Genomic DNA, 53,635 nt, shown 5'->3' with positions numbered 1-53,635 from the left:
TATCAGTGTAATAAATGTGGATTGGTAGTCAGACCAGCGTGGACAAAACAGCATAATGGTTTTGAACCAGAGGCCAATCTTTAATAAGCCAAAGTTTTTAATACAAAACCTTCAAGTTACTGTGCCCTACAGGTTTAGTTTTTAATACACACTTCATTTGGTTTGTGTTCATTCAGTGTTTACTATAACAGAATACTACAATGCTCTAGCCCTGTGAGAATCAAGTGACTTATGGCTACAGTGTTGAAGAGTGGGTCTTTCTGATGTTCCGGCCAAAGCCGGCCCATATAGTCACTGGCGAAGCCATTTATTTCCAAATGTGATCTATTGCCCATATATTTCAGGGTTTAACTTGTACTTAACTTTCGCTTTCAACCTCGACAGATATTTACTTGTAAATTAAAGGAACAATTTGATTTGTATCAGATTATCATATACATGAATGTAAACTAAAAGTAAAATACAACAAAGCTACTCTAGTGTAGTAGATCCAGACCTGGTACAACCCTGTGTACAATTACAGGCCGATACTTCATTCTTGTGAGCGAACTGTGCATTTTCTGGAACATTTTTAAGGGCAATGGCCTAGGCCAATCTATACCTGGGCATAATTTCAAAAAGCTGTTAAGTAGAAAATACTTCTTAGCAATTTTCTTTGTTCATCGATTGTAGAATTTCACTGCATTTACTTATTTTGTTTTTATTTAATTAAACACAGGGGGTGGGGAGGGAGAAGCAGTCTCATTTTTCTTCCAAAAATTATTGGAGATGTTAGAGCTTACACAACGAATTTTTCAACTCATCAACAGGGAAGCTGAAACTTTGACACATGTGGGCTTCTTACCATCAAGCCAATTTATTGGCATAACAATATTATAAACAATCACAAAGTAGTGTCGGATTCCTCCCATTAGAATCGGACAGAATTATGGCAAGTTTGAATTTATTGCAGCATCTGTAAGTCCTCTGAAATGTTTGACCCAGAAGGTTCAGAGAGGCAATTCATATTTCGTTTCAAGCAACATTGCACTACAGCACCTTGTAAACCATTACAGTGCTACAAATACGTAAAGAAATAGGTGATAGGTCTCATACTTCAAACACAGCTCCACATTATATCTATGTAGGAAAATACTGACAGCTCATAGGGACCTCATGATGATATGGGCTATATGAGAATGGTTTATTCTTATTATTCGTCATCTAGACGTTGGTCCTTTTGAGTGATGTAGAGAGAGGCGAGTCTTGTTATTTCACTCTTTCACCCACGGGGTGCAATTCAGCTGTTTTATCGGTGGCAAATTTGGTGCATCACAAGCCCCCACCTCTGACCCATTTGTGACCTAAACTATAAAGGCCAAAGCTGGCAAGAGGTATGCCTGTTAACAACCCTTTAGGGAGGATGTCGCAGGCGACTTGAACCGAAATGCCTGTAGTGGGCCGCAAACGGACGCAAGATGCGACCTACTTCCACTCGACCAAAAGGGTCATGTCCTGAAATGATGCTTTCCCATTGTACGTGTACTTGTTTACAGGCCTGAAGCTTGGATTTCAAGGGATGGGCACCTCACTGAGGAAGTCGTAAATTTCTATTGGAACATTTCAGTGACCACAAAGGCAATGAGCAGGGATGAAGTACTAGGCCTGTGCTTATATAAATTTCTAGCTTTTCAAAAACTTGCTTTTTCTAATTTTCCCAGTCATTTTTACGGGAATAACTCTTTCAAAAATATTGACAGTATTAGCCATGTCTGGGCTAACAGTAATTTCAATGATTATACATAAATTAATACAATGGATTGTACCAATGTACTTGTTTGCAAAGCTCATGGGTTGTACATTGTGCATACACAGTTAGCTAGTTTAGGGGTAGAGAGTGGCGGAGTCCAATAAATAAAACCAAAAGCCCCCAAAAAGATTAATCAGAAAACCAACACTGCTGTGAAGATTTCCAAACACATTAACGATCTTATATTGACTTTTGTCTTGAGCAAAAAGTAAACTTTCCATAGCATTACACGCAATGATACAAACAATTTGTATGTTTTTAACTGCAAGATGTTGTCCTTTTTTATTTTGTTTGTAAACATGACTTTAAAACATGCATATTGCCTATCAAATCAACTTTGTCATAGGCGAGTGATCTAGTGCACCAAGTTCAGGTGTCTTCTGTGTGAGGATTTCGATCCTGGTAATGACACTTATGCCCTTGAGAAATACACCTAACCTTAATTACTTAATCCTTCGGATGGGGTGTAAAGCGTAGGTTCAGTGTGTTGTGTAATGCGTAACCATTTTTCTGTAAAAGAAAAGGGCTTTAACCTTGTGTTTCTGGCATGGTTGGCAAATTAGCAGCAAATTGCGCCGCATCAGCGTGTAAAACCTTGACAAGGTGCTATATAAATGGGTCTCATAATTCAAACATAACTCTCTGCATACCTGTCGTAAAAAATAATGAGAACTTTAAGTCACCCATCGAATGTAAAAAAGATATATAAAAACGGGAGTATTATTCGAAATATGAAGACAATCTGCTATACAAAGCTGAAAAACATGATTTATGTGAATAAGTATGACTCACATCCAGGACAAAAAAAACAAACCTCTAATTGGTTTTCCCAGAAATGAAAAATTCAGTAGGAATTACATGTATACCGATATATTTCTATACCTTGAAATTCACCGACTGTGATTAAACCCTTAAGCTGAATAAAGTCTCTTACTTCATCCAGACTTGAGAGCGAAAAGGTTACACATGAGTGAAATACATGTTTGGGACATCTGCCCACCGGCAGACAAAAGAACAAAAGCAAAGAGGCAATCAAGGAATGGGAAATAACAGCTATGGAGACAAATCCTCTGGAAGTACTTGGATAGATTCTTGATAGATCATGGAGGTATCATGTTTAACCTGGCCATAGTGAGTGATTGGAGCACACAGCTATACAGCTGTTGCACTCTGTTCTATTGTGCATGCTTTGACACTTTGCTCACATGAGTCCATGGGTGACTGCTCTATATTCCAACCCCCCCCCCCCCAGTTAGTTCTGACACCCCTCTGTTCCGACCCCCCTCCCCCCCCCCAATCCAAGTTTGTTTCGACAACCCTATATTCAGGAACAGGGTACGTGTAGGGTAAGGAAAATACACTAGGGTTGTCGGGACATGACCATAGGGCTGTAGTGTAACTATAACTACATTTACCAGGAAGCATAATTTTGCACTGCTGAGCTAATTTTGTGCGCTTATAAGTGGGACTATGAAATTAGGCCCTTATTCTAAATGTATTTGAGAAAAATGATTACTGAATGCATGCTTTACTTACGAACACAATAACTTAAAAATTGTGAGAGTCCATTGTTATGTACATGTACCAGGGGTCATTATAATTAGATGTTTCAAGAAGACTAGAGGATTGGAATGAGTGTACACTTTTCCACACACACAAAATATTGACACAGGCCGATACAAGATCTTTTTTTACAGTTCGATTCCGATTTCTTGATGTTAATTATTTCAGACAATATCTGGATTTCTCCTCAACAAGACTGTGTAAAACTAACGAAAAAGAAAGATTATTACACAGTAGTCAGGTGCATAATCATCCATAACGTATATTCTACATCGGCCATAATGGCACACTGTGTATATAAAAAAAACAAGACATAACAAAATCTACAGAGTTGACTTCCCAAATACTTGCTACCCTTAAAAGGACAAAATATGAATCATCTCTACGTATCTAGAGGGACTTACACTACAAATGATGAAATACTGCTTGATTGCAAAATATACAGTATGCAGTGTGCAGCATAAAACATTCTATTTCACAGAAATAACAGTATTGAGCTTGGTATTTTGCAAATAAAAATTCCCCTTCCAAAGTTTGGATATTCAATAACCTGATAACTATCAGTGAATGAACTTATGGGTTAATTTTATAAAGCTGCTTATCAGAAATCTCTGCTCAGCAAATTTCTTGGCTAAGCAAGAAATGGCTGGGACACCAGTTGCAGCGATGGTAACTTTATGGTACTCGGGCTGGTAACGTATTTTTGCATTAAGCAAAAGTTTTTTTGTGCTTAGCAAGTTTTTGTGCCATGTTGGTTAATCTAGCACCCATTATTGGCTTTTGTAACTTCTGTGGTAGCAATTACTCACAAATAGTTGTGGTGCACAATAATTATAGAGCTTCTTATTAAACGATGCAGCCATCTTTGTTTGGTTCCCTGTGTGCCGTAATGTGTCACTGCAAGGATAATGAATGCATCAATGGGAGACCAGACTATATAACCCAGGCTGTTTCATTATGGGTGAAGGTATTGAACTCCACAGCGCGACCACAGTTTAGAATTTACCTCTTTAGCAGTCCACCATTATTTTTTTGGAAGCCATGAATTGTCCCCATCCATTTTGTCGATGGAGGAAACCAAGTAAGATTTTGTTAGGATTTACAACAAAAATCAATAATTTACCCTGATTTAAATATAAGATAAAAAAATGGGCTCCCAGCAGAGCTCGCTATCAGCACTTGGTCTACTGGAAAGAAAATGATATTCACAGCTTCTTGGATAACGTGAGGCCTCCCTACCGACTGTTCTCCCTACTGCTCTTGGGGGGGGGGGGGGTCTGGGGATCAGGCCCAGTACATTTTCTTTTAAGGGAGTTTGACTTGGTGCACCATGTGTCTGTCTTTGCCATTTGTCGGAATCCAACACCAGAAAGTGGCAGGTGGGATGGGATGGTAAGCCCGATACTTCATGGAGGCACTGAAGGCGATTGCCTCCAAGCCCCCTGGTCATTGCCTTGGTGTCCTTGAAATGATCCAGTAGATATTTACAATTTCCTCATACAGTGCCCTTTACCAAGGAGAAAAATGCCTTGGTACCCTTGCCCTTTCAAAAACGAAGCATACATGACTGGGATGGCTGGGTCTTATTCAGGTTTCCACTGGCTCAGCCAGTGATTTGATTTTGGAAAGTTTCTCGCGGTGGGTGTCTGAATCTCCTTGAGCCAAACACCAAGGAGGTTAGAGTGAGTAAAGAGTTGAGGGCAGAGGGGGGAGTTGGGTTAAACTGCCTCTCAGAGAGGTCCAGTAAGTAACCCTTGGGAAGTCTCTCTTTGTCGTAATGGCATCTGACTCTTTGAGATCTGAAGCACTTTGGCTCGGTAGAGGTTGGGGGGGGGTTGTCTCATTCTGGTTTCCGCTGCCTGTTGACGAGGTCCAATAAATCATCTTTTGAGAGTTTCTCTTGATCGTATACCGTCTGACTCTCGTGAATTTGAACTCCTTCTTCCCACACCCACATCAGTCTGTTCAAGTGACAAGCTCTAGAGTAACACATACAAAGAAAAAAATCATATTAGAACTACACTACATTGCAGTTACAAGTTGTGTTGTAAGTTTGTTTCAGGGGTTATTGAAGTGATGCATTAATCCAAGAATGTTGAGCGAGGTTTTTACCACTTGATGTGTGACTATTTAAATTGCAATTCCCGAGGTGCCCTGTGCTTTTGAAGTGGTACTCTCTGCAAGGTTCCAATAACAACTTTCATTTTCCCAATCGAAGAAGTGCATGAAGGAAAACAACTGAGTAACTTGAGACGGACTTAGTATCGAGAACAACCACATTGTTTACATGATGGGCAAGACATCAGAAAGAGTGCACATACCTGAATGATGAGATTGAGACTGGTGGGCAGTCAAACCTAGACTCTCTTGTGTTGGCGTTGTAGAAATACTTTCTCTGATTCGTCCTACTCCAATGCATTGTCCATGGCTCTGATGAGAGAATAACACCAACGTCATTGACGTATGTTTTTCTATGACTGTCTACATGTATGTTGTTGAGGTTTGGTGGTCGATTTGTAACATTGTGCTTTAATGTTATTGGCATTTGTCTAGGAAGTGTACAAGATAGCAGTACTTTATCACACACTGTAGGGCCCCCACAAGGGCATGGAACTGAAAATGTTTACTGGACTCGAATTGTTGCCACAAGACCAGACTTGTGGCAATAGAGAAAAAGCATTCTATACAGTTCAACATTGTTTTTTGTAAATTGTTTTTATTTGAACAAGCATTTATCTCATTTGTCTTATGGGTCAGTATATTAAAAGTGGACCTTCAATTCAGCAGTGGTTTATATTAATATCCATTTCAGCTTACCGTTGATAGTTTTAATGAGATACACCCCTGCGGGAATGAAGTGTCTGTCTGCGTTGTTTCTGAAGCACAATCGTTGCTGCCGTCCGGAACCCTTTATTTGCTTGAATTCAAGTCTGCAGTGTAGACAAAAAATTAAAGAAGAAGACAGGAAATTGTTGGATTGGTTTCAAGATGGCTTTAAGAATTTGTTATTATTATTATAAGGAAGATTGTTAAGGTTACAGAAAAATTATAACACCGCATACTGTTTCTGGTAACAGTTGAATTTCTGGTCAGTGAATGCTATGTTTCACTTGCTTGGTTCCCTAACATAATTATAATTAATACATTTTCAAACAGGAAACCAACCCTAGTTTGCAGGAATTGTGTACAGATGTTCAAGTGATGGTCATTTTGTTTGTTAAGATGATCTTCCAGTCAAGGGAACTCGGTAAACTCCCACAAGGGGACATACATGTAAACACCAAGCTGGCAACAGATAATCTTTCTCAAATAAACAATGGTTTACATCTGTGGTTATGAATTGCACAAATCAGAAGTTGTGATTCAGTAACTAGGCGACAATACTTATTCTAGACATTATGAAATCAGCGGCCATCGATCTTTTTTCTCACCTGTCGAAGATCTTATTAATCTCCTCAAACCGGTAGACTTCCTTGACCCTCAATGGTGTCTGGCTAGCCTTGGTGGGCTTGTGTATAGCCTTGACAAACAACTCAGCCTTGATGATTCTGAGGAAAGGGGATCAGAAAAGATTGACAATGACACCAACCATGCTGTGGTTTGATTACTGTTGTTGAACTTTCAGCCATCATCATCAGGATATATTGAAGAGGGCAACGCCATTTTCATTTGAGAATCTTAAGGTCTATAGGAAACTTCTAAAGGGGCACCAAAGCCAAGACCAGGGGCAAAGAAGGCCATGGCATGCTTAGCCTCCTTGTAATTCCAGCCCGTAGAAAGGTTTTTTCATTTGCCAAGGGCACTTCCAATGGATAGTCTATGGGAAACTTGTGAAGAGGCACCACAACCAGAGCAACAGCATGCAGGGCTAATGTTGACTGTTATTGACGAGGGGCAACAACCTGTGTAGAGCATCAGTAGAAGCGGACACCTAATGTCATCGTCATCCAAAGCAACTGCTTTGCAGGGGACCACAAGCCTTTTTTCCAGCTGCTCTGTCTTGAGCCGATTAGGTAATCATGGCTGGGGTCGGCATCCTCTTGCAAGTCTCTGAGCAGACTTTGGATCATGCAGTAGTAGATGAGTAATCTTACCTCTCAGTGAAATGGAGATGTCTTACATCCTCTCCTCCAAGCCACATTGCATCCAGCATATGTAGAGCATAAGACTTTCTCTGTCCAGAGCCCTGTATATATAAACAAAACCTCATTTACAAAGAACTTCTAAAGCAACTTACTACGTCACAAGGTTGTCAGCATCACCTTGAAAATATTGTTCGCATCTAAACCTTTTAAGGTTTCAATCTATGATGGGTATGATTGGTTGATCGATTGATTTATTTATTTATTGAATTTAATCAAAAATATGGCCAAAACTGGAGGACTAGAAAGATGAGGGCTTCTTGGAAACTTATTTTGAATCATCCCTCGACTGGGGAGAATGTGTGCTCCTCCATCATTTAGGCTCTGTGAGCTGGAAAGGATTGCTCTTTACTTACACCACAGAGGAAGGAACATTAGCAACAAAAAACTCTGAATGCTAGAAGTTGATCAGAACCAAGCTGAAATGTGGCACGACCGAAACTTTGATCTGTTTAAACCAACTCCGTACTTGTTAAGTGGTGCATTACAGAAACCCTAAAAGGGAACATCTGTGCACACTTATAAACCAAGTCAAGTGTGGATATTCCAAGGGGTTGAAATTCCGGTAATTATAAGCAGTGGAAGGCCAGCCCAAAGGTTTGTAAATTAACCTTGACCCACCTCGCCTCTCAGTTCCTCTACCAGCTCGGCTTCAAACAGCGTATCTCCAGGTAGTCTCAGGTTACACCTCTTGTCAAACTTGGTCCATTTAGTGGCAGGCCTTCCATTCCACTGGAATACATGTGATCTCTGTTAAAAGACAAATTTAACAAAAACATGACTAGAATTCTGTTTTTCATTATCGATGTCTCAGTCAGAAATAAAGTGTTTGCTATCAGGAAATCACCAAGAATATTGGGCATGACTTTGTATAAACTGATGTAAGGAAAGCAAATAACTCACCAGGCAGCAACTTTCATCATTGAACTGTCTTGTTTTATAGACGAATACACAGCAAGGTAGAATGAACTTAATATTTAAAAAAGAGGGTGCTGGACAAGTGGGGACCATCATCATTTGGCCAGCTCAACAGCTTTACTCGATTTCATCTGTTTTGTTTTGCTATGTTTGGTGTGTTTGTTGAGCTATTGTATCCTTACTATTATTTCATGATGTGTGGAAGTCACCTACATGTAAGGTAATGAACATGGATGTATTCGCTATTTTGTTTACTTCCGTTTTATTGTCGTGTCGCCCTACTTTGTACTTTAACAAAATTGTTTATTATTATGGAGCAGCCCAATCTTTTGTAATCGCTTACCTAGGATAAATAATTTTTTTAATTTGAATTGAATTTGAACATACTGAGATAGGTTTTGTCTTCCAACTGTAATTACTTTCAGCTGTTTCTCAGGGTCTGTAATGCAATTCTAAGCCAGTGAAAATATTATTTCACAACATTAATTTTTGAGGTACGACTTTTGTGATCCCATTAGAGGTTGAGTCATTGAGTTAGACTGACCCCTATCCCAATGACGTAGATTCTCTCCCCACTAGACACCATACAGCGGTAGTCAAAGATACTGCGGATATTTCTACATAGACTCTCTCTGTCTAGTATCATTGGAGTGTGCTGGAAGTAGTCGTTGCTCGCATCCTGTTCAGAAAAAAACACAATAAAATGTTGAGTACACACCTTGCAGTGGATGTTTTTTTAACCTGTCTCAACCTGTTCTTCATGAAATTTCTTAAACACATCTAACAACTTGAAGTTTTCAGTTCATAATGCAACTGGAAAATATGAGATTTGAGGCATTGCGTGGTGAGGTATTGATGTAGATTTCAATTTTGTTTGCGATGACACCATGTGTATATTTTTGGAGTAGATTTTCAGAAATTTTGAGATTTCTCTGTTCTGAAAAGAACCGTCTTGCTTATTAACTACTACCTGGGCAGAAGGTAGGAAATTGCAGGGACTACTCGCCTTTTTGTTTGCTTAGTGGATCAAGGAAATTTTTCATTATTAACTTTCACTGCCATGAAGTGAGTTCTTAATTGGTCTCAAAACGCCTACCTTATTGAGTTGATTAAACTTTGTCATTGGGTCTGGAAGCTTAGGTGTTGACCTTGTCTCCCCTGGTACCTATAACGTGATCAAATAGAAAAGGCTTACCAACAAAAACGCTCATGTAACTTTAATAAGAATAAGAAAGACCATGATGATGGGCTTTATGGACATTACGACCATCCTACTCCCAGGAGTTTAACTTCAGTAGATCTGCAGTACAGCATTCATGCAGTTAAAAAGCTATGGAAAGACCAATTACACATAATTTAGAAGCACAGTAGCACATTGCAGGCTGGCCTAGTGCATCTGTCACTTATAAACCAAAGTGGATGAGATTGAATGGTCAGACAGAAGGAGGGTTGACTGTCTACTGTGAGGATGCATTCACCACATGCTATTACATTGCAGGCTTGCATTTAGTTTATCATTAAAAACCACAGTGGATGATACTGAATGATCAGACAGTAGGAGGGTTGATTGTGTACTGTGTAGATGCATTTGGCATATCTTATTATTAGAAACCAGTGGATGACATTGAGGTTAAACAGTAGGAGTGTTAATAAGAAGCTTTCAATCAGAGAAAATGAAGCAATTGATCACTAAAAGTTGACATACTAACCCCCCATAACCTAAGGCACTCATCTCTCATCTCAGCCTGCCTCGGCTCTAACAGCTTGGTGTTACGGACGAACGCTTGAATCTTGGCAAGACCTTGGGCCTGAGTTTGAGCTTGGCTGATGGTTCAAGAGGATAACAAAATTAGTAGGGAAAATTGTAAACTGTTTTTGAGACAATTTGAAACATTACATGTGAGTTTCTTTCACGGCAATTGATTTCTTTCTATTTAAATCCTGGCCTCCAACTTTTTGAAAGAAACTTAATCAATTAATGCCCAACCACCCTTAAATGTTTCGCAAAATGTTACAATTGCAAAAAAACAATTAACAAAACCTTTCAAAGTAACTTAGTAGAGGACTGTAGAATTAATTTACCCCCTAACTTCTACCCGAGTCACACATTTTGTTGTGGCATGGTGTGCGTCCCCCCCCCCCCCACAACCACACTGTGTCTTCATTGTGTTCTGGGAATCTCACAAATTCTTGAGAGGATTTCTGAGGGGGTTGGGGTACTTCTGTACTCGATTGTATGAGTGTAACGTAGTATAGGAAAACATCCCAGACAGGGCACCATTTCGGCCAGCCATTATGCATAGCAGAATGTTTAGCCTTGAATTGTTTTGTGCACCACTGAATGCTAATTATTGAGTAGCAAATGTTCATTTGCTGTAAATAATTATATATCTTACAGTTCATTTTGCTTAGTAATGTACTGAGTAAACTGCTCATCAGCTTTGATGACCTCTAGGGGTACCACCTCCAAGATGTCATCACTGCTGTTCTTTAGTCTGTTCATCTGCTTGTTCAGCTCAAACATGTAATCATGGATGAGGTGGGCACCAGACCGCATTCCTTTGCACACAATGTAACTACAGAAAAAGAAAAATGGACAGTTGTAGTTTGTTGTTGTTGTTAATTAATATCAATTAATCTTCAATAGATACAACCTACATGTATAGTGCCAGGTGGTAAATGCCTTTAGGGAAGAGGACATCTGTAGTGAACATAATGAAGAAATTTCAATTAAATGTAATTGGTCAGACAATTATTCTTAGCGCTACCTTGGGCCCAATTTCATGGAGCTGCTTTAAAAGCACACAAAGCAGCTAAGCACAACAATATGCTTACCAGAAAAATATTACCAGCTCAAATACCATTTCACAACTATCGTCTGTGACTAGTACCCTGCTCGTTCTTGCTTAGCAGAATATTTGTTCAGCAATATTCACTGCTTACAAATTGGGCTCAGGGGTGGATTTCACAAAGGTAGTCCTAACTTAGGACTAGTCCTAGGCAATGCTAAGAGATAGGACCAGTCCTAAGTTAGGATGAGTTACTGGTCCTAACTTAGGACCGGTCCTATCTCTTAGCATTGCCTAGGACTAGTCCTAAGTTAGGACTACCTTTGTGAAATCCACCCCTGGTCTGACTAGCATGCAGCCTTCTTGTCTAGTGTTTGCACGCTGGGCTGGAGTCTAAATCAACCCTTGAACAGACAAACGTATATGCACCGACTATAACAGAAGAACCAGAGATTACTCATTGGAGCCTTACCGTTCCGAATTGGCAGGCCTGCTTGTGACTGGTTTAAACAAACACACTTTGTAGAAAGCTCTGTACAAAAGATAGATGAGTCCGATGCTGAACGGAGTGAAGAGATCAAAGGTCTTGCATACAAAACTACCACCTGCAATAATTATATGAAGAAAGTCATGTAATTAAGGTTTTTCAGTAGGCCAATTGGGAACGTTAAGGGGCTACTCCAGTTGTCTGGATCAACATCCCGTAACAAAGCCTGGTTCATCATCATCCTCATCATCATCATCATCCTCATCATCATCATCCTCATCATCATCATCCTCATCTTCATCATGAGTTGAGCAAAAGTCAACTCTTATTCTCTAAATTATTTGTTGCGAACTTGCATTCGCAGGAAGTATGAACCGGACTTAGAAGCTGTGGTTTGGCTTGACATTTCTTTTTTATGAGGACAAGTATTTGCCCTCTAACACAGGGCACCAAGGCACAGGGCACTCCTACCCTTTGTGAAGTAAACACTTATTGTGAGAGATGGGCCTTTCCAAAATGTAATGGACTGGCAGTAGTGTATGCAGCAGAGCTATGTAAACCCCTTAGCAATGTTAATGTGGTATCAACAAGTTTTATTACCATGGAAATTGTGTTACCTCGAGAAAGACTCTGCTAGGGTTGAAACAACGGGCCATTAACTATTTTTTGCCAATTTTTGTTCTTTACGGATTACTTTTGGAACCTACCTTGTCTGAGAATTGAGAGTGCAACAAGAAATTGACACAGGAGAAGCTGCTTGCTCAGTATTTCTTGAATGTTCTCCTGACCAGCCACTGAGAACCCCTACAAATAATCCACACACACTTTATAATTATCTGCTTAAAAGCATATGACACAATATGTCAATCCGAATCATGGTAACAGCAATCCATATTTCTGCAGATTTTTTTTTACAGGACTTAGGGAAAGTACCAAGTATACAGTTCTTTACACACTTCCGTGTTTGGTAAAACACAAATAATATTCTTTTTACCCGATGCAAGTTAAGCATCTTTGTCATGTTGTCTGGTTGTTGTGTGTGTCTGGCTGTTTATCTGCCTGTATATTGAGCCTTGTTGAAGAAGTTGTTTTGTCAAAGGCTGTTGAGAATATTTTTTCCATTTTCTACCATTTAATAACTCCATCAAGACTCAAAGTGAATGAGCTCTCGTAATTACCTTCTTTCAGCAACCCCCCTCCCCCACCCCCCAAAAAACCCTCACACCCCAACAAATGTTTAATGATCTATATTTAACGTTGAGACAACTCCATTGGCTCTTCTCAAAGCCACCACTCCTGCCAAAGAGGTTTCCCTCCCAATAATTTTACCAGCAGGATTCACAAAACTTCTTTCTATCACATGTTGCCTCTTACCCCATCAGCCATGACGAAATGCACCCCCTTGTTGTCAGTGTTCTCATACACAAACCTCCGGAATTCAATCTGGTTCTCACTCATCATGATGTCCCCATTACCGTCAGCACCATTGACACCTGTCCACAGAAACAAAATGGAATCTTGTCATGACTATTACAAAAGATTTGGGGTTGAACAATGAAAAATTGACTAAGGTGGGGTTCGAACCAAACACCTCCGGATTAACGTACCCGCGCTCTACCAACTGAGCTTTCTTGCCCTATGTTGGCGGTCTCCCTATTTTGTCAATATCTTTTTGGGGGTTGCCATTCAGAAGCCATTTAACCCTTAGCTGTTGCACGACAGCCTGTCGTGAAGCCAGGGATCACACCCAAATTACGATACCGCCTGGGAAGCAGCAGCCACGGGATCACCTTAGTTTTGTTAAGAGTGTAAAGTGTGACCTCACCGTAATGAGGTTCAAAGTACTCCGGTGATGCAGCAAAGAATTCCTCCAGCTTGAAGTCACATGGACCCTTGATGGTGAACCCGAAACCCTTGGTTCTATACTTCCTCCTCCACAGGACGTACTCTGAGAAGCCTCCGGGGCCGGCGCAGATATCCGAAAAGTACAGAATCTCATTGTGACCACATAAAGATCTCTGTGTGAAAGACAGAAGACAGACATCCATGCATTAGAAATATTGTTCTGACCCAAGTTGTTAATCTGATGTTTGAACCACACTTCTTCACCTAAAGTCTTCACTAAAGTCAACTAAGGCTCTGTAAACATCAATGCATATAACATATTTGCACAGATTATCAGGGAATTGCTCTTTTTAGAGTTATTTTGTTTGCTTTTAAAGAATCCACAGGCCTCCTGTTTGTATTAACTTTTCAAATCCTGAATTACCCCAAACCCTACAACCTCTTCAGGAAGTTGTCCGATTGCAGAGGTTTGAGGACTGTTGGCCACTGATGTTTTTTACAGTGACTGCTATATCTTCTGACACCCCTTTGTTTCACACCCTATGTTTCGATAACCCTTCGTGATCTGTACACTAGGGAAGGTTAGGTTAGGATAAGGGTTAGTATTAGGAAAGTCCAATAGGGGTGTCGAACCATAGTTACAGTGTAACCCTTTTCGCAGGGCCAGGCAAACAAATCTTATCAAAGTTTTGATGGGAAATTACAAAAAAGGGAAGGACAGTGGAAGATTTTAGGATGCCTGCGGGCAAGTGGGGCTAAGCAGTAAGGGTTTTAATAATGATATCAAATAACTTTAGTTAAAGTTTAAACAATTTAAGAATCTCTGTGGACAGTTGTGTTCCTTTTCCTCTTTCCAATGAGAGTTGAGGTCGGGGTAATGAAATGCATGTTAAACAAAAGCCTTTCTCAATTTTGTCTTCTCTCTCTAAAAAGAAAACATTAATCTCTACCTCATGCCCATCTTTTGGCGATGTGAACATGAAGTTGAAGACGTAGTCCATGTTGGCCATCTTCATGGCAGCCCTGTTGAGAAAGATACCTCCCCTGAGGGTCTCGTAAGGATTGGAGCGTGTCCTTGCTTGCCTCATCTCCTCGGGATCTTCAAGCTTGTCGAATGCTGACTACAAACGAGGAACAAGTATTGGAGAATAAGAACACTGAAGAGATGCCATGCCTCAAAATAATCCCGGGCACCCACAGCACTTGCAATGGTGCCCTGTGCTTTTGCTGTGGTGCCTTTTTCAAAGTTCCGATACCAATTTAAATTTTCCTCAAAGAAAGACCCCATTAAACCAGATGGAAATTGCTGTGCCTGCCCCTCAAGATTTAAATGCAAGGCCTGAGATGCTATTCATAATTATGGCCAATACAGGTTAACCTTGCACAAGGAAATAGGGAATTGAACGAAGCACTCAAGAAAGCAGTTTAGAAAGACAAGAAGTTGAGTCAAGGGCTGTTTACAGGTAGAGGTATACATCAGTTCCTACCTTTGCTTTCAACAGCTTCCTCAGTACATCTGGATTGCAGAAATGGGTTTCGTCATCGATGAAGTCTTTTCTCTAGCAAAGAAAAAAAAAAAAACAACGAAAGAGATGTAAAATTGTAGGTTGGTTTCCTACGGGCTAAACAAAACAAGATACCTGCATGATGCTATGTTGTAATGTGGCCAAGGAATGTGGCGTACTTAATCATCTTTTTAAAGTTCTGTCTCAACATGGTATTTGTAAAGCTTTCATATAGAAACTATCCATACCAACCATAATGCCATCTAACATCTCCAGAAAAAAACACGATATATTTTAGTTACTTGGCACAGCCCTTGTCTGTCATCGCTTAAGTGAGGACCTCAAGTTCAGTAGACTTTCTCTTCAGTATTACCTTTTCCCTTTTCCATTCTTGCCATTGGGACAACTCATACTCCTCTATAGCATTACAGGGCGGCATCCATGTGAAGGTTTCATGAACAGAGATCTACAACAAACAGGGAGCAGAAACGAATTCATAGTTACTTGTAAAAAATGTAAATGTGATATTTATTGAGTGTTTATTATAAACAGTTGTCGAGGTCTCTAATCAAATTGGACTTTTCTTTAAAACTGTGCAATGTCTTCTTCCTCTGCTTGCTTACAAAGTGTTTGTGTATTGTGGCTTCATACAATTCTCCGCTGACTAAGTGTTTGTGTTGTGGCTTCCTAAAATTCTCTGCTGACAAATTGTGTGTGCGATGTGGCTTCATCAAATTCTCCACAAGCCAGTACCGTCTTCTTTAAGGACAGCCTGCAAGCACGATGTGAGCTTTGATTTATTTTAAATGAAAATTAAGGTCCTTTCTTGAAGTATGATGCAGGCTTGTACCATCTTATTCAAGGACAGCCTCCACGCCCAATGTCAGCTTTGGGCTTTCACTAACACAATTCATTGTGATTTTTTTTCGCCTTATTGTTTTTTTGTAATAAACAAGACCCTTACTTAATAGTTCCCTAGAAACACAAGTGGAGAATGTGGAAGCTTGAAATACAAGGATAAATCTAGAGTACCTCTTCTCTTTCATCCCACACCAGATCATCTTGGGCCTCGAACCCTTCAGTGATGTGGCCCAAGCCTCTCCTCCCTCGCTGCTTAGAGGCTTCAACGATATCAACACGGCCTTCACCAAGACGACCAAGACCTTTGCCCTTCTTAAATCCCATCTTGGCCTGAGGAAAACAAATTGAAATGATGGAATGGATAGATATACGAGAGGACATCTACATATTCTAGAAAAAAGAATATTATTACAAGAAACTTGTACAGTGCAGTTTTGTCAACATTGGTATAAAGTATGGGTTTAATTGAAGACAAATCCACTAGTCCCAAAAAAATATCCAAGCTTGGAATCAGCATTCTTTGCCCTCCTTGCGATTAGGCATTTCAGTCCATAGCTTTGAGACAGATGGAGGCCTAGTACATTGTACATTTAAAAATCGTTTGCCATTTTGCTGCAACTTATATATCCTGTGAGGAGTTTGTTGCAGTAATCGACAGATACAGACACAGATGCAGGCCTGTATGCTTCGTTTTTGAAAGGGCAAGGGCACCAAGGCATTTTCTCCTTGGTAAAGGGCACCCTATGAGGAAATTGTTAATCAGGCCTGCCATTAGGCTAGTAAATTTGTACAAGAGTGTTTAGGATTTAGGATGAACACAAACCATCATATTCTGTGCTGAAATACTGTATTTGCCACCACCAAAGGCAGGTTCTTCCTTCGGTGGGGATGCCGTAACAGACAAAGAAGCCGAGCCATCCACGGAATTCTGGCTGTCCGTCTGGAAAAAGCAATTTGTTGATGATGACATTCCGAACCCCATCATGGGTTTATCTTCAGTTGGAGAAGTAGAGTCCCCAAAGTCACTGAAAGGTGCGTATGGAGGACTCTTCCACTGATCTCCTGAGTTCGGGCTTTCCACCTTTGGGGAAATTTGACTGAGACGTGGACTGATTGCCTCAGTGCTTGAAGCCCGTCGACCAAGTTGTAATGGCGGTGGTTGTTCATCTTCACTACTGGAGTCTTTGAATTCGAACTCTATGGCACAAATGCACAAAATTCTTTTAAAATTTCATTGGCAAAGTTGTTTGATGGACTATTTTTGTAAGTATTTTTTTAGTAGCATTGCTAACAAGACAAAGAGGTTTAATTTCAAATATTTGTTTCCGCAAACGTTATTTGAAAATTAAATCATGTTATTTAGCCTAGTGTAAAAATACAAAGCTGTGCTAGCATGGCTAGCTCCCTCCAAAAATCTATTGAGCTTAAAAAAAACTGCTAATGTTGAGAGAAATGTTTCAAAAAGAAGGATAAGGTCCTTTTTATAAAAATAAAAAAAATGAACACACTGTAAGTGTAAACATCATTATTATCAAGTTTAAAAACAGTAAACTTTATCAGCTATTTTGAATAAAAACACAGAAAGTTTTCATAAAACTTGTTTTAATATTTAATTTTAATTGTGGCAATGAGAATCAGAAAGTGAGTGAAATCTAGCTGATGATTAGCTTGAATCTCATCAAACTGTGCAACTACTCCTTTTTTTTATTATTCTTGTTTACATATAATATGTTTTTAATCTCTGTAGCAGATTTTAATTTCATGATGACTACTATAAATATAATAATACTAATATAGGGGCCTACATGTTAATTTAACTGTAACAAAACGGTTGTCTAAATACAAATACAAATTACAATACCACAGGGGCACAGACAAACAAATCATGAAGAAATAAGACAGATTTGATTACAAAAAAAAGTATGTTGTGTAAAGTTATTAAAGTTCTTTCTAAGAACGGAACTCCTTATGATTGAAACAAAAGTGAGTTGTTTTGATTTTTCCTTGTTTATTTGGAACGTTTATATTTTAAAAAGCAGTCGACTGGCACGGCTGGCTGGGTGGAAAATCCAGCATCGCGTCGGCTGTTTTGTGAGTTTTTTTTTTTTACCGATGTCAATTTTACGAGTTTGAAACTGAAGTCAGACAATATGTATGCGCTTCCATATTAAAAACACGCCATTAACTGCTCTTCTTGAATATTGCATTTCATGCATATGGAATAATATGGTCATATAGTTTAGATAGTGCGCGCTTTTTATATAAACTGGGCGAATTGTTACTGTGTGTATTTGTATGGGGTTATTTAGTGAGTGAGTTTCAGGTCAATCGCAATATAACTCACCATCGACAACCGGTGGCGGCGGCTGAGTCTTGAGCTTCTTCTTTGGAGGAAGCTGCGATGACCGTCGCTTGCCTGTTTTATATTTGTACATTGTACCTTCTCTCAAAAAGCACGGAAAATTTACACTGTTTTGGGGCTAAATTGTGTCTAATTTCAGCGTGAATTTTCACGGCTGTTTGCTTTTTGTAGTACACTAGTAGCTTGACCAAATTTGGTGGCCATTTTGAATTGATGCATGATGGGAGATTTTAATCCTCAACCTTGATCCTAAATCCAGGCTGCACTCTGGCAAGCTCATACCTACACAGAGAAACGAGGTCGGATAAAATAATAAATAAATAATAAGGTTTAATTTTTTTAATGCAAGTTTGTGTCGAATCATTGTGAGGAAAAGAATGAAGTAATTGATTGGTTTACGTTTGTAGCCTTTATTCTTTTTTATTCAGTTTTATTCTCATACAAAATATAAATTTTTCCAGAACAAAATTCACCCTCTCTCGACCAGTGCTGCTCGGGAGGCGGGGGGAAGATCAACGGGGAAACCCCCATACGTACCCCTTTCCGTATAATAATTTCCCACATGTTTAAACTGGGGATCGAGGATATGTTGCGTACGACGAGAGCGGGCTTGTTGTTGTGCTGCAGTTTGCAGGCAGGATAGCCCCGTGTAATTTATTGCACCATCAATTGAAACTATTTTGGAGAATTGCACAATACAACACAAGTAAGTTTGTATACCGGTAATAATAGCATCCAAAGAGTAAGTGTTGGCTCATGAGTCATGTATGATGTAAGAAAGTTTTCAAAACGACAGAGATACGTGATTTTAATAATCACTCCTCAACTCAAGTCAAACAACGTTTTCAAAACGTGTACTGTTGACTGTTGTTGATCGCTAGGATAACTTTCCGTATGGCGCCACCACTTTTTCACTCATTTTTACAAAAAGGGATATATCAATCAGGTAAATTAGATACTATATTATTTTATTTCGAATGAAAAAGTGGTGGCGCCATACGGAAACTTTTCCGATCGCTATATAAGACATAAATTCTTTGGTGATTATCACTCACTCAGTTTGGTCTCATCCACTGACACTGCCTGTGGAAGAGCTGGAGGAAAAACCACATAAACCGATCAACACAAATTAACCACACAGTACCACAGACATCGAACAATCATGGTTAGAATTGGCACCAGTATAGAGTTGGTAGGCCTCAGCGATCTTGAAACAACTGGAAGAATGGAAGAAGCGCCATGTTTCATTGAAAAAGTACTGTCAATGCTCACTGCAATGGGCAGTGCAAAACCCAAGACACTGCACAAATTGGAAAATGCCCTTCACCCTTGCACCAAGGTAGTTCCTTTTTACAATCCACTCGAAGCACTTGAGGCAGCCAATGCTATGGTGGAACAACCCCGTCCAATGGTGGATGTGCATTACCCTAAACGTCAAACCACCGTCACCTTAAGCCGCAAACTATTCATTGCTTTTGAGAAAGAAATTCAAACAAAAGCTAAAGAAGGAAGTACATGTATATTTGATACAGCTGTTCAAGATGGAGAGGTTGAAAGGTCAATAATTGAAGACGCCCAGGCTTGGGTTCACCATTGTGGAAAACGTGAGGGAACAAAGAAAGAACTCCTGAAAGATTTCTTTGAGCACTGCATGAAAAGGGTTACCCATAACTCTTTGGAAGTTGCCAAGAAACTTGAAGCAAAGGGGTACCTCAAAATAGATGGAGACACGGTTAGCTACTTCCTCCCTGAGCTCGACGCTACACTTTCATCACAGTTGAAGCGCATGTCTGATGGGCAATCTAGGACCAAGGCATCCTGGAGCTCCTTTGAAATGAACGAGTATGCAGATGAGATTGACATTAAGGATGAAGTGTGCATGTGGCTTGCTGAGGGAAGTGACATTCAACCCCATGAATATGGTGTTATTATCAACGTTGATGTGACTGGAAATGGCCCTGAAGAATATCTGATGGATGTTCTGGTACTACAGACCTTGTCAAGTGTTGATATGAAACCAAGCAAACTAACTGATCTACTTGACTTAATCAAACCACAAAGCCTGACCTATGTGGTCCCACCTTCTAGAATGATAACACAAACTGCCTCAAAGATAAAAGAAACCCAAGGCAAGATGAAGACCCAACAGGTCATTCAAAAAAATCCCAAGACTGAAAGAACAAATCTGGTGATCGGTAGTCCGCCAGGAGAGAGCCAGAGGAGAAGGCAAGTCCCTCTAACGCCAGAGGGCCTTCTTCGTATTGATTCACACATCTTCAGCACAGAAACAAACTCAACTGTGAACTCGGCTCAACCAAAATGGAGGCCAGATACATGTAAGCAGAGTGTCGCTCTTCAGTCCAAGGGATTCGCAGCTTCTCTCAACAAACGCCTAGCCTGTCAGACAAGCTGTAGCAGCGCTGTTTTGGTGCCGGCATTAAAATGCGAGAAGCAAGAAGTCGTATCACGAGTCATCAAATGGATTGACTCCTTTCGCTCGGGTGGCTCAAGTGAACATAATGTCAAAGGTCAACTGCCAACAACTGTCAAACTTCAAAATCAGTTGATTAATCTCTGCACCATTAAAGTGAGAAGGATATCTGTAGCAAGCATTGTGGGATGTTTACAGAGACTTGGCTATGTCACTATCAGCAGTGAGTCACCACACAAGATCGAATACCACATCCCCACTGCTAAAAGACCCAGCGGACCCCAGAGTACACCAATGGCACCCTGGCAACATAGAGCCGAAGACTTCAGGCAGGCACTGCAGATGTGTTGCTCTGTGTACGTTGAGAGGGCATTTCCATCTGACGACTCCAAGTCCAAGACTTCCTCCAAACATCAATTGAGTGGGAAAAGAAAACAACTTGAATATGGACAAGACGGTTTGTCAAAACAAGCAAAATACGACCTACTCATACAAAAGTTTTTTGCATAGACTGAAACTACGAACACCTTCACTTACACTCCCCCACCCCAAAAACCCACCCCACCCCGCAATCCAATATCCCCACCCCACCCCACCCCACCACCCAAACCGTTTTTCCAATAATGGGATGTTTGCAAGAGCAGTGACAAAACTAGAAAGGCTACTGTTCAAAGCCTGTTTAAAAACCTTTTACGGTGAAATTATGAATTCATTTAGCCCTATACCGATTTCTCACTAAGTGTAAAGCAAGGACATTTAATTGATGTATTAATTATTCAGGAAAAATGAGACAAAAAACTAGACAAATGCCTTCAAGAAGATGTCATGTTTTTACCTCTTTACAAAATTATTTAAAAGATGCGGTCAGTCAACAAGATTTTAGCAAATATTAAGTTCATTTATTTTCACACACAATATGATGTACATAGTATTTGCTTTTTTAAAATAACCAAATTAATCCAATTGATCAAGAGGTGTGTGCTAAGCTTCAATTTAGCAAAGGAATTAGATACATTTTACAATGTACAGTCTTATTTACTCTTTGTCTGACAAACTTGTTTTACACAGTGATGAAAATTTACTGTGACTTGATTAAATTTCTACTTACATAGTACAGATGCAAAGTTTGCAAAGCATACTTAATTACTCTTTGTCTGACAAACTTGTTTTACACAGTGATGAAAAATTACTGTCTCGGTTAAATTTCTACTTACATAGTACATACATGTATGCAAAGTATGCAAAGTATGCAAAGTGTGCAAAGTATGCAAGTATTGTTTCAATCAATCATATTAACCAATAATTACAAAAATATAAATAAATCAAATTGTTTTCTTAGTTGAAATCACAATCAACAACAAAAACAAGCAAATGCAGTTATCTGTACGTGTAAGTTTGAATATAAACTATAAAGCTGTTGCAAGATTGCAAGCATGATGCATGTTTTTGTTTCCGGAAGAGTACATTTACAATCGATCCTAGAATGCATGTTTCAATTTAAAATAATCAATATAATATAGCAAATAATTCTCAAGAAATTGGTGTTACATGTACATGTAGCTTCAAAGTTTCAAGTTGTTAATGTTCTATGTTGATTATATGTATTGGATCATATGTAAAGAAAGAAATGTCCAAATTGATCTTATACTCGGACCTAAGTCCATGTGTACACCATGAAATAAACTGACTCCTGTGGTACTGGTTATTGCCTTGATGCATATTTAAATGTTCCAATGCAATATTAAGTTCCCTTGTTGAGTGTCATTAACTATTACAACAAAATACAAACAAACCTAACATAAATGTTTAACAAAATAATTGAATTTCCCTTAGAACAGGGAAGGATCTGGCTTATAAACTGAATTTTAAAATGATGCACATGTATACTTTTGGTCATTGTCAAAGACCAGTATCCTCACTTTGTGTATCAGAATTTCTGTGTAAAATAACTAACAAACAATTAAAGAAAAATAACACACTTGCTGCAAAGAATGTTGTGCTTTCAGATGCCTGGGAATGGCTTAATCCCCACAATGTTTTATAAAATCAACAGCTCTTCAGTGCTCCTCACCAAATACGTTTTATGCTCATTGAACTTAAAACGTATTTGGTGAAAAATAGTTACAAAAAGGATGTCCTGCCTTTAAAGACTCTGGACACTATTGGTAATTGTCAAAGACTAGTTTTCACAGTTGGTGTATCTCAACAATTATATGCATAAAATAACAAACCTGTGAAAATTTGAGCTTATTCGGGCGTCAAAGTTGCGAGATATTAATGAAAGAAAAAAAAACACCCTTGTCACACGTAGTTGTGTGCTTTAAGATGCTTGATTTCAAGATCTGAAAATTCTAAATCTGAGGTATCAAAATCAAATTTGTGGAAAATTACTTCTTTCTCAGAAACTTTATTACTTCAGATGGAGCCGTTCCTCACAATGTTTTATACTATCAACCTCTCCCCATTACTTGATACCAAGTAAGGTTTTATGCTAATAAATATTTTGAGTAATTACCAAAAGTGTCCACTGCCTTTCCAGCACAAGCCCTAAAATCAGATCAATTCAAAATATTTAATACATTTAATATCAATACACATTATAAATCATATGAATATTGTAGTGCAGTGAACTAGTACACACAGTTTTAATGTCTGTCAATAAACTAGTGTAATTCTAAATCAAGGTGCTCTCATCTTTGAATTTCTTGCAGGTCTGATTAATTTACAATAGGTTTAAAAAAAAAGTTTGTTCAGTCTAAAAGTCAAGGTACTCTGCTTCTATAACATTTTATAAGATACAATCAGTAAACTCAATATTATGTAAAAAAATGTATTCATAATGCTAACCAAACACACAAAACATCTATATATTTTTCTTAACATATCTCTCTTTCAATGAGCCTGGCAGACTTGTAAGGTTGGAATTTCACAATATCAGAGTACACTATTCATTATTCACCTCCATTGCCCTGGCCTTGGCCTTTGTCCCACACAACAACAGATTGATTTTCCAATATATTTGTCACTTTATGAGGGAGTTACTACATGTAAAATAGGGCCTACTAAAGTTAAAGGCTAGGACCCAATTTCATAGAGCTGCTTGAGCACAAAAAAGTAGCTAAGCAGAAGCACAACAAAATTATGCTTTCCTGAATAAGGTAACAGCCAAACTACCATGTCATGTACATTTGTATGACCTGCTTAGCAGACACTTTCAAAGTAATATTTTCTGCTTGGGCAGCTCTTGTTATTTGGCCTAATTTCATAGAGCTGCTAGTTTGAGCAGAAAATATTGCTTACTGTGTACAAACAGAAATAAGTCGAATAGGGCCTACCAACCACAAACTGTACGTAACATGGTAGTTTGGTAACATGGTAACCTTATTCTGCTAAGCATAGTTTTTTTGTGCTTAGCTAATATTTTGCTTTAGCAGCTCAATGAAATTGGGCACAGGTCTTTCATATTATGAAGTTATGATTTAAAGTTCAAATTGATACAACAGGGTAGTACACCAAGTCTTCACAAGCTCAGTGATGTTAACAGTTGACAAGGTTCAGTTAGTAGATAATAACCTCCAGTGTTAAAGGAACACAATGCCTTGGATCGGTCGAGTTGGTCTTTGAATGAAAAGCGTCCTTTAACCGTTTGTTATAAGATCGATATGGTTAGAAAGATATTGTAAAAGTAGAATACAATGATCTAAACAAATATGCCTCGAAATTGCGTGGTTTTTGTTTTACCTCGTCGACAAACACGGTCGGCCATTTATGGGAGTCACAAGTTTGACTCCCATAAATGGCCGACCGTGTTAGTTCGCGATGTAAAGTGAAAACCGTGCAATTTTGAGTGGATCATTATATTCTACTTTTAAAACAACCATATGCATTTCATAACAAACGGTTTCAAACGCTTTTCATAGACCAACTTGTCCGATCCAAGGCAACGTGTTCATTTAATGTTTATGGTTATTCAATTACTACATGTACATGTATGCCCTGGGTCCAACTTCATAGAGCTGCTTAAACACAAAGAATTGCTTAAGAATTTCCTGCCAATCAAAAATGGGCAGGAAACCAGTCGTCATTTTTGTTGCTTGTGTCAGACCTTTATTCTGGTAAGCTTTTTTTGTTGTTGTGCCATGCTACTCTATGTGCTTTTTAAGTAGCTATATGAAATTGGGCTTGGATACAGAAAAGTACTTCATTTTTAAAGCAAGTTTTCACTTCACTTATCACAAAATAGTTGGCAATATTTATTGCAGTTTGAAATAGTACTGATGATTAATAAACTACATGTACACACTCCTCAGTGCAAAATTATGAGCCTAATCTATCAATTTGACATCGTTGAGTACTCAATAAAATTAATTTGATGATACATTTCAATTAACTACCAGCTGTCTCAGAGAGATTGCGATAACAGAAACAATTTAAAAGTCCTCCATATTGTCCAGTGCATCTCAGGACAATCTTTTTGCCATTTTGCATCAGTGGGACTTAAAGCAAGTCTAGAACAAATCATCATAGTCATCCCCACACCCATAGTCGTCCCCACCACCATAATAATCATCATAATAATCAACGATATCATCGCCATAGTCATCATCAAGGAAATCAAAACAAGACTGGGAATAGGATGCCGACTCGGGAGAACTTGGGATTTGGGGACAGACTTTCCTCTTTTTCACAACTGTTTTTCTCTTTTTCCTGCCAACTTTCTTCTTCTTGCGAAAGGCCCTCTTCAGCATGTTTGAGTAACAGCAGGCATCTATGGCCACTTTGATGGTGTCCTCCTGCCAGGAAGATATCTTGTCTCGATTTGCTGGTAGATGATACATCACAGATTGTTTATCATCAATAGTGATAAAACCTGCCTTTTGCAGCATGGCGGTGAGAGTCGTCGACGCAAGGTGGCGTACTCTACCCACACAGATGTTGATCAGCTCCTTCTGTATCTTGGCCACATCAATCTCTGTTGTAGCCATACCAGAGCATTGGCTTTGGTACAAGCCAATCCAGTCAACCACCTTGAAAGTCATATACTTCCTTTCTTCCTCATCTGCAGCGATGAGAATTGCACTGTTGTTGCGTGCCGCAACGGTGAGACGACCCTTCAGGTAAGCTGTGAGCTCTCTGCATTGGCTGATGGCACGTACTTTTTCATTTGTGATCTTAACGGATTTTGCTCCTGCATGTTGAGCAGATGAATCTTGCATGCACACTTTGATACCAGTTAGACCCTCTGGAGTGATGGGGATTTGCTCCTGTATGTTATTCTCTCCCGGTAACACTCCGATTGCGAATTCAAGTTTAATCTTCCGTTTCTTGGGCAATTCTGCTTTCCCTTTGTCTAGAGACCCAACCTCCATCTCGGATTTTTTCTGCTCCATTGCTTTCAGGGTTTTCTTCTTCTCCTTTGAGACTTTCTCCTTGGATGTTGGTTTGATTTGCCGGTGTTTGATCAGTCCCGTGTTCATCCCCAAAAGTCGAGACGGCGGAACAGTAAAAAATGTCTTACAAACTGAAACCATGACTCGAAGTACCTCAGACTCTGTTGAAGGCCTTTTTAAAAGAGATAGCCCATGAAGATAGTACAATACAACAGCACTGGTGTGTGACAGTGAACTTGACTCCGGAGTGAGTTGACCAGAGCTAGAAGCACCCAACTCAGCTGAAGCAGAAGAGTGGTCCTTACCGTGCCTAAAATAATTAATATAGTCAGCCAATGTCATACCACACGTGGAGAAATTGTAAGACACAATCCCACAGTCGTCAACTTTTACACTCTCGTTCTTTTCGAGATGTTTTAACACATCATCGGGACTCTCAGTGCCGACCACTTTCTTGCACCTCTTCAGAACTTCATTGATCAGAGACTCCTCAGTGCCTTCTGGCTCACTTTGCAACCAAGCTATTACATCATCCACGATGCTCTTGTCTGGTTCACTACCTTGTGGTGCTACCGGTACTATCTGCATCTGAAGTCCCTTAATATGTTCATCAAACTTCTCCTTCAATGTCTTCAAGTCCACGTACACACGTTTCTTGGCATGGGGAATGTTCACCGAAGGAGCCGGTTGTGTTGACGACTTATTTGCAGCAGCGAGCATATCAAGTGGGTTGGCGTACGGCACAACTGCTGTACACGGCCTCAGAGCATTCTGAAGCTTTGCTCTGGTTTTGGGACGGTTTTTCGGCCCCATCGACAAGAGCATACATAGCGACTTGTTTAGCAGGCACTCTTCAACCTTTGCTGGTATGTCATTCATCGTGAGTTTTTGCTGGGTTGTTGTGTCAAAGCGTAAAATTAGAGAGCCGCTAAATCTCACTTCGTCTGTAAAATGGGTATGTGGAAAATATGTAGCTGGTACCCTTTTCTGTAATAATGAAACGTTGCTTTTCTCGCCGGTCACCATCGATTTACCGTGGGAGCTATCACGGTGGCATTGTGTGTGTGCTGCATTTCTCATTGTGGGGAATTCCCCGACTTTTATGTCTCGCCTTTGTTGATAAACATTGACCCTCACCTTTGTTGATAAACATTGACCCTCACCGTGACGGCGGTGTGCAATCAGACTATGGCCGTGTCCGAAACGACGACTTCGGCTACAGCTACGTCTAGATCAGCGCGTCTACCAGTGTTGAAGAATAGGCAGACGCGGGCGATCTAGCCGTAGCTGTAGCCGAAGTCGCCGTTTCGGACACGGCCTATTATATGCAACACTGTGCAATATCTCTTCAGTGTATGAGAACGAAGTGCTATGGGGCGGGGCATAGATCCATATACATGTAGCTCGCGCTGGGGCGGGGTCATGTCTGTAAAGTGTTAGAAACATTTTTTATGAACCACTTTCTGGGGTGGGGGTAGTCTAGGTTCCTAGACCATTGGTGTTGCGTGGTCACACACAACCAACGTTCCAATTATGCACGGCAAACACTGTACACGCTTGTAATGAACGAACGCTAGCGGGCGCTCTGTTTCTCTGATTTCCTGTGCTCACCAAGGTCTAGGACATTTGCAACGACGGGTCTTAACTTTTTTATTGTTTTTCGGCAAATCTCCCCCGACTTTCCGGTGGAGCCAATCAGAGGCTGCGTTGCGGTTGGCTCATGAATAATTCATCAGTGTTGTGCATGCAGTGTAAATGCATTAATGCGTTGCATGACTTTTGCTATACTACTCTGCATGTGTGTGTGGGTATATGTTTTTATCGGAGTATAATAATGTCCAGATCAGTAGGATTTGAAACTTTGCCACATGGTGGAAATACGATAAAGAAAGGTTTGCGGTACCACAACAACGGAGTCGACACCCGCAAGCTGGGAGTTCATAGCGCCCGGGATTTAACACCTCCAACCCCGGCCCACGAGACACGGCATGGGCGGTACGTGATATTCCACAAGGCTTATTTTCACGTTCCGATTGCTCCACGCCGTGGGGCCATACAAGCGTCCGTTCACGGACTCTCTGAATGCTAATCTTACGTTCGATTTTTGACCATTATTTACGATTTCAAATCGTCACGTATCCGTAATCTGAATAGGTAGTCTTTACTTAAAATTTCACTGTTTTCATTTTAATAGGCCTATAATGACCACGGAATTACTCTTTAAGCAAAGATTATTAAAAATAGCGCGCCGATCACATTGACCTTTGACTCGGTCTAGTTTGAATAGTCATCTTCAACCCGTCACGTGATATGAATAATCGAGTCATTTGCATAGTCTGGTCACGCCTTCAATTTGCAAATGTCCCAGACCTTGGTGAGCACAGGACATGGGGAGATCCGGAAATCAGAGAAACAGAGCGCCCGCTAGCGTTCGTTCATTACAAGCGTGTACAGTTTTTGCCGTGCATAATCGGAACGTTGGTTGTGTGTGACCACGCAACACCAATGGTCTAGGAACCTAGACTAGGGTGGGGGTCGCCAGCCGGCTGCCCACAAAATGGCCAGGACCCACACGGGACTTTGAATGCGGAATGAACTAAAAACAAGTGTCAGAGGTTAGTCTATCTCCAGGACCTGTTTCTTGAAATGGGGATGGATATATATTAGAATTTCACAACGGAACTTGTATTTTGATATTCAATACAACGGAGTATTTGTTATGAGTCACTGGTGGGTTGGGGTTGGGGTCGGAAGTGGTGCCCTTTGGCAGTAGCAATTTGGGCCGGGGCATAGGTGGTGGGTTGGGGGAAGAGGTTGAAATATATTGTTCAAATGATCTTGACTATCTTCTAGATCTTGATTATATCAAATGGACTGTGTATTATCTTTACCGGCCTGGAATCAACGCGACGCGGGGGACTCTCGTTGACTTCAAGATTTTAGAATGGGAGGCGCCCTTTGCAAAATGAAAAAGAAAATGGCCTTGTTCAAAGGTTAAATGCCAGGCCTGTCTCTTTATTATAGGACTATTGTAGACCGAATTGAATCAATGACATGACGTCGTAGTGGAAGGAGATTCTGTCGCCCGAAGATTCTGTCGCCCCCTCCCCCCCCCCCCCAACAAAAAATGTAATTGATAAGCGACTGTTATATTGAATGACACTGGTACTCAGATATATAGCAAATACTATGGCAAATTTTATTATTAACAAACAACACCCAAAACAATTGTCATCGAAACAAATTATTGAGTTTGAGTTCAATATGTTCGTGTTTCAGAAGTCGTTTTTAAATGTGTGCCCAAATCCAAGAACACAAATTAAAAAATATTATTAGAGGCAAAACAGTAATAAGTCCACCACCTGTTTTGCTTAATTACTAAATGCTAAATGCCAAGCTCTCTTGCTACATGAGACGTAATACATGGGGCAAATAATTATCATTTGTGGCTTGTATAACAACTATGTGACTTTTTTTTTTTTTACTTTGCTTTTTTTACAGCACGCTTTAATTCTATTATAAAATTTTACGTATAAGCATTGGTGACAAGATGTCTGTATTTAATAATCCATAATGCAAACTACAGTGTTAATTGGCCAGTGTCCTAATAAAAAATGGTACTTTTTCGGCGTCCTTCACGCATTGCCACCCCACTCCCAACCCTACCTTGATTAAGTGTTGAAGGGTTATGATGTTTGTATATCCAGATTTTGGGGCATGACATGAAACCATTATATAACTGTGTATATGTAATATAATTTGCCTGTAGAAGTGTCAGCTAAATTAGTCGTCAAATTTTTGAGGAAAAAAATTGATCGAAGTTTTCAGAAAGTCAAGTCAATACCATTACTGGGCTGATTTCACAAAGCAATACAATTCATCGCAAGAAAAAGTGTCAGTATTACCATGTATTATGACATTACACCTAGCAACTACGATTGATTTGCAGTTAAGAACACTTTTAGCTCTTTGTGACTGGCGTTGTTTAGTCGTCTCCCGAGACGAAAATAATTTTCGTGACATTGTTTTACTCATTTCTAAAAAACGGCAACACCCCAGCAACCAAACAATTAAACGCTGGCTTTCTACCATCATTATCTTGTGTAAGCCTATAAGCTGATAATATGTGAAGGGGACATTCTGTTTTGTGTCCTACAAAAAGTATCCACACCCTTTCGTTTTAACTCACTGAAGTAAATCTATGGAAACATTGACCTCTGCCCGTACACATAATCGATGTATGTGACGCACTTAATAAAAGTGTTTTGCAAAGTAAGTCATCAAATTCAGTCTCAACCTTCACCATAATAAAAACGGTCATTCTGAATGCTTAAAATTTTATACCAAAGACAGCAAGTCTCTTCCTCATGAGTGCGGCATGTTCGGCTTTTTTCTTCATCCTCTCCGCCTTGTTCGGTCTAGGGAAAGCTTTCCTCAATAGGCCCGAGCACTTGCAGCGATCTACGGCCGCTTTGACCGTGTCCTCCTGCCAGGTGTTCCGTATCTCGTGCCGGTCTTTCGGTAGGTTATAGGTGACCGTCTGCTTATCGTCAATGGCAATGCAACCACTCTTGATCAGTAAGTCGATGATGGTAGACGGAGCAAGACGTCTGATCTTATCCACGCAGTGGTTGATCAACCCCTGCTGCAGCTCGACCATGGCGTGCGTTTCTCCTGAGACGCTGGTCTCTAAAGAGGCGACCCATGGAGCCACTTTAAACTGCAGCGTAGTCTTCTCAGTTTCCGATGCGGGTATGAGGATGGCGTTGCGGTCCAGTGCCGAGTAAGTCAAGCGAGCTGTCAAGATTTTGGTGAACTCTTTGCATTTGCCGACCGCTCGTAACCTGTTATTGTTCTTCGAGTTACGAGTTTCAACTAGGGGTCCGTTGATGGTGGTCTCTTCGATGCCGGTAACTCCTTTCGGTGTGACTTTAATTTCCTTTTTTATTTTATTCTCTCCTGGCAGTACTCCGATTGAGAACACAGTGGTTGTCTTTGCTTCCATTTTGACGGCGTCATCAGGTTTGGTGACCCAGCTCGCGAGGCTCATGTCTAACTTGATGATTCCTTCTTCTGTAACTGCGGTTCTTCTGTGCTTTAAACGTTTCATATTCATAGTGAGAACCCGGGACGGGGACACTGTGTATAGTGTTCGAAGACCGGTCCGTCTGTCATCTACCTGTAATCCACACTTTTCAATCAGGTCACTGATCAGAGTCTCCTCAGTTCCTTCCGGATCACTTTGAAGCCACTCCACAACTCTCTCCGAAGCAATTTTATCAATTTTGCTTCCCCAGGGAGCCCAAGCACACTTGTTGTTTTTGAGATATTCTTGATGTGCCAGTTTAAGCTTTTCCAGTTCAACGTACACCCGTTTCTTGGCATAGGGTATTCTTACAGAGGGAGCGGCATGTTCGGTTGATTCAAATTTGTCATTAACCTCGCCGAGAACATCCAGGGGGTTGGCGTACGGCACAACCGCTGTGCACGGCCACAGAACATTCGCAAGGCGGGCTCGTGTCTTTGGCCTGCTGTTTCCGCCTATCGCCATGAGCGTACACAGTGCCCTATTGAGTAGGCACTCTTCTACCTCCTGTGGAAGCTGCTGTTTCAGACTCGCTCCCTGAACAGAAGTGAGCTGTGCTAGTTCTTCAGCAGAGTCGATGATAACACATGCCATGTTGTACGGTTATTCTTGTCTGAAGACTTTGATCTACAAAGAAAAGTATTCCTTCCTATTCCTTGGACTGTAAAACAGTATTTTGTTCAATATGTCGCAATGAAAGTAATATTATGACTGCGTATGCAAAACCATAACCTTGGCCGCTAAATTAACATAAGAACGGCTCGCCTTCGTAGGTAGACTGCAACTTCAATGTTACCTACGACGTGGGACCAGCCATACAAAATGACGTAGCGTATTTCTCATCCGGGGATTTCCCGTCGATGTGAAATCCAACGCCATATTTACACGCCTTGGTGCATAACAATAACTAATCCATAAACATTTCGGTCACATATGATCATAATGGGTAAATTGATACCGAGAAGAGAGTGGTACAAGTTAGCGGGGGGGGGGGGGGGGGGGGGGGGGGGGCCATCGGGTTCAGACGACTAGTGTGACATGAATTATTCTGTTCACGCCCAACCCTATATAAAGGCCTATGTTTAGAGATCCAATGTTACAAGAAAACGGTGCTTCTGTGTTACCTTATGATGTCGTTAAAGGGCAACTCAGTGAACCATAGTTTCCCAATGTCAAAACCTTGATCTGCCGGAAATCCTCTCCGATGACATGAGGGGAAAAACCAGAGTCAACAGAAGTTTCTGAAGGCCCCCCCCCCCCCCCCCTCCTCCCCTGTATTTTCCAGACAAAGGAATGGAATTTACAGGCTTTCAAATTTGTTTCAGAAGGTTCTTATCGAAAACAGGTTGTGGGTCCCCATTAATTTACCACAACTATTTTCATTCCACATACCACAACCAGTGGCCCAAGGTCCCTTGCGGTTGTCACTAAAGCTCGTGCATGCGCGAGAGTGTTTTCGGGCAAAACACGCCCATTTTATGTTAATTGCCCACGTTCGTCCTAGGAAAAAAAATACGCTAGCGGCCAGGAATTATTTTTATAGCGCTATCTAGTGGCGAGTTGTTCATTGGGTGATAGAGGTTTAGATAGCGGTCAGGTTATTCTTAACTGGATCGTCTTGGAACCAAATTGTGCGGGTCGAAGGCCACCATTTTATACCGAGGAAACTGATTCAATTCAGAGTAAAACTCAATGAACAAAGTAGTTTTCCATTTTAATTATGTTTATTCAAACTGTGTTCATATGCAAGAAGCAAAAGGATTCTCAACTTAAAAGCCAAATATCGTAGGGCCTTATCGTTTGTTCGAAGTAAGTCTTGAAAGAATTAAGGCCTTTATACTATTCCTGAGAACCCCGCACCCTTTGCGTTGTATTCATTTTTTTAACCTGAGCAGACGCCGTCCAGGATAGGGCTTAGCCTAAGTATTAATTGAATGATTTAAAATCCATAGTTTCAGCAGAAATATTTGAAAAAATTAAACGTTCGTGGTTTGTATGGGTAGAATTTTGAAACGTGCAGTCTGTCTTGAATTATACACTGTAACTTGTAACTAAAAGCTCTAGAAGTAAAGGCTGTACACTTACATTAATCAATTCCGGCTCATACTGTAAATACAATTGACGGAATCATGTTAAGTTCAGTGCCCGATCTATTATTTTAGGGAATAACATCTAAATCATAACTTAAAAGAAAAGTGCTTATTGAATAAGGTTTTTTGCTATATTTTGAACATATTATTGTTTCCAGTGCGTGTTGGAACATGAGAGTTTCGCTAAATAAACAGTGGTTCAATTTCTTGTGACACTGTGGTAAAAATATTTACTCTCAAAGTTTGGCCACAATTACTGAGTCAACGAGTCACTATACACAAAGGAGACCAACATTGGGTTTTAATGTCGTTCATGGGTACACTAACTCTATTAACAATCGGGTCAGAATTGATCCGGATTCTGTGTCCCATGGGGCCTGACCCATTTCTGGATAAAGGCTATTAGAGCAGTGAGATTTAGCTACTCTGATTAGTCTGACACAGTTTTGTCCTGGAGTCAGTTTTGAGAGTGTTTGACCCGTTTGGTGTTTAAAAGAAAATACAGCATTTCAGCCCTCAAAAGTGCTTATTATTATATAAAGATTCCACATTTCAGTTTGTGTTTCCTACCCTAAAAGCACCGTATAAGAAAAGAATAAGACAAAAGCAATCATCATGAAGCCAAATAAAAAGTGTTTCAATTTTGATTTGCTCACTCCTACGAGTCCTGGTTCTGATTTAGGCTGCCATTTGTGACCGGCTCGTCTCCGTCGACGCGGAAAATACTCGTTGAGAAATCTAGAGTAGCAGTTTTCAAACGATGATCGGCTGTATTTAATGGATTGTACCTGCCAGTAAGGAGGAGCATTGTCCCTAGTGTTAGAGACGTTTGGGATGTTGTAAGAAATTGAGTTTTGATTTTCATCGATAGTGATGAACCCGTACTGCTCCAATAAAGCCACCACGGTCTCTATGGGGAGTCTGTTTACTTTACACGGGTTACATAGGGCGATCAATTCACGCTGAAGCCCTACAATACTTGGTGGTGTTTCAATCTCTGACATAGAGGGCGCTTCTTTCTCATCATCCTCCACCATCCCCTGATTCTCCTCATTCGTAGCATCGTCGTCGGGGAGTCTGTACGAGTCGACCTTAACCTCAAAGAGAACGGCACCGTGCGACTGCATTAATGGGGTCAAGCGACTCTGCAGCATAGAGGCAAACTGCCTGGAGCGACCGACAGTTTCTAGTTCCGTCTCGTCACATTCACGATCGCCACCCGCAACCCGAGGGGAAATGCCGTCGAGTCCGAGTAGACCCTCTGGTGTGAGTGGAATGGTCTTCTTCAGTTTCTCTGCCCCAATGGCAAATTCAATGAATGCATCTCTAAACCGGGTCTTTTTCGTACGTCGGTTCTGGTTTAATAAAATAGGGACTTTTCGTTTTCGACGACGGATGGTTCTGCGACGGTAAAGATGACATTTGGCGTCATCTGCGCATGCATCGGCTTTGAGGACGGTCGTCCCTCAATTTCTACGACAGTACATGGGATGAATCTTCGTTTAGCTGAAAACGACAACGTTTAGCTGAACAACCGTCGCAGAACCATCCGTCGTCAAAAACGAAAAGTCCCTAGTCTCGTTTCTAGCACGGGCCTCTGTTGAAGCTTGTTTCCCAGCCCTGCAATCACCTGCGATGGGATGAAGAGATGTGAATACGTACACGCTGGTTTCAGGAACTTGAGTAGATGTGACACCTTCTTTGGCCTGGATCCTGGTTTAACACCATCGAGTAGGAATAGCGCCTGAACATCAGCCAAGTCAACCCAAACTGGAAAAGTCGTCTTTCCAACACGAAATGTTTTTTTAATGCTGGTGACTGCATATGAGTAGGGGTTCCACGCGTAGTTTGATTCATTATAAAAAGTTACTTGGTGAACATATCCACTAAGATTGTCCGTCCTATGACACACTTGGAGAACAACTTCCCGTGTGTCCAGCACCTTTTTTAACAGTAACACCGTGTACACAAGTTTAACAGAAATTTGTTTATTATAGGCTTCCAATTGTTTAAATAATGTTTATTTCAATAACTCAACTTGCTATACAGGAGACCATCTGAGTCAAGGTATAACACCATAACGTGGTTTCAGATTTTAATGACACACTTTAATTAATAAAGTTGACGTCTAATTGGCTTGCAACTGTTAACCAACGACCATAAATCGCCTTGCATTATTCTTGTATAGGGGGAGCCCTCTGAATTCCCTCAACATTCTAAATTTATCACCATCCTTTCAGACAGTCCCATTCCATCAGTAGTTTCTAATACGAAATACTTCTGTTGTAGCCATAGAACTATACTGTGATATTTTGTACATAGATTGCCAACTTAACCAAATTGAAATATTAAAAGACCTAGGTATTGAAATACTCCATAAGGACATCCATGAATGTTGCCGAACAGTTTGCCTACCCCTACTGACCATTACACCTTCCCATAACCTCAAACCCATCCATGCACCCTGTCACACCCGAAACTCACAAACTATCTATCCCTACCTTCACATTTTCCGATATCATCTCCGTCCCTCAAACTCAACCCTACCCGCAAACCAGCCGCTAACAATACCAAAGGAACCTATCCCTAGTTTCCCTCACACACCACCCCCTTCCCCAACACCAATCCCCACACCACCCCTTTTTGTTAGAAGAGTTTCTCCGTGATGACAACAGGGGGCGCTATGCAGTTATAACAGTGTCAGTACGTTTTTCCCAACAGAAACAGAACCCCGGTTTCCATGCGAACTAATCAGCATTCATTTTTAATTATAAATAAATATTCGTATAAACCAAAGATTAGTATTTCCATCATGGATACAATTCCTCAAAATGTATCCCTTATCTGGCCACTAGTTCTACTGATTTGTCTAAAATAAACAAGAAAATTAATCGCGAACTTTTCGGTCGACCAAGGGCGTTTAATTTACTGCATTGACGGTTTTGCACGGGGCGGACACACCTGCATATGCAAATGTGTCCGTGCGGACACAATTGCATTATGCTACAGCGTCCGGGCGGACACGGTTGCATATGCAAAACCGTCCAGCGGACATTATTGCATATGCAATGCGGACAGTATTGCATAGAGGACATAATTGCATGCGACACCGGCTTGAGTGTTAATTACATTGTTATTTTTGACAGTGTTTAATAATTGGATTATCTAATGGCCATGTCAAATTGTCAACTCAATAACGAAACGAATCCTATAACAGATGTTAAATTTGCATCGGGGATAAAGAATATTAATTTGGGTTTTTACCCATACACCGATGTGTGTTAGCACTGTACACTCAGTACTTTCCCGAATCCTGTAAAACAAATTACCTCAGGCATATTACTCGGTTGGGATTCGAACCCACGATCCTTGCAATTCTAAAGCAGTCACATGTAGTCAGACCTACCAAGTCTCACGCATTAGGCGTGTGAGCTCACGCATAAAGTATGATACAAAAATAACCAAAGATTTTGCCTTGGTCGAAATGCCAGAAAATTTCAGTAAAAACCAGAGCACAAAAACAATTTTACGGATATCTCCGTGATCATTAAATTGAGACTCATGTTTTTGTGATCCACCGTACGTTTTATGTTGTAACTAACAGGTGAGATAACGACAAAGTGTTGCGAGTAGTCCCCTCCTTTACCCGCAAAGTTGAAAAAATAAAGTTATGATAAGTGCGGCATAAAATCATTTAGCACAACAAAACAAAGCTTTATTGTGTTTTGTTTCATTCATTATGCCTCTTATTGGCCTAAGCTTGCACCACAGAGCAAAATGCAAAATTTTCTCGGGCCCGGAACTCACGCCATAAAAGACTTCGCGTTACACACTTGCACGCTCCATCTTTAATACTGACCAATCTGCTAGGATTAAAAATGAATAAAATACACCGTTAAAACTACATAGCGCCCCCATTGTCGGAATTGGTCTATTTCGGTCAGAGCTGTGTCTGATTTTGGCTGATTTCTTGGAAATTAAAATTAAAAATAAAGTCAGAAACATTGATTTGGTCTCTTGAATAGGACCTCTATCACTGTAGTTGTTTATTTTCTCACTGCCTTCATTATAATGAACCAATTCGAGACTGCTGGAATGGACGAATTGCTTGAACCATGTCATCATCAAAATAATCATCAGCACACGGGGACATCTTGGTTGGTTGGTCGGTTGGTGGTTGCAACTCGAGAATGACATTTCAAGTTGGTTCGATAAAGTATCGTAAACATAATAATATTGAGCTAGAGGTATTCGCCTGCAGAAAAAAATATATCAAACTTTTCCCTCGGCATCGTCTGCAAAATGCAACAGTATTTTCCAATCAGCTCAAAACAGAATTCCAACAACAGGGTGTTTTCAAGCTGAAAGCGAGTGGGCGGGGCCTGTGCTAACTGGATTAAATCTTGAGAATGTAGCAAAAAAGGAATGCACCTGCTTTGTTATGCAAATATATTTTTGGGGCGCGTGTCGAAACGCTTTATTGCGACAGTTACATGTTATATCGCTGCATTGGGCGCGTGTGTTGAAATGCTATGACTCTACAGTTACAGTGCAGCAGTGAGGACCACGGACGTCAACTTGGCTCTTTCTTCGGCTATTGAGATTTGAGGAGCTCAAACTGGACGAAAATTGACATTTTACAACACTACATGGAAAGGAACCCTTTGACACTTTAGGAAGGCTATTAATGGAGTACTGTTTGTCTAAAATCTGTTTATTCTGTGTTGAGTTTGCAGTTTGGAGAGCTCCACGAAGTTGAGCACGGGATTTCACGGACGATAATTATTGACTATGATATAATGGATGCAACTTCGCTGTTGAGCCTCCAACTGGCTTGCGAGTTCCACGGAATTAGGATTAGTCTTCTCTATTAATGTTGACCTTGAAATAGACAATGAGAACTAAATTAACAATGTTTAACTTCTTCTCGGACAATAAAAGCAGCAAACTTGGACAACTGGACTTTGTTGGAGTACTTCAGTCACCAGGTGGAACTTGCCAGCCCCGGGAGAGCACCGCACATGGAACTACGCTTGCCAGTCCCGGGAGAGCCGTCAGTGTTCATACAAGGACAAGGAGTGTTCATCTGAGTGTGGAGAATGTTGTCGATGGATTGGATTTTCTCTGATATTCCAGTTTTAAAAACTGAATAAAACCTTTGACAGTAAAATCATTGGTTTCCAGAAACTCTAACCTACTTGTAAACCAATGAAAAATTCGGTAATTTTGAAAAAACTTTTATCTATGGATTGTGTGGTCAATGGTTTCGTCACAAGGTAAAGACAGAGTATTGAAAGGCAACGTGACGGTAAGCGAAGATCTAACCACATTCGCCCAATAAATAATCTTGCGGGTTTTATATTTCAGAATATTAAACGAGGTGCTTGTTGATGTTGTCAACTTGTATTGTCTTTCTTGGTGATGTTACCACAACTGCTTGATCTTTCGAGATGGTTCAATTTCCTTGAGTTGCATGTTGGTCGTAGCCAGTGATGCATTGTTGTAATTTTGTGATTCAATTCAATGGAAGTTTTCTCTGGGTTGTTACAAGCTGATGTCAACAGTTGTCATGTTTAACTTAAAATATTGTCATGATTAAATAATTGTTATTTATCTAGTTGACCTATTTCTTTCTGGCACTGCCTGTACCCTCTTGTTTGTTATATATATTTTTTTACTCTGTAAATAAGTTTGACCTTTTTGTTCTTAAAATTGAGACTAAATACAAAAGAAAAACATACAACGTTTAAAATAAATAAAAAACACATTTGTCCAAAAACTACTACTTAGATGAAACGATAGGAAATAAATTATTACAGTTACACACAATTATTTCTACAAAATATTTTAGAAATTGAAATTTAAGTGGTCAACACCCCAAACTAAAATTTATTGTGCAATCTTGCAACACTGTCAGCGTTGACCAATTAAATATTTTTGGCTTAAAACGTCCTTAATCAGTCAATAAGTAGACTATAAATTAAAAAATAAATGATGTGGTTACACAACATTACACAACAACTCCTGAGCCCAACATAATCAAGCTTTATATGTTTACAAAAGTCAATACCAGCTAAGAATAGCAACTATCACTGTGCAGCAGTGCTAATGTATACGGGCGCATGCGATTTGTTTTATGCGATATATGCAAATAATAATTAAGGCAAACACCAGAAAAATAAATAAACAGAAATGAAAAAAAATCACTCTTTATTGACTGCTCTGCTCTTTGATGATCTGGAGATGCCATGAAGATTGAAGACAATGGTAAACAGTTGTGCATGGTAAGTAATTATAGAAGGCTTAAAGTAAATGTCAGTGTAGGTCTAGAAAATACACCACTAATCATTTCCTCCTAACAGGTTAAGAACTCTTCTGGCTGGTAATGTATATGCAGTGTACTTAGACTTGGTTCAATGACACAGTCTGTTGTTCACAAACGACATTGTTTTACAGTGTGCTGTTCTCCAACAAAGACTCACTGAATGTGTAAAATACAAAAATAAAAACTACTTGAAACCAAGACTAAGTATTACTGCATGCCATGAACCGAAGTCTATGATGCTTGGCCCCACTGCAGAAGGATGTTCTGACTGCTGAGATGGAACAAGAGAACAAGGCAGCAAGGTTAAGTATGAGGTAAAGTATAAGTAGGGTAATGGTAAACCCTATGGGTAAGGTTAGGTGCACCGTGGTAAGCGGTTATCCTAACAACAGTGCTAACCAACATTTTTAATTCCACAGCAAATAATCCCCCTTTCCTCCAGCAGCGATCTAACAACTTTCTTTCCACAGCAAATAACTCCTCTTTCCTTCGCAGAAAAAAAAATCACATGTAATAATAACCACTTCATTTTGTTCTTCCCCAGATATCGAACTCATTTCCTCAATAGATTTGGAGAAGGGTAAAGTATTTTGGTAGTTTTGGTAAGTTCTGTAAACAAAAACTTTCCTTTCACATGTAATAATCTATTTTGATATTTTTTTGTCTTGTAGCTTCCTGACTGTTGTTGGCCCTGGCACTGTGCATAATGATGACATTTCTGCGACACTGCTGATCATAGAGCTCAGGTATAAGGTAAAGAGGGTGCTCATACATTGTTTTGAAAATCTCTAAACTTCATTTGTTATTTTCTGTTACAGGTTCTGCTTTCTTCAGCTGAGGACCCTCTCTGCATAGCTGATGGCATCTGGACTGAGTGAAGCTACCATGTAATAATGAAGATGATGGGTATTGTATTTTTCGTTTTTTTTTCTCTGTCTCTTTTTTTTTTTTCTTTTAAGAAAAGAAAAAAATTGTGATACAAAGACATGAAATTACCTTTAAATCCAAGTTTTTTTTAGTTTTTTTTAGGAAAGGGGACCAAAAGTCATACTCTTCAGAATTGGTTTGATGCAAAAAGGAATGTCATCCAAATATTTTACAATGAATAATCTTGCAGTACACATTATTGAAAAATGAGGGAAGTTATAAGAATAGTTTTGACACCATGTGCATATGTTTCTATGAAAAAATGGGAAAACGTCTATAAAGCTAGTTTCATCATAAGGTTTTTGTTTACCATTTTTAAGTTGAATGTGAAAATGCCTTTATTAACCGACATTCCTTTGTTGAAACTCTGACCAGTTCACTCAGTGTCAAAACCAAATATTTTCATGATTATCTTTTCTTTGGAGGGGGCAGGGGAACTACAATGCCAACATTGTTCTTAACTTCATATTTTGTTCTTTTTTTACAGGTTCTATTTTCTTCAAGTGAGGACCCTCTCTTCATTGATGTAATCTGACCCAATGGAGCTACCATGCAATTGATATTGGGATTAAATATTTTTGTTCTCTCTTTTTTTTTCATGGAAAATAAGAATAGTGATGAAACAACATAAAATTGCTTTAAAATCCAAGAGTTTAAAAGGAAAGAGGACCAAAAGTCATATGATTAACTTTTGCACAGCACAAACTTTTGAAAGGGAAGCACATGTTGGAATAAAACAAATTAAAGGAAACAGGACAAAAACTTGGCAATTTTGACAACCTATCCATCTGTTTCTATGAAAAAAAGTTTCATCTTGGTTTTTGTGTACCTTTAAGTTGAATGCAGAAATCCTTTAATTGTACATGCCCTTGTTGGAACACTGAGCAGTACACTCATTGACATAAACAGGCATTTATTTTATTTTCTTGGGGGTACTGGTGAGAGAAAGGTCCATAGATTCAAAGGTTTGTTTTCATGTATCAAACCATTGTTCTAAATTGTTAGGCCAGGCTAGGAGGGGTTTCGCAAGGTATCTGAGGGGGGAGTGGGGGGGGGGGGGGGTGCTACCACCTCCCTGTACCACCCCCTATCATCCCTCTCTGTTAATTTACACCACTGAGTACACTGACATTATGTTTGCAAAAGTGACAGAACACTAATGGTTCTTGAACACTGTACATTCACTCAACCAAACAACTTTCAAGAAACAAAGCATTCTAACATTCATTTCTGTTATCTTCAGCATTCCGTGGTTATTTGGATGATATGACTCCACCCCCCCCCCCAATACATGGACAAGACTGAGGTCACTGGAGGTCAACTTCAGGAAGAGAGCATGATGGAGAGAGAGAGGGAGCACTCTGCAGAGCCAAGGCATCAATCAAACTTGGGTCATTTCTTTCAAATCACAGCTTTTACTGAGGCTCTAGAATTTAATCTCTGTCGGTAATTTTAAAAACATACAATTTGGGCTGGGGTCGTCAAAAGGTCTAAGCTGTGGTTTAACACAAATGGCCCATGTTCAACTCATGTTGTACATGCAAACATGCAATTTTAGTAATTTAAAGACACTGGACACGTTTGGTAATTACTCAAAATATTCATTAGCATAAAAACTTACAAGGACATTTCTCACTCAAATATTAAAGTCTGAGAAAGGCTTCAGGCCCTGAAGCCTTTCTCAGCATCCGAAAGCTTACAAATTTGTGCATTAAGGGTGCTTTTCTTCAATCATTGTTCTCTTGCAACTTTGATGACCAATTGAGCCCAAATTTCCACATGTTTGCTAATTGTTGCATATGTTAGGATACAGCAAGGGAGAATTCTGATCTTTGACAATTACCAAACGTGTCCATTGCTTTTAAAGTGAATGTAACTAATATGAGCTACAAATCAGGATAAGACGTCATCTTGACCATCTTGTCACTTTCTTAAGATATCTGCTCATCTCAACAGACATTTCACTGATGAGCTGGCTAGTTTGATCTAACATCTTTAGCACTTGAGAAAGTAGTTTGATGCGCAACCTCTTAAAACAATACAGTGGAATGTGACAAATAATGTTAACTTTGTAAATTTGAATGTTGTCACCCTTTTGGTTATTTTTTATTCAGATTAAATAAACCATTAGTACTCTCTTAATGTAAAAGAGTGAAAAAAACCTCTTTCTGTCCTCAATACCACTCTTGCAAAGAGCCATTATGGAGGACAACTCTTCTAAGAGTGAAAGCAGGTACTAATTTCTACTCAATTGAGTGACGTTCATACCACTTTCACTCAAAACAAGTGACGAAGATTGACTTTCATTCTCAAGAGCGAAAATGTCACCACTCGGACAAAAGAGTGAAATTTTCACTCTTTTACAATATGAGAGTAACAATCAAGATAATGAGTTAAATACAAATCCAGTGAGGCAGATTTGAGGAATTGTGTCTTTGGTGATACAAGACTGGAATTAGGTACACAGTACAGTCAGAGTATGCCATCAGGAAGATTTTCTATTGCTATCACAGATATGTCTTTTGAAAAAGGTACCGGTAGAATTATAAGCAGTTTTCAAAATGGCTGCCATTGTTTGTTGTTCTACCTTTAGTTCTTCAAGGACACATATGTGATGGCCTATAGCCAAGTATCTTTTTCTTGACATAGTATGACTGTGTGCCAATTTCTAAGTATCATCAAAGACATGATTCCATAACCTACCTGTCACACCAGAAATGGAACCATTTGAAAGTAAAACAATTATATTTTTTTCTCTGAAAGAACATTGTACTCTATAATATTTTATTTGCCTGGCCACCAGTCAGTGAAATAAGCATTGTAAAAAGAAAAGGTAAAAACATCCCCCAAAACAAGACATGCAATGTAAGTTCCTTACATCATTTGTCACCAAATCATAATTGTGGTTATGCAACTTTGTGTGAACAAAACTGTACAGTCAAAAAGAAGGTCAGTAAACAAAGCTATTTTGAAAACATAGCATTCTAATCAGTCTGGATAGTGTTTTGATTCACTTTGATTAGTTATGTTTTTGTCTTATAATATTTTTAAATTTTAATGTTCTTTTTTGGCATGAAATAAAATACAGTATAAATGTGTGTGACAAAGTGTCAAGTAATAATTTATTTGAGGGTCGTTTCCATTGACTCAAAACTAACTTCTAAAATCTTTGGATGTGAAGCCCCGAAGAGATCAAGAAGGGGTGGTCGATATAAGGTTGGGGATGGGTCTGAGGATAAGTAGGGAATAGGATAGGGAATTCGTGGGTGTTAGCAGCGGGTTTTAAAGTCTGAGGGTAGGGGATTGGTGTTATGTTTAGGGTGGTGGGGGAAGCAAGTTGTGGTAGGGAGTTTCTGGTGTGGGGCTTAGGAAAGAGGGATATGTCAGACCTTGAAAATAGGGTTCAACCGTTCTAAGGGTTAAAACATTTTGGCCAGAACTTCAACCCGCCCCGCCCCCCCCCCCATCACCCAACCCCAAGAGCCAAGGGGCGTTGGTGGGTGTCAGGGTCAATAGGTGTAGGTTCGTTGGAAATGTTGGCAGCTAGTTGTAAGGGGTAGTGTTTGGTCCGAGCGTAGGGAATGGTGTTAATATTAATGGTAAGGGGGAAGTCTGGGGGTGTGGGTGTGACCGGGTGGGGCTGAGTGTGAGGTGGGGGATTAAGGGCCTGTCGGGATAGGTTCGTTTGTATCACGAGCAGCTGGTTGGAGGGTAGGGGATGGGTATTTGGCTGGTAGGGAAAGAATGTGACGTTAGGGAGTTTTGAGCTTGACTACTTATTAGTATACAATTGGGTGGGGGTGTGAAAGTAGACTACTGAGAGGGTATGGTAGGGGGTGGTGTCAGACCTTGTTCGTTGGCTTAGTAAAACATAAATGCTGACCAGTTTAATGGGATTGTCGGCGTGGTGTCAACAATCGATACCAGGCTTCAAACTTTCCCCTTTTGGCATAGCCTGCAAAAGTTGTTTAAATGCTTGTAATGACCTCAGAACAGAATTCCAACCACAGGTGTCTTTTCAAGCCAAGCAGGGAAAGTGGGTGGGGCTTCTGCTAAATGCAACTAACTGCCTTGTTATGCAAATTTCTTTTTGGGGCGCGTGTATGCTAATGATAATGCTACAGTTATAGTGTTGCAGTGGGGCGAGCGTGTGTACTGAAATACCACCGGTTATAGTGTAGCAGTGAGGACCACCGACGTCAACGTTGCAGTGGATCTTGTCAGAATGATGGAGAATGTGAAGCTTTTAATAGATGACACTGATGATGAAAACAAGGAGGACTTTGCGGAACATTCCCAGATGGTAAGAAAATCCAACATCAACTTTCCGTGTTTTGATTAAGAATAAGGTTAAATAATGTAATAATAACAATAACACTGGAGTCTTATGGAGTTATCTATCAACCAAAAAGTTGCTCAAGGTGCTTCAACAAAGAGAGACAATTTTTAAAGTGTTTGAAGTGATTTGTGATTTTATGAGGCTGATTTGTGTAGCTCCTTTAAACTTCATTGTGAAACTTCATTGTGAAACAAGCAACATTTAATATGTTAATTTTTCTTAGCATAAATATTTACAAACAAAGTTTGTTCAAGACGTTCCTTGATTTTTTTACTGGACTTTTTTTTCTTCTTTTTTTTCTGCTGACTTCGGCTAACATTAACAATAAAAAAAAACTATCGGAGTATTCATCAGATATGCTAACAATCATTTTGAGTAATTACCAATAGTGTCCAGTGCATTTAGTAAGAGTTTACAAGTTGCTGCGGCAAACTTGGCACCATTGCCAATAACCTTCTCTTAACGATATGTGTACTGGGTTCTTTTACATGCATTACTACACTACACAACACACGGGACCAACGACTTGAGGTCCAATCCCGAAGGAAGAATCAATACTGGTTAAGTGTCTCACTTAAAGATACAAATGTCATGATTAGGAATTGTACCCACAACCGGCTGACCAGAAACACCATAGCTTGAGTCCGTCGCACTTGAACGCTCGACCACGATCACCGCAATAGTGACACCTGTTTCCGTTAGTTGTCTTATTAATTGTGTAGTTTACTATTTGATTGGAGGCGTGTTAGCATTCTGATTTTTGTAGAAAAGTAAAAGAGGAAAAGCAAAAAATAACTTACACAATTAATAAGACAACTAATGGACGCAAGTGTCACTTTTGATGTGATCGTGGCCGAGTGGTCAAGTGCACTGGACTCAAGCTCTGGTGTTTCTGGTAAGCAAGGTGTGGGTTCAAGTCCAGGTCATGACATTTCATTGACCCAGAATCAAGGTGGGTACAAGCTGGGTCCTTTTGAATGTTCAAATGTTTTGATCCGGATTCCGGGTAACAATGTTTTGACCCGCGGGAATCCGGGTCATTTGCATTGACCCGGAATCCGGGTCATTTGCATTGACCCGGAATCCGGGTCATTCGCATTGACCCGGAATCCGGGTCATTCGCATTGACCCGGAATCCGGGTCATTTCAATTGACCCGGAATCCGGGTCATTTGAATTGACCCGGAATCCGGGTCAGAACATTTTGACACGGAATCCAGGTCAAAACATTTGAACATTCAAAAGGACTTGCCATGTACCCAACTGGATTCCGGGTCAACGAAATGTCATGACCAGGACTTGTACCCACACCTGGCTAACCAGAAACACCATAGCTTGAGTCCAGTGCACTTAACCACTCGGCCACTATCGCCTCAAAAGTGACACCTGCGTCCATTAGTTGTCTTATTAATGTTGTACTTAATTATTTGATTTGAGCTGTGGTCGCAAAATGATTATTTAGGAAAACAAAAGAGTGGGGAAGAGGTCTTAAACTTCATTTTGAAACATGCAGGGTCGTACTGGCTGTGTGATAAACTCGACACGTTCTTTTATAGCAAGGCACTGACCGTGTAAAAAGACACCATTTTAAAGTCTCTGATCGGCAGAGAGTCGGTTTGAGTCCTAGTGTTATCGATCTTGAGAGTTTGATATTTTTACTTTTTTGGTATCACAGTCAACATTTACTAATGCCCAGGTTTAATATTGACCTTCAACTGTGTTCACTTTTCTTAGCATAAATATTTACAAACAAAGTTTGTTGAAGACGGTCCTTGCTTTTTTTATTGGACCTTTGTTTCCCTTTTTTCTGCAGACTTCGACTAACAATCAAAGAAACTATCAGAGTATTCATCAGAACCTGTTCAAGCTGGTATGGAAAGATCTGGCTGTATGAGGTAGGTATTAAGTAGGATTTGAAACTTTGCATGGTGGAAGTATTTCTAAGAGAGGCTTGCGGTAAAACCATGTGAATATCTCTTTATGAGTAGTGCTGAGAAGAACCGATGGCTTTCTCCTGAAGACTATCGGAGCATACTGATCAGTATCTACTCTTTCCAGAACCAACACTACTCACAAGAGATATTCACATGGGGAAGGTTTTTTTCTCACATTCAAAGAATTGTTCCAATTTTGAGTTTTGTGATTTTGTATTAGATTTATTACATGTTAAGTTTGCATCAGAGATAAAGAATATTTTTTTGGTTTTACCCATATGCTGATGTGTTCAAAACACTGTATCCTTCCAGGTTCCTGTAAAAAGAATTCATGTTCTAGGGGTATGATAAAGTGCTATATTTATTGTTGTTTGTGTATTGACGATTCTTTTTCATCATCATCATAATTTGGCAAAGACTTGAGCCGTGGCCTCCCTCATCCTCAACTTGTAATGGCGGTGCACTCCTGGAGTTGCAGCCATCAACTGCTCTCTTTAAATCGCTTCTCTTTTCAGCTCTCCTACACTCCTACCATTCCACTCTCTCACAATGTCTCGCCATTAAATGCTACAATATTAGTAATGTTTTGTTCTCTTGCATGCCTTGGACATAGATGTTTTCCAAGCAGCAGTTAAAAGCTCCGGTATACGCTACTCCATGGTGAATCTCAGAGATTTTCTGGATAATCGGGTAAGTAACACCCGGTTCAGACAGTCACTGCAGAGTTGCGCCGAATAGATTAGGAGCAACTCTGGGTCGACCAATAAAATTATGGTTATAAACAGGTGAACTTACATTGTTGTTCCGACCAACTGCAACAGTCAATCCTTCCACTTCTCACGTGTCCAGTCACTCCTTACTGTTTCAGACGTTGAACTTTTCATGTAATTCAGAATTTTGTTCGGCGCGACTCTGGAGCGCCTGTCTGAAACGGGTGTAATTAAGCGGTTAGGTTGGTGTAGGTCTTGCCCTGCCTTCCACCTCTGGGACCCAAGATCAAATCCTACCGGGGCCCCGGTAGTTCCTATTTGACTTTGTAGGTTTTCCCTGGAATAAGTCTTTTGGGTTCTCATTTGGCTCTATATAGAGCACTGAGACTATATTGTAGCGTTGACCGTTGGTTGCGTTGTACACAGTTTAATGACACAATTGAGGTACAATTAACTGCCTTTTCTGTCCGTTTCTTTGGAGGTTTATTTACACACAACAAGTCATGAAATTACACGAAGCAGAAACCTAAGCCAGAGAAGCGCCCTCTCCAGCGAGCAGACCCGTTCGGCTTGTCTGGGCCACTAGCGTTGTTCTTGTTGTTGCCGTCACAGGTTAGTTTAGAACCCATTATGGTAAACATTAGTTCTTAGTTTTGAATAACTTTTGAATTGTTTTTCTTCCAGCTCTACCCAGCAACGCTAAGCCGAGTAAGGACTTCAACTGTGATTTTGACAGCGGACGATGTGGTTGGTCACAATCTACAGTGGATGATTTTGATTGGGGTAGAGATGTTGGTGTAACTCTCTCCTCTAATACTGGGCCTCCTTATGATCATACAACAACACAAGGTAAATATGAGTCTGTCTTTTGAAGGTCGCCTCATCCTCAAGTTGTAATGGCGGTGCACTCCTGGAGTCGCCGCCATCACCTGTTCAGTTACAATCGCTGCTCTTCTCAGCTCTCCTACACTTCTACCACTCCACTTTGTCACATGTTCTATCTTAGGGCAACCTCTGCCTCAAATTGTACCTGTAGGCAGAGCATCTATAACTGCGCAAATTGATTGTATAATTTTTATCCAAAGCCCAGCTTGTTACATGCAAAATTATTTAGTCCTTGTTTGCCTTTTTTAGTCCCCTGTTATCCAGACACCACAAATTACTTACAACTCCTTTTTCTCCAGGTTTCTACATGTACACTGAGGCATCTTCACAGCCCCTCGGTAGCAAGGCCGCTCTCATCTCCCCATTGCAAAATGGAACATCCACAGATCTGTGCTTTACATTCTGGTATCACATGTTTGGAGCAACAATGGGAACGCTCAACTTATACAAAAGGTAGGCTCTTGAAATGGAGGAATATGTGTGCATTATGTAAGTTCCAAAGTAAATCCTCATTAGAATCATATACCCTCACGTCAGTGCAAGAAAATTATATTTTGATTTTATTGGATCTTAAATATAAGTCTGTCCATGTGAAAGCAGAGTATCTCTGCATGATTTCATTGTTGGTGTACAATTACTTTGGAGACCACTATCATTCAATAATCTCCATTTATTAGGAGCTCCAAAATATGTCCAACCATTTTCATGAGATCCATAACAACTACACAGACGACCTCATAGTCTTAATAGATGTTAAATTTGCATTGGGGATAAAGAATATTCATTTTGGTTTTTACCCATATACACCGATGTGTGTTAGCACTGTATACTCAGTACTTACCCCAAGTTATGTGAAAACAAATCAAAAGCATATTACTCGGGTGGGATTCGAACCGACAGCCTTTGCCATATATAGAGCAGTGTCAAAATGACAAAATGAGATTGATTGAAAACAATTGCCTGCCTTTTATAATGATTTGTCTATCTAACTAATAACTAAATTACTTATTAATCTTTCTTGCTGAACAGGGTTGAGAGTCTTGCAGATACTTTGATTTGGTCAAAGCTTGAGAGCACTTAATCAAAACAAAACTACACGGAACAGCTTTGTGTTTGTCCACAAACACTTACTGTCTAGTTATTAATTTTTGTTTCCTTGCTGTACAGGGTTGAAGGTCTTGCAGACAGTTTGATTTGGTCGATGAGCGGAGATTCTGGGAATGTTTGGTTGGAAGCCGGACGAACAATCCAGTCCTTTCAAGACTTTCAGGTAAATTATAAACTAGACTTTGATTTAAAATTTAATAAAAGAATTCTAAAAGCTTCTGTCTCTAGAAGCAAACAATATTTTGTTGACATTTTTGTTTATCACATGAACATAAAATACATGAGGAACATCAGATGATTCCTTCAAAACCTGACTGCAGATTCAGATGATTCATAAATATCTTTTTTACTTATTCTGACTAGTTGATATTTGAAGGAGTGATTGGAACTAGTTTTGAGAGCGATATGGCCATCGACGATGTCAACATTACGGAAGGAACTTGCCCTCCACCAAGTAAGTACTTCTATTAAAAAAGTCCCTTAAAGGCACTGGACACTACTGGTAATTTATTCAAAATATTCGTTAGCATAAAAACTTACTTGGTAACAAGCAATGGAGAGCTGTTGATAGTATAAAACATTGTGCGAAACAGCTCTTTCTGAAGAATGTAGTTTTTATGAAAGAGGTAATTTCTCACTCAATTTTTAAAATACTTCAGCTGAAGCCTTTTTTAGGGAACTGAAAGCACTCTTAATTTATGCAACAAGGGTGTTTTTTCTTTCATTATTCTCTTGCAACTTCACTAACCAATATGTTATATTGATTTATAACTCATACATTGGTAAACCCTTTTCCCTTTTAGGATATTGTACTTTTGAGTTTGACCTCTGTGGTTGGACGCAGGACACCAGTGAAGCTTTAGACTGGTCCCGGAGTACTGGAACTAATACATTCCCAGGAAATGCACCGGACTCGGACCACACCACTGGTTCCCCTACAGGTAAAGTAGTCCAAAGATCTAACATAGTCTACCATGATGTTGTCATTTAAAAAATAAAGTTTTTAAAACCGAAAGAATTTTGACTATACCTTGTGTGCATGTTGTCATTTAAGTAGGGCACCCTCAGTTAGAAGTCAAAAGAGGATTGTTCATTGGCCTGTCGTCTTCACCAATCGGCAATTGCCCTGGTGCCCTGTGCTTTTGCTGTGGTGCCCTCTGCAAGGTTCCAATACAAATGTACATTTTTCTCATAGAAGTGCCCCTTACCAGAGGAAATTTGCTGTGCTCTTTCAAGAACGAAACTCGAAGCCTTACCGATCGTTGTTACGTCATCGTTATACCCCTAAGATGTGATGACGTCAATGCATTAGGTCAATACAGGCTCGCTTACTGCTGAATAAAAAACATACTCATATGAAAACAGTATCAATGATCTGTGAGAACTCTGTGCTTACGCGTATTTTAGGGATTAGCGAAGAATTTTTGCTTGTGTGCCTGCGTACTCCACGCTGATAGGCATTCTTCGCTTACACAGATAATGTAGAAATTGGACGCTTGCACAGTAAGCAAAGCATGATCATCATAAGCGCAGAATTTGGCGGTAAGCAGAGCTATGAAATTGCGCCCAGTTAAACAACTAACCCATCTACTCGCTCTCTCTTTATAGATGTACTTAAAGACTACATGTTTCTTTTATACCTAGATTTCTTCAAAGGTTTCTGATACTTACAGAATAATTCTTTCTCTCATCCTAAGTTTTCTTCATCTTTGTAAACCCTGCTCAATATGTTTCTCTCATCCCTAGGTTTCTTCATCTTTGTAAACCCTGCTCAACCTCACACCGCTTCGGACAACGCAATCATCAAGAGTCCAGTATTTGATGCCGCACCAAACGGTGACTGCGTAAAGTTCTGGTACTACCTCGACGGCCCTGATGATATATCCCTGAAGCTCTGGCTGCTAAGTACTGGACCGGTGTGGACCAAAAACGGACCTCAGGGGAACTTCTGGAGGTATGGGTATGCAACGGTTACCTCCCCAACCCAGAACCAGGTAAACAGATCAAAAGAAGCTCAAGGAACCGGATAATAAATTCAGATTGTTTTTATTTATTTATTTTTATAGTTATTTCAAAATCTTATTATTACTACTAATGAAATGAATAAATAAATTATATATTTCGTTAGTAGTAACAATAGCTAGTTCTTATTTTATAAGTATCACACAAGTGCGAGTGGAATACGGAAAATATAGCGCTTACGCGTCCCATATCCAACGAGTTCGGCCTCTTGGAAATGGGATGCAGACGCGCTATATTTTCCGTATTTCCCCGAGCGCGCTTGTGATAACGTATTTATCTTCAAGCAAACTTGGTGCGTAAAAATAGAACACACAAGGCGCAGGTAGTGATATTAGCCGTGCAATATAGGTTTTTATCACCACTCCATTCTGCGAATCTGATTGGAGGATTAGCGCGTACTTGAAGATAAACTGCATTATAACTCGGTGGACCGTGGTTCGAATCCCATCCCAGAGCGGAGCCTTGTTATTGATTGAGGTTTTAGTTCCTAACTGATTCAGTGGGTTTTCCCCATTTGGTGTTTTCCTCCAAGATTTAAAACTAAAATATTTTCAATCTTGTGCTATTTAGGTTGGATTTGAAGGAATACTGGGTACTAGTAACACTGGTGTCCTTGCTATTGATGATGTAGATGTTGCTATGGAACCATGCCCACCACCTGGTAAGCTTATTACAGTACTCAATAAATGTTTGTTTGTTTGTTTGTTTATTTTTTGAATGATCTTCCTGTCAAAGGAACTTGGCAAACTCCCACAAAGGGATATACACACCAAGCTGGCAACAGCCAATCTCTCTCATTACAAACAGTGGATCAACTTCTATGATGAACGAGTGTACCTACTGCATGTTGCTGTCTAGCAAAACGCATTTCTGTGTTTCTAATTACCATTAAAGATGTTGAATTTAAGTCATATTGCAACCTTTGTATTGTCAAGCTTTCTGGTAAAAACACATTTTCAACATTATGTAGTTAAAATGACAGAAATACACTTAAAATAAGGAGGATTTACGATTTATGCAGCTCCTATTACACATGACCAAATGTTCAACTTCATGAGTGAAATTGCTCTTGGCAACATGGAAAGTTTAAAACAATTAACAGCTACTTTTTCTGTAATTGTATAATAAAAATTGTTCTTATCTGTGTGAAGGATCTTGTGATTTTGAAAATAATCTTTGCTCGTGGACCAACGAGCCTACAGCGGACGATTTTGATTGGACTAGGAGTAATGGAGCCACACCCAGTACAGCAACGGGGCCCTCTGTTGACCATACTACAAACTCATCAACTGGTAAGACAAAAACATTTGTTTTATCTTTGATCATATCCTTCTGCTGCTACTTTCAAGATTGTATTGTAAAAGCACAAGGCACCACAGTAATTGCTGTGGGAGCCGTGAGTTATTTCAAGGCCTGCCAGTAACTGAAGTAATCCTTTCTAATGTCTCGGGAACTCTTCTCCTAGGTTTTTACGTGTACATCGAAGCCTCCTCTGGTGTCATCGACGCTAAAGCCTGGCTGGCCAGTGAGCTCTTCGACCCCATGACCCAGGGATGCTTTGAATTCTGGTATCACATGCTTGGCGCCGGTATTGGTCAACTCAACATCTACACCAATGATCTTGACGCGCCTCTACTATCATCATTGTTGACAATCAGTGGTAACCAAGGCGATGAATGGCGTTTGGGTCAGGTGGATATCACTAATGTCCAGACGTTCCAGATTCTAATTGAGGGAATTATTGGAGCTAATTATACGAGTGACGTCGCAGTAGATGATGTTATATTGATTCGAGACAGCAAGTGTGTCCGTAAGTTATTATCAGCTTCATTTTCTGATTTGTTACCTCAAAATGTTCAAATTTCTGTGGTGTTCATTTTTTAATGCTGTTGCTGGAAATGTTGTTGGTACCTGCATCACCTCACTAAACGTAAATAAAATAAAAATATAATTAGCTGTTGCAAACCAATCAAAAGTGACCTATAAATAGTTAATGGCCTGACATTTCACCTCTAGCAGAATCTTTCCCTTTAGCCTCGCAGAAAGGCTCTGCTAGGGTTGGAACGCCAGGGCAATAACTTAGCGTGGATGGGTTCAGCATTTTTTTACCATGACAGGTTTTAGCTGTT

The 53,635-nt window shown here is 39.9% G+C and overlaps 2 protein-coding genes and 1 long non-coding RNA gene across 4 annotated transcripts; 1 reads left to right on the top strand and 2 right to left on the bottom strand.

Annotated features, from left to right (window-relative positions):
- Window positions 1-4,842: 4,842 nt before the first annotated feature.
- On the bottom strand, window positions 4,843-18,510 carry LOC117294994 (cap-specific mRNA (nucleoside-2'-O-)-methyltransferase 1-like). Its single transcript, XM_033777561.1, has 20 exons — window positions 18,244-18,510; window positions 16,723-17,096; window positions 16,071-16,229; window positions 15,412-15,504; window positions 15,021-15,092; window positions 14,484-14,654; window positions 13,514-13,706; window positions 13,063-13,181; window positions 12,396-12,492; window positions 11,674-11,806; window positions 10,809-10,988; window positions 10,122-10,236; window positions 9,509-9,577; window positions 8,957-9,091; window positions 8,116-8,244; window positions 7,447-7,538; window positions 6,784-6,900; window positions 6,170-6,282; window positions 5,674-5,782; window positions 4,843-5,331 (listed from the first exon to the last, which is right to left on the bottom strand). The coding sequence occupies exons 1-20, from the start codon at window positions 18,332-18,334 to the stop codon at window positions 5,193-5,195; spliced, it is 2,700 nt and encodes an 899-aa protein (XP_033633452.1). The 5' UTR covers window positions 18,335-18,510; the 3' UTR covers window positions 4,843-5,192.
- A 10,748-nt stretch (window positions 18,511-29,258) lies between these two features.
- LOC117298082 lies at window positions 29,259-31,940 on the bottom strand. Its single transcript, XM_033781323.1, has one exon. The coding sequence runs from the start codon at window positions 31,760-31,762 to the stop codon at window positions 30,413-30,415; it is 1,350 nt and encodes a 449-aa protein (XP_033637214.1). The 5' UTR covers window positions 31,763-31,940; the 3' UTR covers window positions 29,259-30,412.
- A 12,752-nt stretch (window positions 31,941-44,692) lies between these two features.
- On the top strand, window positions 44,693-48,037 carry LOC117295938. 2 transcript variants are annotated; one of them, XR_004519701.1, is made up of 4 exons: window positions 44,693-44,813; window positions 46,662-46,743; window positions 47,396-47,472; window positions 47,974-48,037. It is a non-coding gene; the product is annotated as an uncharacterized LOC117295938 (long non-coding RNA). The 2 variants fall into 2 exon arrangements; XR_004519700.1 differs by lacking the exon at window positions 44,693-44,813 and adding an exon at window positions 45,722-45,801.
- Window positions 48,038-53,635: the final 5,598 nt, after the last annotated feature.

Source organism: Asterias rubens, chromosome 1 (assembly GCF_902459465.1).
Source record: "Asterias rubens chromosome 1, eAstRub1.3, whole genome shotgun sequence".
NCBI lineage: Eukaryota > Metazoa > Echinodermata > Asteroidea > Forcipulatida > Asteriidae > Asterias > Asterias rubens.
Note: the sequence above shows the minus strand (reverse complement) of the source record. Positions and strands in the feature narration are given on the sequence as shown.

Coding starts and splice junctions, on each gene's coding strand:
- LOC117294994 (XM_033777561.1), bottom strand. CDS start 18,334: ATGTACAAATATAAAACAGGCAAGCGACGGTCATCGCAGCTTCCTCCA. Junction 16,230..16,722: donor TTTCAGCACAGAATATGATG/GTTTGTGTTCAT, acceptor TGTTTTCCTCAG/GCCAAGATGGGATTTAAGAA. Junction 13,182..13,513: donor GTACTTTGAACCTCATTACG/GTGAGGTCACAC, acceptor TTCTGTGGACAG/GTGTCAATGGTGCTGACGGT.
- LOC117298082 (XM_033781323.1), bottom strand. CDS start 31,762: ATGGCATGTGTTATCATCGACTCTGCTGAAGAACTAGCACAGCTCACT.